The sequence below is a fragment of the Neomonachus schauinslandi genome, chromosome 10 (genome assembly GCF_002201575.2).
Source record: "Neomonachus schauinslandi chromosome 10, ASM220157v2, whole genome shotgun sequence".
Classification (NCBI taxonomy): Eukaryota; Metazoa; Chordata; class Mammalia; order Carnivora; family Phocidae; genus Neomonachus; species Neomonachus schauinslandi.
In genome coordinates, this window is record NC_058412.1 from 2984288 (window position 1) to 3056376 (window position 72089).

General features: G+C 40.2%; 1 pseudogene; it reads right to left on the reverse strand.

The window, feature by feature from the left end:
* Positions 1–34014: 34014 nt before the first annotated feature.
* On the reverse strand, positions 34015–44762 carry LOC110587439 (annotated as a pseudogene).
* Positions 44763–72089: the final 27327 nt, after the last annotated feature.

The following is a 72089-nucleotide window of genomic DNA, read 5'->3' on the forward strand; positions in this document are numbered from 1 at the left end:
TGAATTATTGCAATAAACTTGTGATGATTTATTGTTTCCATTTTATGGATAAAGGAACTAGTGAGTAAATATCACTGATATTAACTGGCAGATACATATCAGTAGATCCTTACAATCCTCCCTATTATTCACTATATAAATTCTATATAATAAACCCATTCAAATCTCTTTGAATTCAATATACACGCATGTATTAATATATAATGTTACATTTCAATCATTTTTTCATTAAAAAGAGTGTCCTAAAGCTTGATTTGATTTGGTCTTATCAGAAAAGTAATAGATTTGCCCTTCAAGATGGGTATCTTTAAAAAATGTTTATTTAGTTCATAGTAAAATCATTCATGTATTTTACAGAAGAGTTACAGAATATAAGGAAGGTCAGAGAAATGGAAACCCCTGTGACCCATCAACAATATTTTCAGATACCTTTATTTAACAAGGTATCATTTGCATCCCAAAGTCATCCATAGTTATATATAATTTTTAATTATTTTTCCAGTATTAGCACAATTCTGCCTTCCCTAAAGCATAGTTCAGATAATAATGAAAGGAAATGGCACAGATGTAAACCGGTGGGAGGTTTGTAAAGAATGAGTTCAGAAAAAAGAAGAAGTGTAAACTACACATGTGATGCTAGTGTTCGTGGCTCAGGGATGAATTCACGGAGGACCAGGCCCCGGCTGGCCGCACGCACCGACGTGAGGGCCAGATTCCTCCTGTCTAGAATGAGGGTCAAAGCTTCAGTCCCGAGACCAGTTTTGAGAATTAAATAAACATAAGTGCCTGCAATCATTGCCGGGCCTGATCATCAACGATAACTGTCTCCTCCCCATGTTATGGGCTGGTAATGTGGGCATCTAATTTATACAGAAATATTTTGCATCAAAAAAAATCTCACTTTCATCAAACAGGATATATTCTTACCATGACAAACACAGGCAAACTGTCTTGGAGGAAGGAAAGGAAAATGAAAAAGAAGTAAATGTAAAATGCAAAGACTTTGGGGTTGGGAAAGTATATAATAATGATATACATATCTATCTCATCAATAATTATGTAATTATATGATATGATATGATGCAATATCTAATTGCTATAGAAACCAAGAAGTCAGCTTAGAGGGATATGGTAAGATTATGCAGTTGACATCCAAGATCTCTGAACTAATGGAGACTTGATAGACATTTCTCAATTTAGATTATCCTCCCTGTGTGAGAAAGAAGACTTTTTCATATTTCTTAAGCCTTGAGACCATATGAGATGAGGGTGATGATGGTGGGTGAGAAGAGGGAGAATTGAGTGACCCAGCTCGTGGAGGGTGTGGGACAAGCAGTGGTTTGAAGCTTTGCTAGAAGAGAAGGTCATGGTGAACCCCCTTCTGAGTCCCAGGAGGCAGGACTTAGCTGTTAGTGGGTGAGGATGTGGGAACCAGCTATCACATTGACCACTCAACTTCCTGGAAAGCACTATGTACTTCCTTTTGTCTTCCAATGAAAAATAAAAAGTTTATCTACTTTTCTACTTGAGAAAAAAAATATATAAGATACATTATCTATTGCTTTCTCATTCCATGGATTTTCAACAGAAGTGAAGGCAAACAAAAGAGAGAAAGGCTTGTAGAATGGGCATTTGGGGTCCATTTTAATACTTCTCTACCTGTCATGCAAAGGTGATAGGAGAGGAAAATGAGATGCCATCCTGAAAGTTTTTTAGAACTTGAACTCCAGGCAATAAGTACATCTTAACTGCATGTAATCCATTTTATTTTTTAGTTAAGATTGACCTGAATGCCATGTGTGTCTGGGAAATGCCAGCATGTGCAAATGCTAAATTCTTATTAATTGAAATTAACTGGGGCGCCTGGCTGGCTCAGTGAGTAGAGCCTGCGACTCTTGATCTCAGGGTTATGAGGTCGAACCCTACATTGGGTGTAAAGATTACTTAAAAAATAAAATTAAAAAGAAGAAATTAACCAAAATTCCTTTCCAACATTGTTTTTCTTTTATTCTGCAAACTATAGACTGTGAGTCTGAAATTCTGTCAATTTTGTACAAAAAGATGTTTAATGCATTGAGCCATGTACTTTGGTCATCCTGCAGTAAAAGGGAGGAATGGGACCTCACAAGCTCCCATTTTTCATCTTTTTGTGTTGCCTGAAATAGAGTTATGCAAGCCCAGCACATTGTCTTTGAGTTATTTAGGGGGACAGCCTCTAATGAGATAACATAGAAAGTTGGGATTGGAGCAGCTCATGATCATTTTAGTCTGGTCTAACTAGACGTACCACCAAACGTGCCTGGGGTGGGGACATGGAGAGGGCTCTTTTACCTTGTCTTCCTTGAGAGGATTTCGGATTGTCCACCGCACCTTCCCCTCATCTCTACTATATTCAAACAGCTCTTGAGTTCTGCTTGATACCTGTCCTCTGATTTTTTCTTTAATTTTAAAAAATTGTTTTACTTAGTGCTTTGTCACCAGCACCTTTATTTTTCTTGCTTCTTCAGTATCTACTGTGCTATCTTATCTGGTCAACTGGCACAACTTTTAAAAATTAACTAATGAAGGTATTAATGCATCTTTAAGCTAAATATGGCTAAATCAACAGTGGTTACTGGTTTCATTTCCAGCCCAGAGACCATAATAAAGTCTGTTACCCTACATCAGATGTGTTGATTAATACATTGTAGAATTGGGCTCCAGATTTTTACAGCTCTCTTAATTGAGGGGAAGTCAGAGCTTGGGGCTGTATAATTAAGTTAGCTGGAAAATTAATGCAGGAATTGGCTTTGTAATTTGATTGGTGTAAAATCTATGAATACACTTACCTAATCCTTTTGAACTAAACTTGGTGCCAAAAAATTATGTTAGCTCCATCTCTGCAATGTTATATCTTTAGGGCAGTGTTCTTTCGCAACCTTAGAAAAGAGTGATGTGTATACAAAACATGATAACGACTGGCTATCCAGAAAGAAAGAAAGAAAAAAAAGATCATTTTCTTGTTCATTGGTGAAATATGCTGGACTTTTTCCTATACTTTTACCTCCTCAGCTGATAATCTAATTAACTTCTGTGCCATAAATAATTACAGCTCTGTGACTACAGTTGAATACACTAAAGTCTACTCTTAGGATTAGCTGGGTCTATGGGTTAGCAATATCAGACAATTCTTATGCACAGAAGGGATGCCACACAAGAAAATTCATTTTGTAACTATATGTTTTACTTTACTATATGGTGATAAATACCTGCCTATGAAAAATGCAAAGCTCACCAGAGTGACCATCTTTTGAGGACTAGGGTGAAGTCTAGCTATTTGAGTGCTACATATTAACTACAAAACAAACACATCATAAGTAGTACCAGGATAACCAAATTAATATAATGCCTTCCTGAGTTATTCTCTTTCCCTCCCTTAATCTCGGTCTTTTTTCCTCTCGGGCCCTCACCCTTTCAACATTCAAACCACACGGACTTCCCGTCTTGATTACATGGATGCTATAACAATGTCCTATTGTATATCTACTTCTTATCCTGAATGCTTAGTGGATGAGATCCTGAAATTTGGATTATATCATTTTCTTTAAAAATAAATGTGTTGTGTAAATATTCTTTGCAGATTAATTATGGCTGGCTCTTTCAAATGCAGTTGTTAAAAAAAAATGTTGAATAAAGGAACAAACTTTAGGCAGATGTCTCTACGTGTTCCTGCCCCTTTCTTTTTATTTTCAAAAGTACTTTATTAAGACCATTTACTCCCCTTCTCCAGACCCACTTCTCTGAATGCAGATGCTTCTTATGATTGATCATTTTTTAAATACTTCTCATCTGGGTTTTATTGATGACTTCATGTCATTATATGCAGATCATTTTAAAAATGACAAACCTGAAATGAATGATAAAAAATTTGAAAGCACACTTTTATAATCATAGAAAAATTGTGCATGGGAATGTCTTAAATGATTATGAAAATGCATTTATTTGGAACATGTGTTTTATTTTTTTTTAAAGATTTTATTTATTTATTTGAGCCAGAGAGAATGAGAGAGAGAGAGAGAGAGAGAGAGAGCGTAGGGTCAGAGGGAGAAGCAGGCTCCCTGCCGAGCAGGGAGCCCGATGCGGGACTCGATCCAGGGACTCCAGGATCATGACCTGAGCCGAAGGCAGTCGCTTAACCAACTGAGCCACCCAGGCGCCCCGGAACATGTGTTTTAAAGCAAGGAAGAGTTGAGTGCAGTTGGGATAAATCTAATGACTGTACAGCTAATAAAGTTGTGCTTCAGTGGTAAGAACTGTAGCCATGACAAAGGAGTAGTGTTTTATCCTAATCTCAAAGTAAGATGATATTAGGGCAAAAAGCCCACAATTTCTGTTTTGAATGGTATGGGAAATTAATGCAGTTTGTCTGAAATACTGAAGAACAGGAAGGCAGCTCTGCTGGGATAAGCTGGCTGGGTTGAGGTACTATTGTTGTTGACCATATTTGTTCTTCCCATTATTTCTTGTTTTAACATATATATGTATGTTAATATGTATATATGATAGATATTAAAAGCCTATGTGAGGAAAAAAAACAACACATGACTTTTTGACCATGACTCTTCCAAAGGCTTGCTATCTGTTTAGGTTTAGCATATCATGAGCGGTGATATCGCCCTCCTTATTCTGTCTACCCCTTCTCTCTTCCAACCGCCTCATCCTGGTAAGCTTTAAAGGCAATTCTTTGTGTTTTTAGAGAATGGAACGGTGGAAAAGTTTGAAACAAACTAAATGATAATTAGTAGAGACTAATTAAATAATCATGGTCTATTTTTGTGATGGAATACTCCATCTATTAAGAGGGATGAGAAAGCTTCACATATGTTGATATATGTATTTGAGTTCTAAGATATTTTGGAAAAGAGTCTTGGTTTGGATTTACCATGTTTTGGGAGGAAGTCTATGTAGTCTGTATGTTTGTAGATATACATGCTTGGGATGTGTCTGGAAGGATATAAAATTCTCTGGTTAATAGTGGTTGACTCTGGGGAGGGAACAGGGTAAGTAGGGACACGGAGGGAAAGAGATTTTCTCCACTCTTCCTTATTGTCCCTCTTGAATGTCGTGTCGTGCATGTGGACTGCCTACTCAAAACAAAAATGTTTCTGTGTGCCAGAAGGAGCAAGGCTATTGTAGTGGGATATCCGTGAGGTTTGACTCCTACCTCATCACTCAAGGAGAAAAGTTAACTAAATTAACTTTTTACCAGGGTGGAGGGATGTTACATGATTCATTTCCTTACTGAGATGAGCAATGTTTCTAATAGTGAGATACTGAGTTGCCGGAATGGCTGGCATTTTTCAGATAACTCCTAGGAAATGTGTAGTGAACAGAAATTCACTCCATTGTCTATGGCGTTCATACCATGTTTCTGTGCCCTGAAGCAAATAGAAGACAACAGAATACATAATGTGCAAATATATAACGTAACTGGGATACCAGATTGCAAAAATTATGTTCTAAATTAAAGACTATTACATCCCCTCTCAACTGGTTGGCTTTACTTATCTACAACGATGACACTGCATCTGTTATTTAGATGACAATGAAGGGTAAAGGACATGTTTGATCCCAAAGCTTAGTGGATACTCAATCCTAGCTGAGTGAATGAATGAGTAAGCGACTTGGGAGTGAAAAAAGAACTAACGCTTCTCTCTTTGGTAGGCCTCCATTTTGATTATTGAGATGGTATAGTCTCAGCCAGAAATATTTTCCTTTCCTTCCTTCAGAATCCAAAGCAGGGAGGTTCTGCAGAGCTGGAGAGTGACTGTCAGCGTTGCCTTGTCCAGTTTTCCTGTCTCAAGCTCCTCGACACCCCTGTGAGCCTCACCTTTAGTGTTATATTTACCAGAGAAGGGGAATTCTATTTGTGATTGTTAAGCTTGTGTCAACCAGACTGGGCTACATGATGCCCAGAAAGCGGGGAAACATCATTTCTGGGTGTGCCCAGGAAGGTGTTTCTGGAAGAGACGAGCATGTGGACTTGTGGACTGAGCAAAGAAGATGCCTTCTCCAACATGTGTGGACATCGTCCAACACATAGAGAGTCCGAATAGAACAAACAAACAGAGGAAAGAACTTGCTCTCTGCTTGAGATGGGACACGCATCTTCTTCTGCCCACAGATGTTGGTTCTCCTTGTTCTTGGCACTGTGGACTCAGACTGGGACCTACAGCATTGGTCACCAGTTCTCTAGCCTTTGGACTGGGACTGAATTACAGAACTGGCTTTCCAGCATGCAGACAGCAGATAGTGACTCCATAATTGCATGAGCCAATTCCTATAACAAATCTTTACATATATAATATATGTGTGTATATATATATATATACTATGAATTATATTATAGATTATATAATTATTATATATAAGAACTAGAATTATATTATAGATTATATAATTATTATATATAAGAACTATATATTATATGAATTATATATATTATATATTACCTTCATATATATATATATATACGTACGTATATATATGCAAAGACCGATGCCCAATTGGTTCTGTTTCTCTGAAGAACCCTGATTAATACACTATCCAACTATTCTGCTCGTTAGAATGAATTTAGTTCATCTCTTAAGTATGTTATGAATTATCTCAAAGGTCCACCGAGTGCACATGTCAATACTGTACCACTGAGCATGAAGACTATGTTACCCACCTGACAAAGTGTGGGACCAGTGACAGCAGCAAGAATTTTCCCAGATCATTTACGTAGAAATTGCTAAAATCCCTAATCTCTGCAATGTCCCTGGCTAAGAAGGAAACAAGTGGGTCTGTATTTTGCCATGGGAGAAAGAGCCCAGAAGAAATAGTAGAAGATATTTGTCTTTTTGGTCTGAGCTCGAATGCATTAGCTACTAATCTATATGCCTTTTGGAGCAAAGGGGATGGCACACTATGTAAATTGATTATGCTCTCTCACTGGGTATTTTTCTGCCACAGGAATTAATCTTTAATTTGCTCATCTCAAAAATGAATCCTGTTGGACTGTGCAGCTGGGGTGAATGTCTGGCATTAATAATATGCATCCTTTCAATTAGTCCTGAATTCATCACATTAGCTCCAAATGAGTATTGATCAAGAGATGAAGGGCCCAGAAGGTATGCCGAAAATTTTATTAGTTCCCTAGAGGTGTCATGATATTTTTTAAAGAAAAGATCATGCACTGTGCATCAATATTTGAAATATATTTATGGAACTGCAGTTTTTAACTTTATAAAATAATGTCTCTAGTTATTAACTTGTAATAAAGAGAAGATCACTTGTACTGTCACATTTGGACACTAGGGTCGATACGACACCTCCCGGGCAGCTTGCAATGCATCTGCCCCGTGTTCACACTACCATACCATAGAGCTAAAAAAAAAGGCAACAATTTTTCACACTGAAAATATAAAATGACAAAACCCGGAAAGCTCTAAATCAGATATAAATTGATACTCATTAGGAGACAAATGGATGTGTGTTAAGAAGCCCTCTCCCTTGTCTGTGGTTCTGCTCAAGGTGAGCGCCGGCTTTGCTCCTAGTTACAGACCTCTAGGCAGAAACGTAGGAAGATATTGTTTTCACCACATCACTCCCCAAATTCAGAGATGCAGGGTCTATTAACCCCAAAAGCTGAGCATCCCCTCCCACTCCACTTTCAGAGAAGGGAATGGTTCTCTTCTAAAGACTTTTTTCCACCCTCAATAAATAAATGAAGACTCAACAGGCCAGGAAACAACCAAGGATAAAATCAAGCTGGGGTATTTGCACTGCACCCTGTGGGAGATGGACACTCTCCACCACCCCCTCCTCTATGCAGGAGGAGAGGCAACGTAACCCCGACTGCCTGCAGCACCGCATCCTGAAAACGTCTTGGGGATTCTCAATCACATATTGGTTCCAAGTGCCAAATGGCAAGGCAGCAGTGATGGGAAGAAAACGTCGCTAGAAGAGGTAAGAACTTGCTGGAAATGGGAATCTGCATTCACCGCTGCACACTTCAACACGCTCTGTGTGTGTGGACCTCTAAGAAAGGTTTGATTACAAACAAGCAGAAAATATAAGCAAGGAAATCCCAAACAGGAAATGCAGTAGAAGGAAAGCAGGACGGGAAGAAAGCATATGAAGTACACGATCATTTCAGAACTTGTTTTCCCTCCCCAGCCCACCCTAGGCAAGTGCGAGGCAGTGGTCCGGCACCGAGGCTCGGGGCATGAGCACGGAAGCCCGCCGTGCTCTCCCTTGCTGCAAGTGCTCCTTCAGTTCACCCCTCCGGACAGCTCTCAGTGGGGTTACAACGCTCCACTCTGGCTCCCTGGTCCGTGATAACGCATTTCAGACGCTCTTGCTCTTTTTACCTTACAGCCTCTTTTGGACACAGTTGTACTACGAACCTCCAGCTCGATCAACCGTGACCATAAATGCAGTTTATTACCGCTCTTAGCCTGCTGCTGCAGGACTCAGGTGAGCTGAGTGCATCAAGTGGGTGATGGCACATAAACACGAGAGCTTCAAATGTCAGTGCCAAGGAATTGTGAAATAACGTCTGACTTAGTTTCTGAACCATCAGTGGAAGTTGTTATCAAAATATGATCTTGATGAGCTCATAGCAGCTTTGAAATATTTATTTTGATTTTTTTAGTTTTATTCTTTAGAGATTTTATTTTTATTTAGCACTGAAATACTACTGTATCTTTAAAGTTTAGTTCACTGAAATTTTATAAGGAAAAATTCTGTGTAAGCCTGAAAAATAATTTAAGAAATCATCAGTGGTTCTTATTCCTGATTTATCTTTTGGTTTAAAAAAAACACTTTTATACAGGAACTGTGTCTAATGATGTGTTCTGCAAAGTACTTACCATCTTATGTTCTATTTTTTGCTCTGAATATGTATGTGTGTATACATATATACATATGTATATAGAGAAGAAATCAAGTAAATTTAAGTTGCACAGATTTATTGGCTAAGAAAGCAAATGGTTTAAATATTATTCTAAATTAAAAAAAACAAATTTATAATCTTAGAAACTTAGCTTAGTCACTGAAATTAGTCTTTCATGGTCTGCAGATCTCATGTTCCATGACTTTAAAAGGCACTGTGCACTTGCTAATCAAGCTCCATAAACAATCTATAAGAAGTGGTGGTTCAGAAGACTGAATGCAAACTTTCTTGTCCCAGAATTTTGTCTGAAGTCCCCAAATGCAAAACTGAAGTTGGGACATATCTGTACAATGCAGAGATAACAGCAGTGGGCAGTGAGAAATGTCTTCCAGAGTAAAGAGGGAGCCATCCAGCCGTGCCCACAACCTTCTCCACTAATACACAACCAAACAGAACTTCAGCCCTTCAGAGCCATTCACTGAGGTGGCAAGTTCACAACAGAAGTGAATTGTCACCCTGGTGAGAAGAGCATTCCCCATCCCAACCAGGTGAACGGAGGGGGCCCAAGATAAGGAGACAGCAATATGGCAGGTGTGCCTTGAGGTGCACGGAGGGACATTTTCTGTCTTTATGGTGGCTGGGTGCTTGCTGAGCTTCGAAACGTGTGCTTCCCCAATGCTAGATGGAGCACAAATTTGACGTGTGTCTGCTAAAATTGGGGTAAGGAAGTCAACCAGCTTTTTCTTCTTTATGAAAATTTTGAAGGCGAGAGGCTGGGAGCAGCCTGAGGTGACAGGCAAGGAGTTAGTCGATCTGCATGAGACCTTTTGGCCAATTAGATGCCATGGAAGTTGGGGACTTGAGCTGTCTTACAGCTCCTCCACCAAGAGGGCAGCCAACCCGAGGGAGAGTTTGTCTGCAAGGCAGTCTCTAGGCTGTTCCCGAGGTAGGAACGTTGAGGACTAGCTTAAGATGTCAGGGAGCTTCATGTACTCAAGTTGTCAGTGTCCCCCCCGTCCCACCGTGGGAGTCAGTGGCAACCCGGGGTTAGCCGACAGAGAGCTGCCATGGCAGAGACAATTAAGGTTACAGACAAACCTACAAACACTTTGTCCCTCTCTTGCTAATATTCTTTCCCCACTGGACCCCGAATTAGCCAGAAAAAAAGAAACAAAGAGGTGGAAGAAGAAAAGAACAGGCCACCCGTGCTCCTGCCCACGGCAGAGCTGCAAGCTGGTGGTTAGACCTGGAGGGGCAGGTGTGGCAGGTGCACGCGAAGGAGAGAGACTGAGGCGCTCAGGAGAATGAAGTGAGGGGCAGGTGTGGGGAGACTCCCTGACAGGTCAAAGTGACTAAATTGCTGGTAGGAGATTGTTAAGCCCAAGATGTCATAGAATGGCAGAGAAAGGTGGCGGAATAGAGAAGGTTTGCAGGCTGTGGTTAGAGGTAAATAAAGGCATTTCTTTTTGTATCCCAGTATGTTCCAACGATTTAATAATGTGCTCACCAAATGACCAATACTTTTGGCAATTAGGCAGAAACGTGAAAATTAGGACGCTCTGAAAAAGCATGTCTACAGCAGCTCCTCAGATAATGCTCTAAGGGATTTGACCGAATGCCATGAATTTAGCCCACCTTTCCACCTTACCCCCGTTCCCTGCCTACTTGGAAGAGTGGGAGCTGGCCACATTTGGTGTTTCTCCAGTGACGGGATTTGAGGTTAGGTTCAACTTGGATGGCTGGGATAAGCAATTTTTATTGCATTGCCCAAATCCAAATGGGCAAGCCGATCCACAACACTGATGGTAAATGCAAGGCTCAACTACTGAGAGGACATGGGGAAAAACACAGCTCTGTAGTGGGCAGGAGGAGGGATTACATTTGGGGTCGTGAAGGTAAAAATAGAGAAGCACATAATGATATAGCTGGATAAGAAAGGCATCCATGTCAATCACCTTGAACACTGGCTTTCACCTGGGATGTGGAGGCTACATGATGGGGCTGGGGAAGCCCTCTCATCCTGAACACACCTCAGCAATCAGGCTGTTGCAGTGAAAGAGTAGGTTGAATTCGGTCAAGCTATGACAGAGGACCCCCATGCCCGGTTCCTGGAGTCACAGCAGAATTCCACAGAGTTCTTCTGTTTCTTTGAGGAGGGCTATTAGTGGGTAGTAAAACTAAAATAAAATGAACAAAAGTCAAGTAGGGAATGAATTCTTGAAAATTCTTGGTTAATTTCATGGATTTTAAAATCCTCTTAATAACTCAGATGCGGTCTTCTTTAGGACGGTGCGTGCCTTGTCCAGGATCACATTGAGGCTGGGTCTCAGCCTCTCTACCTACCAACTTAGGACACACGCATTTCCTGCTGTCGGTCCACGGTTGGGTTTTCACATCAGTTACTCAAGTATTACCTGAATCGTAAACTCATGGAAAACTAAGTCTGACTGAGCACAATGCAAGCCAGTCATGCCGATATCACACTTATCCTCGTATGGTCCTGAATACACAAGAGTTTGTTTCCATGTGAGTAACTTCTTGTCAAACATGTCACATTTGTTTCAGGAAACATGAATGTTTAGTCATTTTTGGTGTTGTTAATCAGAAAAAAATGAATGAAATAGTCCCTGGGGACGCAGAGGAAGCTTGAAGATTTTAAATCTATCTGCTAATGGACCCTTCCATCTGTCTGTCTGTCTGTCTATCTCACCCACGGGGCTTCTTCCGGTCTCCCCAACCAGCCGGCCATCCCTTGATCCTGGAGAAAGACACTGGAAGTAAATGCCAATGTTTTTATCTCTGGGAGACTTGCAACCGATTATGAGGCCAATCAAGAAAACAGTCTTTCAGGGCTGAAAGACAACGTAATTCAAATTCTGTTATCAAAGTCATATCATCAATATCAGGAAATCCTTTTTTTCTGATTGTTTTACATCTGGGTCTGGGTGAGAATATACACCGCCTGGGTTTTCAATGGGAGACTAGCAGCTCCTTCTCTTTCAGGAGAATTTAAGAAGTATTGGCTAATTTACTTCCTCCTGTGCTCTCCGACTTCTTTGTTCAGAATTCCCCAGGAAAAAAGATAAGGTGTGAGGTCTCATCATTGCTAGTTTCTAGATTTTTATTAAAAAAAAAAAACAACAACAACAAAAAACCCTTTGTATTTTGGAATGATTTTAGATTTACACAAAAGTAGGAAAGTTGGTACAGAGCATTTGCATATGCCCCTCACTCAGAATATTCCATTGCTAACATCTTAATTACCGCAGCATATTCATCAAAATAAAGAAACTGACATTGGCTCATGACTATGAACTAAATTCCAGACCTATTTCCAACCTATTTTTAGTGAAAGACCATCAGGGACAGGGTCAGCCTTGGTAAGGGAAGAGCCCTTTCTGTCGTGAATCCTCTGCCACTTCCCAAAGCCTGTGATTACTGTGATGGCCGGGCCACAGAGCTGGCCAAGCAGAGACCTGGGTCCCCTGATGGATTCAGACCCCGAAGCCAAGAGAGTACAATGTTCCAGAAGATACAGGGTATCCTCTTTTGTGCAGGCTGTTGCTCTGACGAGTAAAATCAGTAATCCTTCTTAAAGAAACTTTTATAAAGAGGGAGAAAAAAACCCTGCTTTTTTCCCCAAACCTGCATGAAATAAACATAGCATTCTGTAAACCGTAAACTATGGATTTACCTTCAGGAAAGCACTAACGAATGTGGGACAGTTCAGCAGTGATCACATACAGATGCCGATAATGCTCCCACCCCCGGGATAGGAAGCATCCATGGTCAGCACTCCAGAGAGCCTCCTACCAGCACCCCGGCACCTGCTTGTCCCACTCCCGCGAGGTCAACAACTCACCTACTATAGAAGTTACTTTTCCTTATAATTTTCCTGCTTTTCCTTACAATTTTACCAACTAAGCATATACCTTAAATACCTCCAGTTCATTTTGCCAGTGGTTTTATAACTTTGTATAAAATAAATAATCAGTAAGTTCCTTTCTTTGTCTGAGTTCTTTCACCCAACACAGTGCTTGCCAGATGCACCTGCATTGCAGTTTGCTTCTACTGGTAGCTTGCCCTTTGAGCCTCTGTCCGGCATTCCAGCGCATGAGCCTACCGCCCAGCCGATTAGTGTGCAGTTTGGGGTTATTGCTCATAATACCACTCTGGGGACGCCCGGGCTGCTCAGTCAGTTAAGCGTCTGCCTTCGGCTCAGGTATGATCCCAGGGTCCTGGGATCAAGCCCCACATCGGGCTCCCTGCTCTGCGGGGAGCCTGCTTCTCCCTCTCACTCTGCTGCTCTTGCTCTTTCTCTCACTCTCTCTCTATCTCAAATAAATAGATAAACTCTTTAAGAAATCCCATTAAAAAAATAACACCACTCTGTGTGCATGCATCTCTGTATCTATCTCGGAATGAAGGTGTTTGCTCATGAGTAAAGGGTAGCTTAAACGTTAGCAAGTGACTTCAGACCGTTTTCTGAAATGGTTGTATCAGCAGAGTGGGAAGGCCCAGCCGCTCTGCATCTGCTCCCATATTTACTGTGGTCAGTATGATTCATTTTAACCATTCTGAGTAGTGTCTGCTTGTAAACATTTTAAGTGAAACATGACATCCATCTGAGGATCTTGTAAGGCCTTGAAAAACTACCTTCTGGATGACAAATCCCTTGATATCTTCATAAGCAGATACTGTTTGGTGCAAGGAACTCTTTAGATTATCTGCTCCTCTGGAAGAAGGAGGCTGACTCAGACGACAGAGCTGTGTTCTACAAAACTGTGAGCTAGAGACCGAATTCATATCTCTGTTCATCTCAGGATCAGGTGGAAGCCATTGTTAAAACATTCCAGACACAGAGCACAGCCAGGTTTGAAAAGGTCAGCAAAGGTGAAAGTCATGGTTGTAGAGACAAACTTTCAGAGAGGGGGGACGACTCACGGGCAGGTCAGGATTAGGGAAAGTACTTGGCAGGGAGGAGGGAAAGGAGATGCCAGGTACAGTGGCTGGGGAGGCCGACTGAGGACCAGAGACAGTCAGGTATGCTCAGGACTCACCTGCACGAGGAAGAGGGGCAGGTGAATTGGTCTGCTTTAAACAGACAAAGGCAGGCTTCACAGTCAGGAGCTGCAGACAAATAAACCATACCAGTTTGTGATACTTGGAACATCTGTCTGATCTAACAGCCCGCTTGCCACACTCAGAAAAGTTAACCCATACCTGAGAAGGCTAGTTGGGATCTCACATAGAAATAATTGCATTTTCTTTTCTTTAGGGCATGCTGAATTGTTCAAATAAATACGTCCTCAGATATAGACACACCGACTGCTTTTACGAGTTATCAGAGAGCATAGTACGCTCCAACACATTAGCTGGCAGAACATGTCCGTCATCTTAAAAAGTGGAAATTATATTTTTGGGGGTTGAAGTATTCTTAACTAAAAGTTTAGTCCTTTTAGTGTTATTGTTTTTATGCCTGCTTTTTATTTTACCTTACCTGTTTGTTCAGAAGAGGCCACTTAATTTTTTGGCATCAAATGATACACTCTGTGAACTGAATTGTGTCCCCCTCCCCAAGAAAAAACATAATTCATATGTTGAAGCCCTAATCCCCCAGTGTGACGGTATTTGGAGGTGGAGCCCTTTGGGAGGTGATTGAGCTTCGATGAGGTCATGAGGGTGGGGCCCCCAGTATGGGGTCAGTGCCCTTCAGAGAAGAGCCGCTAGAAAGCTTGCTTTCCATCTCAGTGAGGCGGTGGCCATCTGCAAGCCCGGACGAGAGCCCTTGTCAGGAATAGAATCACTGGCACCTTGATCTTGGACTTCCAACCCCCATAAATGTAAGAAGGTAAATGAGAAACTGTCTGTCGTTTCAGCTCCCGGTTTGTGGTGTTTGCTATGGCCACCCGAGCCGACTGATAGGGCATAGTGAAGAGGGCAGAGGAATACACATGACAAACGCTTTCTCAAAGAAAACCCTTGTAGAGCAGAAGTTAGGATTTATATGGTTAATACGGCAAAAGAAGGCAAGCAAAATATATACTCATGTTTTTCCTAAGCATCGACTGGCCTGCGGCATTTACAGCTGCAAACTAGTGCGTAGTGATGCATTGGTTTGTACTTTTTATGTTTTTAAATTTCAGAACTTAAATCACACCCCTGGAAAAGCCCTGAGCAAGTCACCTAACTATACCGTTATGCATCTATACATCAGGGATAACTCTCTTATCTCATTGGGATACAATTAATCTTCGGATCTGTACCCTTGGAGACAGAATTAGGTACAACGTAATGTCAACTACTTTGATAATGTGGGTTTATAGTACCTGATACTCAGGATAACGTTATTTGTTCTGGGCACATAAATTCCACCCAAAATTCCTGAAAAACCTTGAACCCTTTTCCCTACATAGTGCTACAAGGTCATAAAAATATGTGGAGTGGTGGGCGCCTGGGTGGCTCAGTTGGTTAGGCGACTGCCTTCGGCTCGGGTCGTGATCCTGGAGTCCCTGGATCGAGTCCCGCATCGGGCTCCCTGCTCGGCGAGGAGCCTGCTTCTCCCTCTGGCCCTCCCCCCCTCATGAACTCTCTCTTTCTCTCTCATTCTCGCTCTCTCAAATAGATGGATAAATCTTAAAAAAAAAAAATATGTGGAGTGGTAACAGGTTGGGTAATGGATGGGATGTTTAGCTTTAAAATTCCCGCCAGAATGATGCCCTAAGTTGATGACTGTTGAATTGCTGAGTTGTTATAGGGTGAAGGTAAATCATTCATGTAGTCCGTGGTGTGACACATTACTCCCTGGGTCTCTTGACCTCAGCACTGTTGACTTGTTGGTCAGATAACTCTGCTGTGGGGCTGTCCTGTGCATTATGGGATGTTTGACAGCATCCTTGGCCTCTACCCATCAGATGCCAATAGCATCCCTCCCCCCAGTTATGACAACAGCAACAAAAAAGCCTCCCAAATCTCCAAATCTTCTTTGGGAGCAAGTTGGAGAACCACTGGTCTATAATAACAGTCATTTCATATAGAAGGTGGACAATAAATACTTACTGATTTAACTAATGAAAGATTAAACTAAATTTTGATTTTTTTTTCAAAGATTTTATTTGTTTGACAGAGAGAGACACAGCGAGAGAGGGGGCACAAGTGGGGGAGTGGGAGGGAGAAGCAGGCACAAATGTATGTATCCCTAAACAGGAACCTCTCACGTTTCTTTATGTATTTCATAAGGGGGTTTGGCTTATTACAGAGCAGAGTCTGTCCACCTGTAGTTATAGATGTTTGAAAATAGACAGCGTCGACAGCGTCGTTTGCTTGAATTGTCCACATAAATGAGGCAAAGTAAGAAAAATTACTAACTCTCTCTCTCACACACGCAGAACACTGCATAACACAATAAAATAGGTGTTGATAGTCAAATATTTTGGGCAAAAAAAACCCTTGTGCAGCAATCACAGCAGGTAGGGTGGTGGCATTGAAGATGAGACTCAGGTAGGGGCAGCTGGGTGGCTCAGTTGGTTAACCGTCTGTCTGCCCTCGGCTTAGGTCATGATCTCAGGGTCCTGGGATCGAACCCTGGGTCGGGCTCCCTGCTCAGCTGTGCGTCTGCATCTCCCTCTGTCGCTCCCCCTGCTTGTGCTCTCTCTCTCTCAAATAATAAATAAAATCTTAAAAAAAAAGATGAGACTCGGATTACTACAGCATTACCTGGATCTGGGTCACGCAAGTGTGGACGTGGCGGCTGGGGTCAGTGGGGTGGACACGGTACTGCTGTGAAGCGAGTACTCCAGGGAGCAGTATTTTCTATCTAAGTAATAGACAGGCGTATGTGTTCTGCCTGCAGCAGCTGGGTCCTGTTGTATATCTTAACTTCCTGATGTTAATAAGCACCTATAAGAGGATGTTGGAGTCTCAGATTTTAAAGGAATGTGATCCCTATGAAGAATATAAACAAAATACGGTCCACTGGTTGCCAGTCCAAATAACGTCTTCCATGAGTGGCGGATGAAAGAAAAATACCTTTGATTGAAGACCCTGAGTTTCTTGGGGGAAGGTCTCTTCTCCTCATCTCTGTAAATAACAGCAGTTCTTCCCACGTGCAAATCTGTCCAGTTGCTCAGCAATTTAAATCTATTAGCGGCTACCTACGTAACAACTCCACTGCCCACCGAGGTCTGTGGTCTTTACTTTCCTGGTCCACCTGTGCTCTCAATACCTCCTCCACCCGGATCCTAAACGTGGAGCTGGTCCTGTTTTTTTTTTTTTTCTTTTCTTTTCTTTCTTTCTTCTTCCTTTTTTTTTTTTTTTAGATTTTATTTATTTATTTGAGAGAGAGAGAGAGCAGGATCAGGGAGGAGAGGGAGAAGCAGACCCCCGCACTGAGCAGGGAGCCCGATGCGGGGCTCGATCCCAGGACCCTGGGATCATGTCCTGAGCCGCAGGCAGACGCTTAATCGACTGAGCCATCCAGGCGCCCCTCCAATTTTTTTTTAATCTTCAGATTTGCCACATGACCTCATAGGTGAGGCTTTGGACAGGACGCCTCTGCCTGGACATCTCCTCAGGCAGCTCCTCTTCCCCTGTGCTTGGTGCAGGTGACAGTCCTCCACGAAGCATGCCCTGACCTGCAGGACTGACTGCATTGAGTTTCCCTCTATTCCCCACAACGTGCAGTGCATGCTCTTGTTTGGGTGCTTTTTACTCTGGTATAGATTTCTGTCTGCCTCTCCCCCATTTGAGAGGACAGCCTATGTGCCTGGAAAATAGTAAGCCCTTGATAAATATGTGTCGAAAAACAGAATAGATACACTGATAATCCTTGTATATCCAGTAAGGTATCTTAAAACCTGGCACAAAATGAGCAATCAATGTTTTTTGAATGAATAAACAAACATAATGAGATTCGGGCATTTAAATTTCTAGCCAAAGGCTGGTCTCCTGCCTCTGGACTCATGCGGTATTTTACATATGTATACATCTGGGACCCTTAGTAACTATACTTCTACATGGCTTGTTTCTGAGGGCAAGTGTGATTCACGTTTTTTAATATCCCTAGGTATTTGTCACCATGCCAGGGCCATAGCCTGAGAAACACTATGGATATTTTATGAAAAGGACCACATAGAAAGTGGTATTTTTTTAACAGTTTGTTCAAGGAATCATTTCTGTTTTGCTTTTTCAAATGTGTTCATCAGATACCCACCAAACAGTAACTTAGCAAAGATCTACATAGTCAGAAGTCAGGTCTAATTTACTACCTAATTCCAGTGTGAAATACTTGTTTCAGATTGTGCAGATGACAGGGCAGAAAGAAAAGGAAATTATAGTTTTGAGGAAGGTTTGATCAGTTTAACCGAAATGCCTCCAACTAGCACTACTGAGTGAGGAGAATGTTAGTGCGCACTTGATTTTGGTGCCTTTATCCTCATGGACTATAACGTTTCACTGTTGCACACAGAGCAATTTAAATTCTCAGGTCATGATGATCATGTTATATATTACTGGAGTTGATTTGCTAATATCATATTGAGGGTTTGTACATTTGGGATTTGTTTTTTTTTTTTTTTTCTTGTACTGTCTTTGGTTTTGATATGAGAGTGACATTGGTAATATAAAATGTTAGGGGTTCTTTCCTCATGTCCTATTATCTTTTAGAACAGATCATATAGAATTGGTATTATTTCTTCTTTAAACACTTAAATTCACCAGTGGGCCTAGAGATTGTGTGTGCGCGTGTGTGTGTGTGTGTCTCAGTGGTGTGGGGAGGGTGGTACATTTAACTACAATTAAATATATCTAATAGTTACGGGACTATCCACGCTGTCTAACTATATTCTTGGGTAGGTTTTGGTAATTTGTGTTTTTTGAGGAATTGGCCCATTTTTCCAAGTTGTCCAATTAAAATTCATAGAATTTTTCATAATCTTCTTTTACTACACTTTTAATGTATTATACTTCTATTGCATGCTGTATGGATATCTTTTTTTTTTTATTATTTCTTATATTGGTAATTCGTTTCCTTGTCCTCTCTCTTTTCTTGGTTACCCTCGCAAGAGTTTTATCAACTTCATCGGTATGTTCAGAGAACCAGCTCTGGTTTGGTTGATTTTCTCTATTGTTTTCTGCTTTGGTATTCATTATTATCTTTCTACATTATTTGCATTTATTTTGCTTACCTGTTTCTAAGTCCCCAAGGTAGAGCGGTAAGTGATTGATCTGGGTCTTTCTATTCTCACAGGAGCATATGAAGCTTTGAGTCTCCAGACACCACTTTGGCCATCCCATCAACTGTATGTTGTATTTTTATTTGTGGTTAGTTTAAAATACCTTTAAAATAGTTTTCTGGAGGCTTCCTCTTTTACCCATTGATTTTGTAAAAATCTGCTATTTATTTTTTGAGTGTTGGGAGATGTTTTGACTATTTTTCGAATACTGATTTATTTTTCAAATCAATTATAGTAATAAAAAATACTTGATGTGATTTCAGTCCTTTGAAATTTGTTTAGTTTGCTTTATGACACCAGACAGGATACTTCTCAGCAACTGTTTCATGTGGTCTTGAAAAGAGCTTGTTTTCTGCTGCCTTTGGGTGGAGTGTTCTGTAAGTATCGATGGAATTTGGTAGCATTCAGCTTCCCTATTCTTGCTGATTTGTACATTTTTAGTATTTTATTTAGTGATTGCAATACAAATACATGCTTTTCAGTTTACGTAGAATCGATTATTTTACCACTTTCAATGCAGTGCATAAGCCTTGCTACCACATAGGTCCTTTACCTTAAACAACACACGCGACACACTTCAGGATGTCATATATGTTGCATCTACATACCTTGGCGATCATATCAAACAATGTTATTTGTTTTCAATCTCCAAACTTATTTGGAAGAGCACAATGGAAGAACGATGTGTTATATTTTCCCCAGATAGTCACCATCCTCGCTGCTTTTCTCTCTCCTGGCCGTTCCAACTTCCTACCGCGTCGTCTCCCCTGAGTGAGAACCGTCTTTAGCAACATTTACAGAATGATCTTCCCTCAGTGAATTCAGTTAGTCTTTCTTTATCAAGAATATCTTTCTCTCATAGTCATTCCTGAAGGATACTTTTGCTAGACACAGAATTTGGGGCTTACAGTTCATTTCTTTCAGTGCTTTAAATAGGTTCCGCTTCATTCTTCCCTCCAAGGTCGGTGATGAGAAGTGCGTAGTCACTGAGGTTATCATCCCCTGAAAATAAGAAACCCACTTTCTTGCTCTGCTTTCATGATTTTTTAATTTGACTTTAGTTTTAGGCATGCATCTGGCCATGGGTTCCTTTTGATTTTGTCTGTTTAGATTCAGTGAACAACAATTATCTGTATGTTTACATCTTTCACCAAATTTGGGAGATTTTCAGTCATGATTTCCTCAACACAATTGTTTGGCACTGCACTTTTCCCTTCTCTTGAAACTCTGATGACATAAATGGCTTATTTTTTGCTCTTATTCCAGAGGCTACTGAGACTGTTTATTTTCCTTTTGAGATAATATTTCTCTTAGTTTTCCTCTCCTCTTATGTACCCATTATACTACCAAGGCCATTCAGTGAGTTTTTACATTATGACATTTTTTTTTTATTTCTAAATTTTCTGACTGTTCTTGATGTGTATTTATTTATTTATTTATTTATTTTGCTAATACTTTTTAAAATCAATATTGTTTCAACCATGTTCCAGTAGCCTTTTTGAGTACTTTTGTAGTAGTTGGTTTAAAGTCCTTGCTTGATACTCTCAGCATCTATACCATCCCATCATTGGGGTCTGTCAGTTGATTGATTTTTTTTTTTTTTTACAAATTGAGATATTTGTGCTTTTGTCCTACAATGAGTACCTTTAGATTGTATCCTGCACATTTCCAATATTACCTTATAAGGTTATGGGACCTGTTCAGTGTTGGCATTATTCATTCAGTAGGCCATTGACTGGCTTGGTCTCAGATCACAAGTTCTACCTACCATCAGTGGTTGTGGCTCCAAAGCTCATTCAATTTTCAGAGTCTGGGAAGCACTATTCAGATCTTTCCATGGGTGTAAAATCATCCAGTGTTCAAGGCCTGGAAGGATATGCACCCTTTATTTAGCTCGGTTCCCCTCAGGTCCTTGGTAAGCGAACCAGCAGCCGTGTCCTGCATGAGCGGCCCAGGGACTCTGCAGCTCACAGACAACACAGTGGGAGGGTTGTCACAGGGCTTCTAGCTCTGCAATCTCTCTGGCCCTCTCTGATTTCCCGAGACCTCCCTTTGGCCCTTCAGCTATCAACTTCAGTTATCCCGCTCTGCCACACTTACTAGAACCATACCCACATCTGGCTCCAAGCCCTGGGAACATAGAGACAGAAAATAAGCGGCAGGATTGCCCCTCTCCCTTGAACTCCACTCCCTCCAAGTGGAAAGGAGGCGTCCTTCCCTTCCTCGGGGTTTCACACGCTGCCTGCCCCGCGGTGGCTCTCCCAGCCAAGGAGCCATGCTCACACCCTGAGGGCCCCTCCCAGAACTCTCTTTCCTCATCAGTGCCCACTTTTGGATTTCTGTGTCTTGATTCAAGGCTGGAAAATCCAAAAAGAAAAGCAAAATATTAAACTCACCTCCAGCCGGGTAGAACCTCACATTCCAGGGTTCCTCTCCAATACACCTGCTATTTGCTTCACAGAGCTCTCAAATAGCTGCTTTAGGGATTTGTTCCAGGTTTACGGGTGCATTCAGTGGAAAGGACTGGATAAAATGTGCTTACTCCTTCTTTTCCAGAACCAGAACCGTAAACATCACTTCTGAGATATGTTGTATACTTAGTGAATACTAAGTATGTACATCCTGGCTCAAACACAAACTGAGCAAGTATGAGCAACTGAGCGACTAATGTGTAGAAACTTCGTGTAGCTACAAAGTTGAAAGCATTGTCCAGAAAATTTTTATTCAGGGTGGCATGCTATGAGACATTGTCCATCCTGGAATAAGAAAGCTAAATAGGTCTATTTAGTTCAAGCTCTCACAGAAATAAAGTCAATAATAGAGGTACTCAAATCATATTCATAGCTTTTACTTAGTATCATTTTTTTCATTTTCTACAGTATTATACTTGCTCACTCTATGATATTTCATTGCCCCTTTGTAAAGCCCCATGTGATAAATATCTTGAAGATCTTGACTCCCTGTAAACTTTTCCAGTTTTCAGAGAATCTACTTTGCTTTCTTTAGTCAGAAAATAGGAACTTGGTAAATGTGCACGTGGTCATTTTCTTTTCTTGGCTTCCAGGAAACATAGCACCAAAATACTAGCTTAAAATACATAATATGGCCTCCGATTTTGTATTTACAACCTCCATTTCTTTCTTTCTTTTTTTTTTTATAAACCTTTTTTTTTTTTTAAAGATTTTATTTATTCATTCATGAGAGACAGAGAGAGAGAGAGGCAGAGGGAGAAGCAGGCTCCCAAGGAGCAGGGAGCCCGACGCGGGACTCGATCCCAGGACCCTGAGATCATGACCTGAGCTGAAGGCAGACGCTTAACCATCTGAGCCACCCAGGCGCCCCTACAACCTCCATTTCTAACATGTAAATTGACTCATCTAAATTTTCATTGTTTTATATTAATAGATGTAAATTTAATCCTCTTCATATCTTGTAACAGGTTTTGCAAAATCAACATAGTAAGTTGTAGATAAAAAAATAAAGCTGTGAAGAAATTTCCACCCTGTCTTCCAGTTTTTCCACGTGTGGGTCTGATGAGGGGAAAAGATCCATTCAAGTGCAGACCTAGTATTCTATTCACCTGTGACCTCCTTTCTCAATGAAAATTCCAATTCAATGCTTTTCTCTGTATTTTCATACGGCTTCAAATTTCATTTGTGTATATTACCATCTAAATCCATTCTGCTTTTTATCAGACCATTGATTTATTTAAAAGCTGAATCATAGAGTTCTCACAATTCAAACAGTTTTCTAAAGTCCACTTGAGAACATATACACAATTTTGGAAAAGCATAAGAAATCCAAAGTTCCCTCTAATTAGTCCCTTAGAGAATCACTAGAACAAACAGAAGTATAGAATTTTAACCTCCCAGGTACCATTTCACCGTATCCTAATAGAGTGTTACATATCTTCCAATACCATCTTAAAGTGAACACAGATGAATTATTTGGGCTATAATCAGGAGATTGACACAAGCAGGATATTTAAATAAACGTTAAATTAAAGAGAAGTGTATTCAGAGAAAGTGGTTACTTCAGTTTTCTTATGATTGTGTTTACTTTTATTCTCTCTTTGGGCCTTATTCGCTGCATTTCTGTGTAACAGCACTTAAAATTTTTTTCTCTGAATAAAATCTGTGCAGACACTGAAGGGAAAGGGGCTCTGTCAGGCCCCGTGTGATTGGTACAGTCCCATTTTCTTTGTAAAAAGCCAAGGCCAGGTCCCCTGGTCTACAGTGGGAGTTTGATAATCAGTTCCTTCCATTTGTAATCTATTCTCGGTCCAAGTCTCTGATGGCCAGCAACAGCGTTCCATCTGAGCAAAGGCCAGTTTCTATTTCTCCCCTGCTCTTAAATATTGAGGCCATGGATGCAAAACAAGAGAGAGGTGTGGGTGTGAACGTGGTGTGTGTGGGAGGGGCAGGGATGGGAGCTGACGAAGATCACACACACAGCTGCCCCAACTCCAGAAGCCTCCCTCGTCGTGGAGAAAGCTGTCTAACTTGATCAGCAGCTTCCACGAGAGCCAGTCTGGATAATTCGAGCCTACCACAGCAGGGGCTTTAGGGTCAGATTATTTTAAAAATTACCTAGTTTTCTCTTCCACAGTTATCACCTCACGTATTAGTTGGTAGAATGTGGAGATTGCTTCTTTATGAAAAAATATTGAAATACATTCTCACAGAAATGTTAGCATGTCAAATTTTATGCACACATATTCCCTGGGGATTTTTTTTCCCATTCCGCATCTGTTCAGAATTGAATTTTAAAGTGATTGTTTGTTGTTGAAGCTTTTTGCAAAGATAGACAATGTTTCTTATTTGTAAAGAGGATAAAACAGATAAAGTCTTTGGAAATATTGAAATGGAAGACCTTTCTAATAATTTTGGCGTTCCTTTATATATCCCCACGGCCACTTTATAAATCATTATTCTTCTGCATGAGGTGAAACCCACCTGCTTCCAACTCATCTTAACTCCTCTGAGCTGTAATTCATTTCTCTACATGGCAATATAATCACATCCTTAAACAGAATATTAGGTGGTCATGTGAGCTTGATAATGCAAAATATTGTCACTATTCCTAGATATTTTTGTCACGCGATAAAGTCACAACGTATGAGACATATATTCGGCAAAGTGATTCATAAGGAGGCTATTTGAGAAAAAAAAATTGCATCTTAAAGGTATGTTTTACCGGATTTCCTCTATATAATTTGAGTTAATTTTGTTAAACAATAATTCATATGTTTCGGGAGACATCTGGAAAACTGTAGGAAGAGCTACCTGACCTTCGTTCCACATGCACACATGACCCTGTGACCTTCAGGAACTTTACCATCCACACGTACATGTTTGCTCTGAGGAACCAGACCTTTGACAAAACGGACACATGAATTTCAATATAGTTCTCTGCGTGTCACTCAGATTTTCTCCAATCCTTGACCTCTGGGTTCACACCTGAATCCTAGAGGGGGGAAAAATGTCAATAAGAAGTCTTAATGGGCAGACTAAAGTACTAAAAAATAATAGTAATAGTTATGGATAAAAAAATTAAAAATATCCGAAACAGAGAAGTAAAAGAAAAAAAAGGAAATGGGAATGGAAATAAGAAAAAAATAGGAATATGGTATTACATCAATGTAATGGGACTAAACGCCTCAATTAAAAATCAGAGATGGTCAGTTTGGATGCTAAACAAGGCTCAACTGCGTGCTGCTTAAAAGAAATGTGCCACATTTCTTTTACAATTTTACAAGAAATACAATACTGGGTTAAATGAAATTGGATAGAAAAGATGTCACACAGTAACAGCACTCAAAGAAACTAGAGGGACTATATAAATATTTGACAAATTCAATTTCAGAGCAAATCACTTTCAGAGGTATAGAAGGTCATTTTATAGTGATAAATGTGTCAATTCATCAAGAGAAAATAATGACTAATGACTAATAATGACTAATCACTCATGAACCCAAATAAATTGAAAGATAGTTTATGGATTACAAGACCCAGTATTGTTGAAATGTCAATTCTTTCCAAATTGATCTATAGATTCTATGTAATCCCAATCAAAATCCCAGCATCTCTTTTGTAAACACTGACAAACTGATTTGAAAGTTTATATGGAAAGGCTAGAGACACAGAATAGCAGCCACAGTACTGAAAAAGAAAAAAAAATGGAGGATTGACATTACCAAACTTCAAGACTGTAAATCTACAGCGGTCAAGACAGCTTAGTGTCAGTGGAAGAAATAAAAAACAGAAGCAATGATCGACAGGACAGAATAGAGAGCTTTGACGTAGACCCACACAAAGGTATTCAAATGCTCTTTGACAGCGATGCTAAGGCAATTCAGTAGAGAAAGGATTGTCTTTTCAACAAATGGTGTTGGAACTAATAAATGCCCATAAGCCAAAAAACAACAACAAAAAATCAATCTGGACTTTATATCTTTCAGAAAATTTAATTCAGTGAGACATCTAAATGTAAAAATGCAAAACTATAAAATGTAAGAAATGATCTAGGGTTTGGTAGATTTAAAGATGGAACATCAAAAGCATGATCCTTGAAAGAAAAAAACTAATAATTGGACTCTATTAAAATTAAAAACTTTCACTTTTCCAAAGTTAAGAGAATAAAAAGACAAACCACAGACTGTGAGAGAATACTTATAAAATGTATATTTGATTAAAAATCGTATCAAAATTATTCAAAGAACTAGCTATTTGGATCAAATAAGCTATCGAGCAAAAACAAACAAACAAATGGATACACGGAGAGATCTGAAATGCATGTTGCTAAGTGAAAGAAGCCAGTTGGAAAAGGCTGTATATTCTATGACGCCAATTATATGACACATTAGCAGGTGCCAGGTTTTAAGGGGGAGAAGATAGACACGAAGAGGTGAACCACTGGGGACTTTTAGGGTGGTGTAACTAATCCATATGACCGTCTAATGGTCGGTACATGACATTGTGCATTTTTCCAAAGGCACAGAATTTTGCAGCACAAAGAATGAACCTTACTGTACGTAAGTTAAGATCTAAGTAGTTTGGGAAGCTGAGGGATTCTGGGAAGGAATGCAGACGGTGATAAGATTCCAATGTCCTTGCAAATGATCGAACACAGGCTCAATGAAGAAGGCATAGAGGAAAGTGCTGGCCCACATAACTTTGGGAATGAGGGCCTCGGAGAGAGCAAAGACAAGAGCAACTGCCCATAAGCACTGTTTCCTGGCTGTTCGAGTGGTTTCCCACAGGGAACTGGATAACAACCCTCATGTTGCCGTATGTGTATGTAGGAAGCGAATGACGAAGGACATGTATGGCAGGTGGTCAGAGCCAGATCCCTCCCTGGGGGGAGTTTGCAGATAAGCAAGGGGAGGGGGCTGAAATGAATGTTCCATATGGTGATGGGCTGAAGTTGCAGACGTCATATTGGAACTCATATATAGCCAAATTTAGTTCCAGGTGGTTACATGTACAGCGATTTCTATCTACTCAGGTTAACATACACAGAAATAATTCCTTGCTCTGTCAGCTCTGACCGATTAAAGGAAAAAGTACTTCAGTCCCGTGAGCCCATCTAGTGCCCAGGTCTTGGTTTCCAACACTGTTCACCAATAAAGGGAACCAAAGCTTCTTGGAGAAATGACTGATTCTAGGACTGGGGCAGGAAGTATGCAGGATGAGCACACAGCAATGCCAGAAAGTGAGGAAAGCTCAGAGGGAACAATGCCAATCCCTAACGACAGGGGTAAGTCAGAGGAGCATGGGGGCCAGCTAAAGGAGCTCCAGTTGGACAATGCTGGAGTAATAAATAAGGTAGTGTTGGGTTCTGATGCAAAATATAAAATAAAGATCCATGAGTCCATACTGATATAAATAAATTATTTCTACCTAACAAATGAGGGAGATCAATTTCCCACACAGAATTCAAAATAATGTATTTATACATATATATTTGTTCTTCCCTGAAGGAGAAAGAACATAACCCTCTACTCTTGAAATGTGAACTGCACATAGAGGACAGAGTGGAAGGTGGGGTGGGGGGTGAGCGGCTGCAAGACCTGACAAACACTACCATAGCCAAGTGTTCAAAATCAACGACAGTCATAGACTATGTTGATTACATGTCCTTGATATAATCTGATGAAAATGCACTTGCTTTCCATGATCTCATTCCTTAAACCCCATAACCCCAATCCAACCATGAGTAAAACATCAGACCAGTTCTAATAGAGGAAAACCCTACCTGACCAATATTCCTCAAAACTGTCAAGTTCACAAAAAACAAGAGAAAGTATGAAAAACCATCTGAACCAGAAGGAGCTTAAAGAGACATGGCAACTGAATATAACACGTAATGCCAATGAGATTCTGAACAGAAAAAAGTCAATTAGGTAAAAACTAAGGAAATCTGAATAAACTGTGGACTTTGGTTGATAACAATGAATCAGTATCATTTCATTAATTGTAACAGACATACTGTATAAGATGTTAATAAAGCGGGAGCTCTGTGTGTCACCATATGGGAAGTCTCTGTACTATCTTCTCAAGTTTTCTATGTTGTTCTGTATTCAACTTTTCTATATTTTTAATCTAAAACTCCTCAAGAATACAAAGCATAGTAAAAAATAATAATCGCAAAGTAGCCATGCTGGGCTACTTTTTCTAGCAGCTTATTCCAATTACATCTTAGTTTCCTTTTCTTTTAAATTTCAATAATTCCTTGATAGTGCTGCTGGGGGGTTAAAATCTCATAGTACGGTCCCCAAGTGGATGGGCAAAAATGATCTCTGCAGCTCCATAACTAGTACCATTTTAGGGTTGCTGGTTTTAGAATTCGCTGAGGAAAGAATATGTATTCATTTATTTTTATTATTTTCAAATATCAAAGTTGCCACAATTCAAAACTTCTTAAAAGAGTACACACCAGTGTAGGGGCGTCTGGGTGGCTCAGTCAGTGAAGCGTCTGCCTTCGGCTCAGGTCATGATCTCAGGGTCCTGGGATCGAGCCCCGCATCGGGCTCCCTGCTCAGCACCGGGTCTGCTTCTCCCTCTCCCTCTGCACCTTCCCTTTTAAAAAAGAATACACGTCAGTGTATTGGAGAACAACTACCTTGGAGACATCCATAGGCTTCTGAACCACTTGGGGAGGTAGCTGAATGTGTGTTGGTGAAATCTACTTTGGATTCTGGTGGATTTGGATTCTAAACAAGCCGTGCCACCCAGTATACCCCTTCCTTTTGAATAAGTCACTTAATCTCTCCAGGCCTCTGTTTTCTCATCTTAAAACAAAGTTAAAGATATTTTGTAGTATTTGTGTGGAAAGTAAGTGGAGTGTTGCTTGTTAGGCATTTAGCACAGTTCTTGGCATGTGGCAAAGTGATACTATTATCATTATTCATATATAAGTTCACGGATCCTAAATTATTTTACTAGTATCTTAGAACTGCGAAAATCTAAAGTAATGTTTATATATTACAAATATGGGGAGTCAAGATAAGGAGCCAGTGAATGATTTTTCAAAATTTTTGCAACTAGGTAATAATTAGGGAGGTAGAATTGGAATATAGGTATTGCTTCTTGCAGATGAGTGACCTCTCTGCTATAAAAAAAGGGAAAAAAAAGGAGTATTAATATTTGCAAATAGTGGGCAGGATCAAGATAGACATTTCCTTTTCAATATCTTCATATGATTTTTGATAGGAAGACTCAGGAAACTTAATTTTGGCTCATTTATGGTTCAGAAGCCACACATATGGTTACTCTGTTAGATAAATTTTGAGATTAGTTTCCTCCAATTCTAACTTTGCTATATTTAGGAAAGGATGAGTAAAACAGAAAGTGATATGGGACATCTTTCTCCTCCGAGCCTGCACTAACTCCCTTTCTAATAATTCCCCTGCACCATGGAACAGGATTATTGCCAATCAAAGGGTATTTTTCTATATTTTTAACTTGTTAGCAATGAATGTGAGCTGGGAGCCTCTGCACTCGAGTACTGCAAGATCAGAGGGCATAATCCGCATGCACACGCGCTCTTCTGGATCCGCACGCCTCTAGTCACCTGACTTCACTTTTTAAAATCAAAATTCTTAAAATATTTTATGGGAAAACATTAGCAACTGTGAGGTTAAGCAATTTGGTAGAGGCCTTTGTAATAAATAAATACTAGGTGGTTGCACAGCAGCCTTTTTAAAACAAGAGCTGTTTCATGCCCCCTCACATCAGATGTTACTGTGTATCCTTCTGTGTGGAGGAAACAGAGATGCACTCCTGTTAACATTAACGATTGGACCTCTTGTTTTAAAAGTATTTTCACTTGGGATTAGAGTTGTCACATTTCATAGACAAATCCAAGCAAAAAACTATATTACCATCCTGAAATCTTTCCCTTCCTCAGGGAAGGACCCCCACCACTGACTCAGCTCTGTAATTTACTAAACATTCATTGCCCAAGAACTAAGCACTGCTGGTTAAAAATTATTTTTACATTGTCCATAAACTTGAAAATTCCAATCAAAATGACACACACACACACACACACACACACACACACACACAGAAAGAGAAAGAGAAAGAGAAAGAGAAGGAAGATAATGTCTTCCGGATGACAGCTTTCTGGATGGAATCTGACGCCTGAAGCAAGAGAAAATTTTCATTAACATTCAGATTCCATGTCACTTGGATCCACACTCCCGAAGCAAGCTGATTTGGTCGGCAGCCAGCCTTCTCTCAGGGTGAAGACCATGACAACACCATGAGCTTCGCTGCTAATGATTCCTTGAGTGACAGCTGGTCTCAGGGCTCCGCGTGGCGCCCCGGCCGGCCTCGCCTGCCCTGTGAGGCCAGAGAGGGGGCCATCCCGGCCCCGGGTGCACCATCCAGGCAAGGACAGACAGTGACTTGGGGAACACAGCTGCCCTCGCTCCTGCACGCAGAAACCTGCGCACACAGGCGCCCCTGCCCCTCACCTTCCCGGCACTGCATGCTCTCAGAACGGCATCAAAAAGATAGATAAACTGCTGGTATTTGGAGCCTCTGGGGACCTCTGTCTTTCCACTCAGGGGGGGGAGGGACTGACCCTTTGCTTCCCTGCGCCTTCACCTAAACCATGACTTCTTTGTTGTGCTATAGGCCATTATATTCCATGTTCAAATGTCAACAATGTTTTTAAAATCTCTTACACACGCACACACACACACACACACACACATATTTTCCCCCACCGTGGAATCAAAATTTTTGTTTAACTGACCTATTTTCAGATTTCAGCTTAGCAGACCACAGCCCTCCCATCCCATCATCCTGCACCCTGACCGGTGTGTTTTGAGTCATGAGAGAAGCCTGACCTGCATTTCCTTCCTGGGAAGGATTCTATAGATGTCGATTTGGAACAGGAACATAAACACTGGGATGTGAGATCTACAATGGCAGATGTCTTGTTTTGATTCCCTATGTTATTCCCAAGCGGGGAAGATTGCCTGGCACATGGAAGGATTGAGAAGCTATTTGTGAATGAACAAACGAACAAGTGAACGACGAATGTGTACGTCTCATAACGAATTTAGTTTTGTCATTTGTGCTCGAGATTAGCAGGATAATTTTCAAGTTTAGAAAACATGCTTGCCTCTTGTATGTATCTTCTCCCTCACCTGAGTCCTTCCCCTCATTTTGTACGGTATGAGCTTCCCCTTAGACAAGCTCAAGGCCAAAAGGGGTTTGCATCCGGACACTTGTCCTATTGTGCCACGATGTCGCCAGTTTCTCTTTTCATTCATTTGTTTAATTTATTAAATTATTAGCAGTTACTGAGTGTCCGCAAGGTACAGGGCACAGTCCCAGACTCCTGGATGACAAAGGTGAACAGTGAACAAGGCAGAGTTCCCCGTGCCTGGCATCTTGAATCTAATGAAACATGCAGAGAAGCTCATTATATTTCGAAGGTGTTGGGGCAGAGGAAGTTCTAAGTTAAACATGAGAAGCTAAGCATTGGTCAGAGCAGCAGGTGAGAGAGGTTCTCGTAGAGAACCCTCCTGAAAGCCATTTTTGGGAGCCTATCACTCCCTGATGCTGCAGACAGTGCACCCGTCCGCAATCTGATTGGAGGTTCTATGCCGTGTAGAACACGTACAAATAAAGATAGTTACCCTCTTTTTCTTTTATAAGTCATTGGACATCAGTGACCTAGTATAAGAAATTGAATGGAATATTGAGAGAAAGCAAAATCTAGTAAGGGACCAATGTACATTCAGCTTTTAGGAATTTCAGTAAAGACCCATTTCATGTAAATATCTTCCTTTGCTCTGACTGTGGTGATATGGAATTCTTTCTTTTCTTCAGTTTTGGAATGCATATATGGGAGAGATTGAGAGTTTGGAAGGAAGGATAGCTTTCTTATCAGAAAAGTGCACCAAAAAAAAAGAAAGGAAAAAAAAAAGGAAAAGAAAAGAAAGAAAGAGAAAAAGAAAAGAAATGTTTACCTTACCTTGACTTATGTGAAAACGTGGAAAGATTAATCAGTTTGGAGGTAAAATAATTAAAATCAATACAGGTGCACATTTATTGGATTGCTTAAATTTTTTATCCTCTCTGACATTTTGTAGTCACATCTGTAAAATGATGTGCTAATAATAATTATGCCTATTTGCAGAAATATTTTAGGATTAAATGAGGTGATTTGAGGACTAAAGGTAAGTAACTAAACTCTGAACACAAGTCAGGTTTTGTCTTCAAATCACATAATATTCCTGTTACCATACAGTTAAAGGAAAGATGCATTGCAATTCAAATTAAGAACTTTCTCCCTCACTTTATGTTTTATTACAGCTTTCTCAAGGTGAAGCTATTTAAAAAATAATGTCTATAATGTTTTAAAATCAAAATTAAACATGCGGTGGAGTCAGTGAATGCAAATAAGACTGAACATTATTGATATTAGAATTTTTAATACGTTTTAGCTGAAAATAGCACACGACTACAAGGGATAGATCATACATCTCTGTGTCTTCCCAGTGCATCCAAGGTTTGCAAGAGTTTGTGAAGACAGGGATATTTAACTTGTAAGATAAACGAATTCTTTTCAGTTCAGGGCCAAAGCATTTTAAGTGGCCTCGCTCAGATATTATGAGAATTTCTTAGTTACAACAGCCTTGCACAGGAATACTTCTGTGGAAGTTAGACCTTACTGTTTGTGAGGGTTTTTCTAAGACTTTTCTCTTGTACGGACTACCTTTTGAAATACTGTTCTCACTTTATATGTTCATTTCAATTGGTGATGAAGAAGCATCCATTTGTGTGGACACACAGCCTGAAACCACAAGGAGGACGTGGAGATATCTTTGAAAAGAAACATAATGGAGTCATAATAATGACAATTTTACCTTCAAATATAGAAAGGGGTAAAATATATTCTCTGTGGTTCCAAAAGGTGAAGGTAGCAAGGGGACATTTTTCTTTTTCCTAGAAGGAATTGCTTTAGAAAAATCAGAGTTTCTGAAATTGAAATAGGCCACCTTTTGCAGGAGGAAGTATCAGGTAATGTAATTTTTACAGAGTAGACAAGTTCTTGTAAAGGATGTTTAAGCCTGTCCATATATCTGGCAGAGATTGGAAGTAAAATGTTCACCCTCTGGATGAAACATTAGAGTTGCCTGGGATGCATTTTGCGACAGGATGCCTGGGCCCCCACTGTAACCATGCAGATTCTGCCAGTCTGGGCAGGACCTCATCACGATTTTCTCTAAGCCATGGATAGAATAACTCCCTAGGTGTTCTAAGGTGCACCCAGAAGTCAGAAAATGTATGATAACTGATCTCTAGAGCTGTTTCTCATTGGATGGATCTTGTGCTTTTAGTAGGTACCCGTGCTGAGCAGGGTTAAAACAATTGAGGATAGTTGGGGATCAATCCAGATTGCCCTCGTGCCCGGCAAAGCAGTCCCCATGCAAAGCACCGGGAGCAGATTGATGGAGTTTAAATAGAGCGTTGATCTGTGCCTTGTTCATTACTGCTTTATTCAAGAGACAAGTATCAGCCAAGTCCTCTGGTCTTTGCCTCAAATAGAGACAGATGCTGACAGTTCTGGCCCGCCCATCTTCCCCAGGAAGACGATCTTCGTGGAACCAGGCCAGCAGCACCGTCCCCGACTCAGTGACAGAGAAAAGGTTATAAAATACATCCACCTAGCTCGTGCATTGAAAGATTGCAGAGCCCAGTGTGTATTTCATTAAAACCACCCCATTCCCAGAGCCTGTTAGCAGTGGCTGGAAAACATCATTCTCAATGCAGTGGGGAAAATCCTGTCATCGTGTGGTGGAAGCAAGATGGGAATTCTGACATCTCCGTGGTAATGTGTGTGTGTGTTTGTCACAACCTCTTTTCCTTGTCACCGTGCCTTCCAGACTTTATGACACCAAGTCTTGGCATAGTCTCCGCCCTGCCGGCACATTTGCCTCTACTGAGAATTAGGTGTTTAATTTTCTGGGCCCTTATTGTGGCTTTTTGGATGTAAATTTGCATTAAGCTATTTCTGTGTAAATAGAATTTTGACATAATAGGAGCACCGATGTGGACTGGCGTGGCTGCCGGCACATCGTCTCAAATCCATCTATTCCATACTGCGGCTTAATTTAAAGGCTGGATTACTTGAAAATGCATTTATTAAGTCTGACCTACTTTTTAAATATTTAATATTCCATTTTGGTTTCCTTGTAACAAAAGAAGCTTCAAGGTCTTCGTGTTCTTGCCGATTTTTAAAGCATAGATATTGATTCAGCTAATAAGACACTGTACAGACTCACCGTCCCTGGACCACTTTCAAGAGTGGTATTTAAAGCAATTAGCAGTTCACAAGATCCTACGGGTACTCGGACGTCCCAAAGGACTGATCTGCATTTGTTCTTTCTGAAAATTCACCTTTTTGCCTTTCTTCAGACATGTGACCATGCTGTTGGTAAGAAGACTCGAAATCCACAGTGAGAATACGATCACCACCTTCACAGAGCGGAGCCTTGTTTACGGCTTCACTGAGGCTATTCCTTTGATTAAAATATTCTGACAGGGGAAATGGTAGACACACAGGCAAAAGATAGATGGAAATGGTTGAGAATGAAGAGGGAAGAAAACAGGGAGACAATTAAAAAATAGTATGTGATGACAACTTGCGAAATTTAAGCAGAATTTATATATGCATATTGCTTAGTTCATTGATAAAATAAGGTAACATACACTAAGAAATCTCAATAAGAGACAATAAACAATAAAGTTGGAATAGTGTGAGGGAACAGAGGGGGTAGAGTAACTTGCAGCCAGGGTAAACCCAGCACAGAGAAATGCTTAGCATACCATTTTGTGCTAGATGGAGTTCAATTTCCCTAGCAGCCAAGCCAAGATAAAATACGACAATTACATGAATTAACTCTCTGTAAGATTGGAGCAAACAAGTCAATCAATTTAGCTGTTTTTGATCCTGAACTCATAGTGAGTTTGTTCAACAGAGCCACTTAACAGGAATTCTTGTGGTCTGGATGACAACACCCAACAACTTAGCAGTAATAAATGCAATAAAGGGTTTCAAGAGTTGAAAAATATTTATTTACATTAGAGTTCTCTAGCGAGGCAAAAAACTCATACTTAGCTTAGGGAATAGAAATAAAATAGGTAATAGTCAGTCATGCTATGCCATCTAAGCTTATTGTTCTATATTAAGCAAGAGCAACAGTTACCCAAACTGGGGGGAGGTGGTGGTCCTGGGGGGAGGGGTCATTGCTTTGTTACTGCTGAAGAAGCAATGCTGAGTATCAGACAAGCTGCTGGGGCATCATGCTTCGAAATAGCAAAGGACTTGGCTTTTATTTCTTGTAAAAGTTTGCAGACAACTTCAGCCAGCATGCGTGGAGAGTAATGGTAACCCTTACAAAATACCTTAATCAAAGAGACAACAATTTTCTTTAAGTCTTGAACAGAAGATGTGTGGACATAAATTATCATGGGCACCATTTCAGAACTATGGCTGAGTCCTTATGAAGAGCTATTTATAATAGTATATATTGACAAAATCCTAATATTTTTATTAAATGATATATTTTTGTTAAATAATATTTTATTAAACAATATTTTATTTTTATGATAAAGTATAATTAATAAACATGTCTCTATGTTGTCTTTGTTAGCTTATTTTTAGTGGACTCTAACCCAGTGTAATTTCCTGGCCTGGAAGCAATTCATGTAACACATCTAATCGTAAACATATGAAATTTGGATGTCATTATTTCAGCTTTATGAATTCTTAAAAATTTGAATAAGTCCTCATTTGAGACTACTAAACTTTCTATTTTGACTATCAGGCCTTTTGAGTGTAATGGTAATCTCTCCATTGTTTATACAAAGTATTTATATTTCTTGCCTGATGCATTGGCTGGAACTTCAAGAACAATGTTGAATTATAACAGTGATAATGGGGCTGATTGTTTTGTTCCTGATTTTAATAGGAATTCCACTGTGCTTTGAATTAATTAGGATACTTAAAACCAGTGTTAGATATACTCCATTTATCATATTAAGGCATTTCTCTTCCATAACAAATTTACTGACATCTCCTTTAATCAGGAAAGTATTTTACATTTTAAAATTAGTTTTTTTGCCACTCAAAAAGAGTGGATGGATTTCCACTTCTAAACTATTACTTAGATGAATTATACACATTAATTAGGAAATACGCATTAAATTCTTGCAGTATTGGAACATCCTTGTAACCTTGAAATTGTGTGTGTATTTGCATTCATGCAGGCATAGATAGATATCTAGGGTCATCAGTCTTTTAAACATATTGATCTTTTTTCTATGTTTTGAAACTTGAAATGCTTTAGAAAGTATGTATTTGTTGAAGAACATACAAAGCTCCTAAAACACGTGAACCAGGTACTTTTTTATAGAATTCTTTTCACTTACATTTCCCTAGAAAAAATATCTTTTAGTATATTTGCAAACTTATTAACATAGTACTTTATATAATGTATAACATTCATAAAAGTTAAACATTTTTCTCCTCTAGAATTGAGGTTATACCCCCTGATTTGTTGCTAAAACTTTTTTACGTGTGTATTCTTGCTCAATTTTTTAATTTAATCAATCAGAACTTTATCAGAGGTCTTAGATTTATTCCTCCTTTCCTGTGGCATGGGACATTCCCTTCTACTAATTCCTGCTGTTATCTTTTAGTGTTTTCCCTCATTTGAATACATTTGGCTGGACTGTCCATCCGGATAAGGGGCCTGCGGTAACAAGCACCGCAAAATCTCAGTGGCTTAAAGCATCAAATCCCCGTCTATCTCCAGCCCCCCTCCCACTGCAGGGGGGCAAGAACACCTCTCTGGGTGACCCTGACTCCAGGATGTAGCCAGCACTGTGGTGTATGGCAAACAGGGACAAGACAGAGAAACTGATGAGACCTGGCCTTTAGAGCTCCCAGCGTGCAAATGAAACACATCCCTCGGCCAAAGAGTTAATGCCATGTCTGACTTCCGGTGGCTCCAAAGTTCATCAGCAGGTGCCTAGAGGGAAACCAGAGGGAAAACACAGGTCTTCTCCTTTCCTGTGGGGTTTTTGTTTGTTTTCCCTCCAGGTTGGCTGTTTAGTTCCATTTTTAGTACCCATTTGGTTAGATATGAAGTATTTTAAGACTTTTACTAGGTTCATTTTTTTTTTTTTTTATTCAGGGTTTGTTACTTTCTAAATATTCTCTTTTGATTTCCTCTTTGTCCTTAGTAATTAAAAATTTACAAATCCAGTGGCTATATTTTTTGTTTTGTTCATTCTTTGGCTTTTAGTTTAAAACTCCATAGCATTAGGCTACAAAGCACTTGCTCTCAGGTAGCTAAATTGTCTCCATTTTCCAATTTGAGGCTTTTGTAAGTTTGTATCTGGGTGTGTGTGCTTATGTGGGAGCACAGGAGAGAAAAGTTATTGTAATCAATATATTCTAAGATGTTTTGAACATTTTCTTGAGATGGAGAAAAGAGGAAATGAAAGCCCAAGTCTGTATTATTATTACTTTATTTTTATTGTTATTTTATTTTATTTTATTTATTTATTTTTTTTTTAAAGAGAGAGAGCACACATGTGCCACATGGGGTGGGGAAGGGGTAGAGGGAGGAGAGAGAAAATCTTACGCAGTCAACACACCCAGCGCAGAGCCGGACACGGGGCTCAATCTCAGCACCCTGAGATCATGACCTGAGCCGAAATCAGGAGTGGGTTGCTTGACCGACTGAGCCAACTAGGTGGCCCCCATCCCCAAGTCTGTATGTTTTCGTTGGGAGAAAGAGTCGGGGGGAGAAAGGAGAGTTTTGAGTCAGGGAAAGTTAACTTCAATTTTGTCCTGAACTTTCCATATACCATCATACTTAGTAAACCAATGTTCTGTGGAAATCCATGTGTGTCCTCATTCCACAGCAGTGGACCTGAGGTTCTAAGTGATCAGGGCATTTGACTAAGGCCATACATCTAGTCATCCAGAGCTCTGAGGTTTGCTCACCTCTTTTTGTGTGGTTGGGTGCTTCTTCTGCCTTTCTTTTGTTCCATTTGGGGCCGAAAATGGGGAAACTGAGCAGACTGAGTTAAGAGACCGCTTCTCTCGGTTCATTCCACTGTGGAGACCGATTATTACTGGTGTCTAAGACTATCACTTTTATATGCTATTTTTAGAACTTTGTTCCAAGTTCCAAACATATCTACCCGGTGATCCCTAATATCACCACTTGGATAAACCACAATTAATTTCAGCACAATGAAAAATATGTTCCTTCTCTAGTGGCACTCTTCTCTATGAAGAGCATTCCTATTCACCTGTGTGACAAAGTACCGGAAATGATCCTTCAGCTTTTCCTGTCTGTTAACCCACTTGGACGACCCCTAAGTGCAGCCACTGCCCTTCCTTTTCCCTCATGTGTGTCCATGTATCTCAACCTCTAGTGCTGCTTTAGGCTGAACTGCTTTCCTTCCCTCTGGGCATATGGCCAAATGTCCCAAACTTTCTCCTTAGCAGCACTCTCACCTCTTGCGAACACTTTCTTCTCACAGAAGCCAGAGCGATTCTAAAGAAAAAAGTAAAAGTGATCATACTATAGGCTTATATAAAACTCTTTAAAACAGGTGGTGCAGTCAGTTAAGTATCTGACTCTTGGTTTCAGCTCAGGTTGTGATCTTAGGGCCATGAGATTGATGCCCCACATTGGGCACCACACTCAGCCGAGAGCCTGCTCGAGATTCTCTCTCTCCCTCTGCCCTTCCCTCTCCCCCTGCTCTCTCTCCCTTTCTAAACAACAACAACAACAACAAACAAACAAAAAACAAAACAACTCTTTAAAACACTCCTAGTGTGAAAAGTCACCAGGTCTGCAAGACCATCACTGTGACCTGGCATGTGTCAGCACCTCTGGACATCCTGTCCGTTGATTACTATTCTCTGCCCTCACTGTCCACGTTGCGTCCCAGACCATCCTTCTTTCTGCTTTATTTGGTGTCCTCCTAACTAGTGTGTCAGTCATACAGTAAGCATTACCATGCAGGGCACACAACAGGATCTTCCACTTCTCCCACAGCACTCACAATCACTGTCATTATCTATTTGATTACTTAATATCTATCTCCCCGACTAATCTAAATGCTTCATGAAGGCCAGGAATGACCCTACCTTGTTAACTTTATATTCCCAACACCTGGTACCTAGTGCCTGACACATAATAGGAACTAGAAATTATTTGTCTAATAAAAGGAACACTTAGAGACCACATAAAAACAACTAATGAAGCATATTGGATAATAAAACATCTTTTTAAAGAGAAAGCCGGGCTTATAGAAATTTCATGAAGGCCCCTTGATATCAAATTAGTCTGAAAATTAATTCTTTCTGAACAGAGGTTCTGACAAAATCCTAAACATATATCAAGGTTATAAATTCTATTTCTCTTTCAATATACCATGAGCCAACATATTGCCTCCCTAAAGGCTTCTTGAACCTCCCCTGGTCTTCTACCATGAATTCTAATGAATCTTGCTCTTGTCTTATCTCCTGAGTTATCCAAGAACTTCAGGAGAGCAAAGAACTTCCCTTTGTATTTAGCGTTCCATTTTGTGCATATTAAGTAACTATTAAACCTCTACTGAATAAATAAACACATCCAGGGTGATTTATTACAGAATACTAAATACCAGAAAGCACTAATGGAAGTTGTATTATGATCCAGTCATCACATTACACTACAATTATGCAAAGTGTATATAAATACAAATAAATCCAACTTGGAGACCTTACCTTGAAGACTATGTCCTTTTACTTGGGAACACTTTCAGTCTTTATTTCCGACACCCATTCTACCCTGAATCATGTCTTCATTCTCATACCTACTTAAAGGAAATGAGAATCATGCCTCACCCCTGGTAATTGCAAGAGTAATCGTGTGTATCACAAACCCTAGGACAGCTTCTCGAATTAAAAGTGTATGTGCCTCATAATTCATTTTTATTTACTGGAAATTTGGCTTACAACTCTTGTAATATTGCATATGATTAATTATGCCATAAAATGTGTATGTTCAAGCTTATGTTTACTCCTGTAAGAGGATCCATGCCTGGTTTTCTGTATTCTATGGGGAGCTCAACATGATGCACTGAGGTTTCATTTGCATGATATTTGCATAAATTTGCATTTCCATACAATTATATTAATTTTACATAAGAAATACACCTGATTCTAATGATAATTAAATCTAATCTTATGGCCCATAAAAGAAGTGGTAGTACTGGAAGAAACTGGATAATATAGAAAGTTGGCAAAGAGTACAGAATGTATGTAAAATTACTGCAAATGATTACTCCCCATTGAATGAGAAGTTCTACCTTCAAAACATTCCTATATTTCTCTTCTCCTTTGAGTCCCATATGAAACTTTTCAGATAAGCAGGTCAGAGATGACACCAATCTTACCAGAAGAGCCTAGATGTCCCAGCAATTAAGAGTTATATCCAAGGTCAAGGAATAGGTTTCTGCAAGTATCACATGAACTGTGGAGCCAAATCTCAAAGCTTATGCCTCTTCTACCTCTTCCTGAATCATGGGTCCACAGAGCCAAGAGAGATAGGAAGAAAGAGAACTCTACTAAGGACAAGAGAAGCTCTAGAAGCCCACCTTCCTTCCTGCTCCTTTCTCTGATGCCCTTACTCCTTCCTTTTCTCTGGACTTGCATTCTCTCTCCCCACATACCCAGCCTATTCTCATTAACTGGTTCTATTGAAAGCTGAACTAGAAATTCAAGGTGGCCACTCTCTGGGAACTTGCACTTTCAAAGGCGATTCTGTCAGTCAAGACAGCTTTTTGTCTTAGAGATAGAGCTAATTTTGTGGGATTATAAGCAGGTTGATTTTTGACAATACTAAAGGCTAGTCCTGCCTATGATTGTTAAATTGCTGCAGGGATAAATCAGAAAGACAGCTCTGTGTTATGAATTCTAAGTCCCTGCATAGATGAGAAAGAGTTAGAATGGGAGAATTGGGACCCCTCCAGGGGTAGCACTCAGCTTTTCAGATAAACAATTGAATCAAATAAGCAATTAACAACAACCACAATGATATCCATAGACACATTGCACAGTAGACTCTCTGTACTAACTCTAATGCTTTTTGTAAGTTCATAAAATAGTTATTACTAACTTCCTAGGTGAGCAGACAGATGTTTAAAAAGATTACATAACTTGTCCAAAGTCTCATAGCTAATATGCAGCTGAGTCACGATGCAGACCGTGGCCTCTCAAATTCTAAAATCGCCTTTTTAGATTTGATCCTTCAGATTGTCGACAAACACAAGCTCAAATAATTGGAAAGCTAGAAGTGGACATAAAAATCTTGCCCCATGTCTTGCATTTTGCTACGACAAGATTAAGGCTAAGTGACATCTCTCAGACTGGATAGCTGGTTGGCGGCCGTATCAGGAATAGAACAAAGTTTTCTAGGTATAGTGTGTTAGTTAGTTTCTTCCCGGCCCCAAAGTATCAGGCCTTCCCTCTCATTCCTCAAGCTGAGTCCATGTGCATGCACCCAGAGTCTCTGCGGTGATTCCTTCTGTTTGGATCCCAGGAGGTGATATTAATCAGCACAAAACGGTACAACCTCAGTGGTGACTGATGGCAGGAGAATATTGACCATGAACAAGAGGCACAACTCCACCCATGATGAATGACTTTATTCTGCATCTAGGATTATCCAATTGCCTATATGCTTGCACCATTGGCATTTTGGGTCAGAAGTTTGCGTTCCAATACCAGCCTGAGTGTAGACAGGCGGTAAGCCCTGGATCCTGCAGTATGAACCCTCTGAGACACGGCTCTCACACCCATACAGCTGATCCAGTAAAACCTACATCTCAGAGCTGTTGTAAGTAATAACAATTACTAGTATAATAAATAATGATACGTATAAATCATATATTATATATAAAATAAATGAGGGGCACCTGAGTGGTGCAGTCAGTGAAGCATCTGACTCTTGGTTTTGGCTCAGGTTGTGACTCGGGGTCATGAGACCAAGCCTCGTGTGGGACTCTGTACTCAGTGCGGAGTCTGCTTGGGACTCTCTCTCCCTTTCCCACTGTCCCTCCCTATTGCTCTTTCTCTCTAAAATAAATAAATAAAATCTTTAAAAAAATTTTAAAAATAAAATAAATGATATTACTGTTTTTTTTTTTTTAAATTCATGTGTTTTAATGCAAACACCTCTAAAGCCAGGATGGCCGGTTTATTGAGTACCTGGTGAAAAGAGAGAACAACTGTTGGATACTGTGGTTTAAGTCAGTGTTGGATAGTTTTCCAAGAAAGCTCGGGAAATAGTTTTGCAGTAATGATATGAGGCCTGAATAATACTTGCTGCTTGCTGCAAACATTTCTAGCACTTACCGTGAATACTCAGTATTTCAGTATTTATCCACCTAACTTTTCTTCCCCCTTTCTCCCTCTTGCTGTGCAGTGAATTTAACATTGTCAATTTTGGGGGCACCTGGGTGGCTCAGTCGGTTAAGCGTCTGCCTTAGGCTCAGGTCATTATCCCAGGGTCCTGGGATCAAGCCCCGCGTCGGGCTCCCTGCTCTGTGGGAAGCCTGCTTCTCCCTCTCCCACTCCCCCTGCTTGTGTTCTCTCTGTCAAATAAATAAATAAAATCTTAAAAAAAAAAAAAACATTGTCAATTTTGAGAAGCAAGAATTTTTATACAATATTGGTATGAACATCAATACAGTATTGTTTGTACCTTACACTTAATACATGATGTGGACAGTTTTATGCTGTGATATAAAATATATAGCTTTTCGTTTGCTTTATCAGGAAAATATAATAATGCCTCAGTACCTGACTATTGTTCATTTGCTCACTCCAGCATTGCTACCAGACAGTCATGATTTTAGCAAGCTATGGGGTGGAAGGGATGGAGAGTCACAGCATAGGAGATACAAATATAATTCAGACAATAAGCATGGACTAAAATAAACTTATTGATTCATTTCCTTTAGCTTTTGCCCTTTTCCAAGGATAGAAATATGCTGTTTTAACTCATTGTTGATTGTCAGCCCTGGATGTTCCTTATTGCCTTTTCATACAAATAATTATCTTCCACCAACTCAATTCTCTTTTGCCTAACTCAATATTTTCTCTTTCTTTCATTCTTACTAACTTCAGGATTCTTTGGAACCATGTTATCCTGTTTCCACAATCTGATTTTCCTCCCCAGCATTAATTGAGTTCAGTATAACAGAAGTTGTCACTGTAAACCAGAGCTTGGGGTCTGATTTGAGAAAGACTTATCTTTGTACTTATTTTGAAAGTGCTTATAGGTTTGTGGGGAAATAGAAATAAACACACTTTGGGGTGCCTGGGAAGCTCAGTCAGTTAAGTGTCTGACTGTTGATTTCGTCTCAGGTCATGATTTCAGGGTCGTGAGATTGGGCCCTGAATTGGGCTCCCTGTTCAGTGTGGAGTTTGCTTGAGATTCTCTCTCTCCCCCACCCTCTGCCCTTCCCCCACTCTCTCTCTCTCTCTCAAATAAATACATTTTTTAAAAAAGAAATAAACACAATTTGATTCTAGTATAATGTTGTCACCTTGAGAAAAGAGTCAACTGAACTTGGTCACGTGGATGAGTACACAGCCTTGATGAGAAGACGCTTCACTTGGGATTGAAAAACAAATAGGGGTGATTCAGGCAAAGAAAATATGGAAGGAGCGAGAAAAGAAGGAGGGATAGCATGAACCCACACAGTGTGAGGAGCTACAAGACACCTGGTGTTTCTAGAATACCAAGAGTGGGGTGGGGAATGTCAGGAAAGGAAGCTCCAGGGAGATTAAAGGGCTGAACCCAAGTCCTGTTAGTTGGCCTGTGAGAATCAGGGGTTATGTTGATGAGTGTGGATCTCCTGGAGTCGCCAATGGGTAAATTAAAATGGAATCCATGAGTTAATGCTACAGTCTAATGTAACCAGGGGTGAATAACTAAATAAGACAGGTGAAGATTGCCATTTCTTGAATTAACAGGATAGAAGGGGTTAGAACAGGGAACACATAATTCCACAATTTGGAATTTTGCCAGAGTAGCTGAACTGAAAACTCCAAATTCCAGTAGGCCTCGTTGTAAAATAGTGTGTGTAAAATAGTGTGTGTGATGTAATGACAACAAATAGCCAGAAATCTAAATTGATTATACACACACACACACACACACACACACACACACACACACACACTAAAATGTAGTGGCAAACGTTGACCCAACTCAAATTTCAGTTCTTTCAAAATCAGTGTTTCCACTTCTCAGATTTGGGAACTGGTATAACCATTGTCTGTGATGTAAATGAAGTCTTCAATATTTGGAGAAAACATCTCATATTTGGAAGCCAAGAGCAGAGCAATAATTCCAACCAGTTGAAGCTTCTTACGAGAAGCCAGCTCAACCTGTAAAAATGGGTCCATGATGGCAATGCCTATGAACAGAGTCTCCTGCAGCAGCCTAAACTTGAATGGCCTTCACCCAGCCCATCCACCAGAATGGCCGCATGGGTCAGTGTATCTCTCTTCCATAAGAAGTGGGGATTTATGGACTGCCTTAGAGACCTTAGATCGACCTACCTGGTAGACAGCCTTAACCTGGTCACTGAGGACCTGAGGGTTCTCCCAGTCCTCATTATCACTGTCTTCAGTTTTGCAGAGCAAGGAATCATAGAAATCTTGGCTGAGGTTCTCTTCCTTCATGGAGATATCCTCTGATTGGGGAGAAGACCCTCTGGAGCCAACACTTCCATCTATACTGGTTTTGCAAGAAACAGTAGGTTTCTGCTGTTTGTTGCCATTTGTTTTGGTGGGTTGAACAGGTATTCTGGTGTTCTGAGCTATGTATACTATACGGTAGTGTGTGTGTGTGTGTGTGTGTGTGTGTTTAAAGCTCACTAAACCCAATCAGGTCGCCTGGTTTGGTGCCATGTTTCCCCTGCCCCTCATCCTTTAGCTTCAAGGGGAGAAGGGGTCTCACTGACAAATGTATCTTCAGTGACTTCAAGCAACTCCTGAGGCATCCTTGACCTCTGGTGTAAACGTTGACCAGGCTTATCTCTATTCAACTTGCAAAACAGAATGAGGGGAGGAGAAAAGATAAGAGAATAGTTTTATTGAGGGTATATTGCAGAGGCCACAATTAATTGTAAGCCTTGAGCCTCCCTGGGGTTACTTGGCAGGCAGTGCCCTGGGGGACGTCGCCCCCTAATGGCGTGGAAAAAAACAAATACTCTTGCGTTAGCTTAGTTATAAAATGCCAAATCTCCAGCTTATTTTAATTAAAACATGCATATTAACATAAAGAGATAAAACACAATGAAAGAGTATCTTAATGGCATATTTATAGTTATTAAAAATTCAGCTTTAAACATTGTACTATATAGATTAAGATAGCATTTTTATTCATGACTAGTTTTTGTAGCTTTGTAACCTTTACCTAAAACCATACTAGTTTTTAATTTTTTAAATTTAGTTCTTTAAAATTCCTATCTTCAGAAATGTTTCTGTTACTTCTGTGCTCTTGTTCTTAAATATGAGTTTATTCCTGAGACATTCACCACATATTCCTTTGAAAAGAATTGAAAAGATGGTCAACCGCTCTAAAAATAAGCTCAGTGATTAATCTCTAATATTTAAGTATAATACAGAACAAGTTCATTGTTTGTTTATTACTATTTTAAATATGGACCTTTAGGTATAAAGTCTTAGAGTGCTGGACTACTCCAAAGACTATAATTGGGAAATTAGATTTAAAAAATTTGATCTGTAAGTGAAATACTAGTAGGAAAATAAAATGATGCTCTAGAGGAGGATTGCTGTATTTATATAAATATTTATTAACAAATAAAGGATAAATAGACACATAAAACTCTTAAGAAAAAGTAGTTTTGAGGGCACCTGGGTCGCTCAGTCGGTGAAGCGTCTGCCTTCGGCTCAGGTCATGATTCCAGGTTCCTGGGATCGAGTCCCTCCGCCGGAGCCTGCTTCTCCCTCTCCCCCTGCAGCCCCCCTACTTGTGCTCTCTCTCTCTCTCTCTCTCTCTCTGACAAATAAATACATAAAATCTTTTTTAAAAAGTGGTTTTGAAAAATCTCTGGCCCAAGAATTATTTTCATCTTCTGTGTAACTTTCTATGAACTTACTTTTAATTTGAATATGTTCTGACATGGGAGCCAGAACAGCTACTGAATTGGTTGACATCTGCAAGAGAATTATTCATAAGTTGACTTATTAATAAAAACATTTTTTGCGTAAATATCAAATATTATTTTTGTGGATGCAATTTATTTTGTGTGATCAAGTTTTCAAAAGTGAGTTAAAATTAGCTCTGCTCCCCCAACCAGTAAAGTAGTACAAAACAACATTCTAGGAATCTTCTTGAAATATGGTTCACATGATTTGGGTGGCATAGAGGAGAGCGCACAACTCAGGAGCGCTGGGTGCCTCTAGGGTAGACAGATGAGGCATTTTTCTGAGGAAATCTCAACTTCTTCAAGTTGATGGATTCCACAATTTCTTCTGACCTAAATGAAACTTTGAAAATTGAAATTATAAAGAGATTTATAAAATTTGGTGTATAGATTCTGTGAAATAAAGCATTCTTATAATGTCAATGAAAAGCATGCTTAGTACAGTAAGAATTCAAGTCCCAAATTCACATTTGGAATTCTAGGTCTTCCAAATGGGGACTCATGATATGTCTGCATCCTTAGAGAGGCAGTGTGAATTGGTTGGTCCTTATACTAGAGGTTGAGAGGTTGGAAGATTTTGCAAAAATTGTTCTGTCTCTTTACAGAGATGCTCCAGGAATATTTAAGTTTCTTTTTTGAATGCTATTTCAGTTATTTTGTAAAATAAAACAAGACCATCAGTATCTATATCACATCATTGAGAAGGCAATACTATATGTTAAAAAGATTTTTAGAAAGAAAACTTAATCCCTGATCAATCACAAGAATAAATGCCCTCCACTCTTTGAGCTGCATCTAAATGACTATACTTGATTCTTTATCTTTGATGTGGCTCTTGAATCTCTGCAAGTATTTTATTCAATGCTAAATGGAGCCTAACTCCCAAAGCACTGCCCACTGAAAAAGCTATTTTAATATAAGATCAGATTAAAATAAGGTTGTTTTATTTGGTGCTTCAAAATATTTCTGAAAGAGGATTGCTGCATCACTGTATTTTGACACTCTACATTCTGTAATCACACCCATCAGAACAGAAGACTTTCTTAATACTGTCTTTTGCATTTGAGTTAACTCTACCCACAGGCAGCTCCCCACTAACCCTCTTCCATGGCTAACAATTAGCAACTTGAAAGCATCCTTCCCCTTCTCTTACTGGAGTGGCAACAGGACCCTTGTCTGCCTGTTGCTGGCCATGTGCCAGAGTCAGGTATTCTCAGTGAGTGGAGGATAGTCCTAATTAGCGTGGTGTCCGTGGGATGCTGGAACTGTTACTGTAACAAGCAGGAAGTGCCCTGGACAGGTGGTTTCAAAGGCAGGCTATAAAGAAAGCGCAGCACACAATAAAGTCACCAGAGACCAGCCGATACACTGATGCTGATGCTCTTTCTGAAGCTGGCCTTTTCACAGAAAGCGGGTCTTATCTTATCCCTGTGATAAATGTGAGCCTAAGTCATATCATCATGACCTTTGAACCTATGAGTTGGCTTTCAACAGACTGCCCGTTAATTCCCAGCGAGGGACCGACGTGGGGTGACAGTCACTTGTAACCATTACTGTACGTGCAGACAGCACACAGTGGTCTCTCTGCTGTAGGGTCACTTAAGATGCATGCGGTCATAAAGCCAGATGCCAATTGGATGCACTGTAGTTGGATAACTGAGATTTCCTTCAGCACTAATTTAAATAAGTTTAGTAAGAGCAAAGACTAAGGATGCACAGTCCCAACTGTTATTTGTATTTTGGAAGCTGTCATATTTTTATCTCATAATTTTAAACCGAGATTACAGGTTATGGTCAGTTTCTGATCTAAGCCCTTAAGAAATGCCTCATTATTATGACCTAATAAAGATCTATTGTCAGGCACCTTGTAAACAACGTGATTAGTGAGACTTTCTTTGCCTGCAGTCCCCTTCTCTGTTTGGGTTTTCCTGAATCTTGCCTTCCTTGGTGACATTTTCAAGTGATTCCTAAGGACTCCTGAATATCCAGCTCTCCGTAATTCTAGGTTGAAGCTCAAACAGCTCCCCCAGCAGCTCAGACCTTGCTGAGCTGGTCTCTGGGGACACCTCACTGGAGAACTTCCTGTCTGGACAATAAAAATCCATTCATTCTTACTGCTCATCTTTCTTCTGCTTTTTTCTGAGCCGTGTTTGCGCACCTACAACCAGTTCCTTGCTCAGAAGGAGTCTCCGTCCTGTGAGTCAGCCCCTGCTCCAGGAGGCTTGGTTTCCACGGGTCTGAATGTGCACTTGGCTGACACAGGACAGCACGTATCCTGGGAATCCAAGCAAGGCACTGGTCAGCAATGGGGAGCCTGCCCTTAGAAGATGTTAGATGGGCCAATGGCACGAGTGACCATCCAACAGTGCAGGGGGTGGTCAGGGCCCAGCCCGGTGACTCAAGTCTTGTGTGATCTCACTCTCAAAGAAACAGTTTCTGGACTTCTTCCTTATACCCTCTCCTATTCCAGCAAGCTGAGTCTTACACCATCAGTCCTCCACACTCAGCCAGAAGTCAGCACTGCTCCCATGTTTCACACAAACTGAGATGGCATACATCTGTGTTTGTGCTGCCCTGTTTGGGGCCACCCAGATGGCGTCAGGGGACGCATCCTACTCCTGACCCTCCAGACCCGCCTGAGTGATCTAGGAACCACCTTTAACCCATGAAGATACATGCTGGCCCTCTCCGTCCTTAACTTTCTGTCTTGAGACAATTCTCTTAACCGTTGCCCCATATTCCTTATCAGTAAAATAGGGAGAGTAAAATCATGGTTTTATTTAATAATAAAATGATGCATAGTCCATAGCATGCAAATCAAGATGTGGTATTGCTATGGTTAAAGCTAATGCCTTTTTCCATATATACAAAGAAAAAAAAAATTCTTCCACCTTCAATAGTATCCCTTCAGTCAAGACCTGGGAGGGCTAATACTTCATGTTCCCTCTCTGGCTAAAGCTCTCCTGGACTCATTTAAATCCCAGACTCATTCTCACTCAGAAAACAGAACACTGAGCCAAAGATTTCAATCTAGATTCCCAATCTTGGTTCCTGTCAAAACGTTTCCTCTTCCTTTAGCAAGAAAGAATCCTCCCATCTGGAAGTCGAGGGTGGTCCTCCAGTTGGCCTCTTCTCCGAGGCTCTGTGATGCTCCCCATGTGACTGGGTCTGGACATCCCACCACACTTGCAGGGAAGGAAATACCTACCTAATGCCTCCTCTTCCTCCTGGGTCCACTTACACCCTGTCTCCACTCACGTGGCCAGCAATACAGCCAGCCATGTAGTGAGGTCTCAGCTCTGACCACTGTACCCATGGCCTACGGGGTCCAAGCGTAGGTGGTGGACCCGAGCTACGCTGGGCCTATAGAAAGCCCCTCTTGTGGGGAATTTGGACTAAAGAAGACTGTCTCTCTTCAAGATGAGCCTGTGCCTTGTAAAATGGGGGCTGTGGCCTTGGCATGTTTCTCCCCCTTCCACAAGAAGCAGACACACAGAACCCCATCAAGAGATGGTGAGAGAGCAAGAAGGAGAACAGAATGGCACCAACAGGGAGCCAAGAGATGGACACAATGAACAAAGACCTTCTGTGGCCCATTCCTATATCCTTATAATAAGGTGTCCTTTTCCGTTCAACTAGAATATGCTAGTTGCCAAAAAAATGGTAACTCCCATCAACTGTTTCCCTTGCTTTCATGTGTAGGTAATAGAGCTACCTACCTCACAGGGTTGCATGGGTTCTAATGGGATGATATGGAAGGACTAATTAAAAATAGTTCTACATGTGTGTATATATATATACCTATCGAGCATAAAAAACTTAATGTCTGCGTGAAAGAAATATTTCTTTTTTTCTCACTGCAAATAATCTGTGGGACTATATGTCTCAAGTATTTCTTTAAAAAATATAATGGACTATAGTGGAGATTATGTTCCTTGAACATCAACCCTTACATCCTTAATTAGATGTGGAATGCAGTGGTTAACTTCCAAATACAGTTTAGATTCTACAGGGAAAGTGTGAAATAAAATTAAATATATAGAACTTATATAGAACTAAATATACATGCATAGTGTTTTATCTGATTTCTGGAAATGGAGCATGGCAGGGGATATATCCAACAAATTTAGGCTTTTTTGAAAGAAATGAAAATGTCACATCACCTTTGAAAGAAAAGCAAACCATTACTCCATCAATTTTTAATTTTCTTCACTTTGTTTCCTTGATCTTGCCACAAGGTTTTCAACTGTTGTTTTTAAAAAGAGCCAAAGATTTCAAAGCAGCATAAAGTGTATTGGCATACCTCCTCTGTGCGAGGTGCTCTAAGAGATCTTCTGGAGAACAGAATATTAAGTGTTCTATAATCCTTCTCCTGAGAATTTGGAACTTACTACTGTTGAGTTGCTGGAAGAAATGTGGAAGAGGAGCGAAGTGTGATCGGGAACCAGAAATCACAGCGTTCTTAGTTTTGCCCTGCACCGAGGGAGTCAGGAAAGGTCTGACCAAAGAAAAACTGTGGGAGATATCATTTACTTATTTACACTCTATATGTTCTAAATACATCTTGAGACAATTACCCAAGCTGTACTTTGGAGAATGAGTACAATTTCAAAAAGAGCAAGTTCAGGAGAAAAGGAGTATATACAGAAGGGACATCAGATAAGTTATTATGGACTACCTAATGGGCAATAATAGTTTAAAATGTTTTTCTTATCATAAAATGTTGTAACTGATACTGCTGGTAGGATGAATGAATGAATGTTTGTAAAAGCCTAATATATACATAAAATTACCATATCTACCACCAAGAGGTATGTTATACCTCTTTCTATTTTATTCTACATATTGCCTTGTGCAAATTGAGATGGTATACAGCTGTATTTGTGTTGTCCTTTTGATTAATATGTTAAGTGTTAAGTTACATGACTAAGTCAATATAAGTTTAATGTTTGCACAATAACCTTGACTACTAATACATCTTGAGTGTATATCCATATTTTTACATATGATTCTTTTTATCTACTTTCTTAACTTTTCTGCAGGAATTGCTATAACTTGCATTACTACCAGCACTATATGAAAATATTTTTTCAATTGTCTTTGCAATTTTAATAACAAATGTTTTATTTTATTATTGTTTTATGTTCCTTTCTGTAATTAGCCGGGAGGTGAGGTTATAAATTTATATTTTGGGTGTCTACAGTTTATTTGGTTTAGGATACATTCTATTAAATTGTCTTTAAAACTTCGTGTGAGTGCCTGTATGTTCTAAAACACTGGTTCATGAGAGCAGCCTGTCCTGGAATCATTCTAAATTTAAGGATGTGTATGAAGATCTCTCTGCCTTAAATCACTTTTGCCCTACAGACTAAGCCCTGAAAACTTCATAATTCAAGATAATACATACAGTGTAGGCATAATCTTCAGAAAAATCTCATTAAGACATAAAATACTACTCACTTAATACTCTCATTATTTAACCAATATGCATTTATGTCTAAAAACTATAAGTTCTTATGTATAAATCCTTGGGTGAGAAAAGGGTCTGGGTTTAGAATCTGCTGTATATTAGAATATCTTGTTGTATATTGGAAACTGTAGGCTTCTGAATTTGGACATCGGATAAATCATATAATCTCTTTGAAACTCAGGTTCTTCTTCAGTTTAAAAAAAGTACAAAAATTCCTCTCATATATTCATAAGTAAAACATATAATAAATGTAATAATAAATGTAAAAATATGAAGTAAGTTATGGTGGGTATTAGTTGTCTCATGAACTCAAGTGGAATGGCTCCAGTATAAAAATGTGTTATTTCATTTTTTGATTTGTCAGAAGGAAGTGCTCTTTACTTTGCTTTATTCTTCTTTCTTTTTCACGTTGTGGCACATTATCTTTTCCTCTGTCTTTTTTTCTCAAATTATTTATTAGTTATGTTTACTGGCCCTTCTTTCTGCTAAACCCATATTGTTATATTTTCATTTCAAAGATTGTAACTTTCATGTCTAGAATTTTCATTTTTTTTAATAGCCTCATTTTCCAGTTAAGATTCTTTGTGTGCTCACTCACTGTGACTGTCATTCTATGCAAGTTCTTGGTCATGTTCATAGCAGCTGCTTTTTATTTCTTGTCTGCTATTTCCAACATTGGGAGGTCATTTTAGGGTCTGTTTATAGTAACTTTTTTTTTCTTCACCATTGTTCAAATTTTCCTCTATTTCCACAAATCTCTTACTTTTTTTACTGCATAGTGAACATTGCAGAGGATGCATGGGCATGATCCTCTGAGCAGACTGACTTTCATTCTGGGAGGCAGTTAAATCACTGTCTGATGGCCTTGAACTTGTAGAAGCTTGCTTGGTCTCACACTCTGGTAGGGCAAATATTGGGAAAGCCCAAAGTGTTTCCTAAGCTCCTCTGTCTGGCATGTGTTGGGTCTCCAAATCATGTCTCCCTTCTGTGGGCAGAACCTGTGGTCTTTGCTCTGGTTCCATCCCCATCTTGCTGCCTTTCTGTCTGGGTTCTTACAGTCCCAACAGCACATCTGTAGTTTAGACATCAGCCGAGGATACCATACACAGATTTGGGGGCTACTCTTCTGTGGTGTCCTCCACTCAGGGATTTTTTACTGATTCCAGCCACTCTGACATCCCCAAACCTGGTTCTCTGTTGCTTCAAGCCAGGATGACTGTAGATTCTGTTTGAGTTCCAGACCCATACTTATGTGGGATCAACCGGGAAGTTCTCTCAATGAAAAAGCCGTATGAATCTGGATCTCACTCAGTGACTATGCTTCATTCTTTCAAAAGCCAAATACCCCTCAGTTTGTTCTCAGTGGCTTCAAACAACAGACTTAAAAAACATTTTGAAACATATGTTGTGCCCCCATGTTGTAGGAGTTTCGATTTCTCCAACTGTCAGCCACCTGGCCTTGTCATGTGCCAAGTTGGAAGGTGCTAGGGAAGGTGAGGTGCAGAGAGAGGCCATCAGAGGCTGGAGCTTATGCTTTTAAAGCATCACTTCATATGCTCTTTGTTCAGCATATATGATCACATATATGACAAGATCAGCATATATGATCACATAATCCATATTAAAGGACGGTTTCTTACAATTTTGTTAAACACGGTGTCTGTAAGTTACCAGTCATTATGTTAGTTAAACATTAATTTCATCCAGATCGCTAACTCACAGTTGTGGAGCAGACACAGAAATAGTACCTCAAAGATATTTCATACCTTTATAAATACTTTACTTCAAAGATATATATGACTGTTAGCATGTTAACACAAATAGTGACTAGTAAATATCTGAGAGGTAGACCTATCATCTTGCAAACCAAAACTAGACTGTATATCTCATGTTTGAAAATTATTTACCCTAAAAGCATACTTTTATGATGACAAATGTGAAGAGTGACTTACTTCTGTGGGAATCTCTTCATTTTGAAAACAGTGACTATTCTGATCCCTAGCAAGACCAGCTATTTTAAGCCTTTATTGGCCACGGTTGGTTGTGAGACCCAAAGGGAGGACAACCACCACGTGTTGCCTCGGGCTCCAGCCCGGCCTGAAGTCTGTCCAAGCCAGGCTTTGGGCTCACAGAAGTTGAGGATCTGCTGGCACAAAAGACCCCTTTTGAAGAACATTGTATGGACTTGCCTCGTGGAAACAATAACCTTGTGAATTATTTTGATAATGTGTGTTTCAGGGGGATCTCATCAAGTCTCAGCTCTGGAGGAAGTATTGGGTCTCCTTGTGACACTGCTTGGCAGCCAGGAAGCCATGTCTGAAAAAGGCAGGTTAAATGTAAATAAATAGTTCTGAATCTTTCAACAAGGTAGCCATTTATTTAACTTTATTTCTTTTCATGCCGGACCTGGAGTCTAAGATAATTTTATACATGTTCTCTCTCTAATATCAAGAGAAGAGCAAAGAATATTTTAAAATAACAATTGTGGGCAATATTAATATCATTAATGAAAACATCCTTGGCAGATCGTGTGTGAAACCATATAGTTAACCCTCCAAATAGAACTTCATTGTTTGCAGAAAAATGGAAACCACGTCCCTGGTTAACAGAAGAGTTGACAGATGGGAATGTAATGAGTTTCCTTCTCTTCTATCATCATAAGGGAAGCACCTGAGGATCAGGAACCACATTATCCAAGTAAAAGTGCAGAAAAAAACTAATCAAAATCTTCATGTGGTAGTATTTCTCTTTAAATGGATATAAAGGATCTCCTTATTAAAGCAATCATTTTGCTTGATGGACAAAATAAACCTGGCCCATATGATGAGTGAACTTCACTAACAAGAATCTCTTTTGAATAAAATGGTAATTCTGTAGTTGTGTTTTTCAAATCATTTTGTTAAGTGTCAAACACTGAATTGATTAACACATGATAATATATGAAAATTAGGGAGCCAAAATGGATGCCATTGTAAAGCTTTATAAAATTATCAGGGTCTGCAAATTCAGCATTGTGTGGTCTTATTGTTTTCAATTGGAATAAGCAAAGACTACTGGAGTTTAAATTAAATTTAACAGATGCCTGGACTGGGGCATCTTTTTAGTATCATTTTTTTTTCAGAATCCTTAAAAATATAGCAAATATTGCAGATGGAACCCACACACCCAATCCATCAGTAATCCTGTTATATTTTATCTACTCTGAGATCCCCCTATAATGACAGCAATATAGTTCCTTTTTTTAAAATCACAAAGGTAGAAAGAGTGGAAAGTGGATATCAGTCTACATGAAAATATAGCTCACGTAAGGAACTTCTCCCATGCACACAGATTGGTGAAGGCACATCCCCATGTCTCGCACTGAGATATAAAGGGTCACCTAATGATCAGCCAAGATTTAAGGAGAACTTCTAACAATAAAAAGGGATAAAAGATAAACAGAAAAACTATTCATAAAAAGCAAAGGTAAATGGGTGTTATCCTTTTTTTTGGGGGGGGTGAGGGAGGAACAGAGGCAGAGGGAGAGGGAGAGAGAGAATCTTAAACAGGCTCCATGCCCAGTGCGGAGCCCCACACGGGGCTCAATCTCGTGACTCTGAGATCATGACCTGAGCCAAAATCAAGAGTCAGACGCTTAACCAACTGAGCCACCAAGGTGCCCCCAAATAGGTATTATTCTAAATAGAATATTGGGACAGTTCTGAGTGAAAAAAATCAGGAAAGGAACTATCTAAAACTGAGAAATAACTATTTACCAATTAGACCTATAATTACCAGAATAAAAATGTAACAGGGGTTTTGGAAAATAAAAAAAAATCTCACGATGTAGAAGGAGTAGAGGAAGCAACAAAAAGATGAGGAGAAGAACAATAAAACTAAAGAGAGAAAGAGAGTACCATCGTTTGTATTGTGCCTTCTGAAAATAAATGTTGAAGTTTTCACTATTCATACCTCAGAATATGACTTTATTTGGAAATAAGGTTGTTGTGGATATAATTAGTTAAAATGAAGTCATACTGCAGTAGGTTTGTCCTACTCCAATGTGACTGCCATCCCTGCAGGAAGAGAAAAGACACAGAGATGGGGACACACAAGGGCAGGCCATGTGATGACAGACACAGAGACTGGAGGGATGTAGCCTTAAGCCAGGGGACTTCGAGATTGCTGGCAAATACCAGAAGCTGGAAAGGAAAGGAAGCATCCTTCCCTGGAGCCTTAAGAAGGAGAGTGGCCCTTGAAAAGTGGCTGGCACAGAGAATGTTGAAGTAAATATAACTACACTGGGCAGATACAGAGAGGGATATGGGGAAAGCAACCAAGTAAACCTTCATTGTAGAAAGGTGTAAAGAGATAATGTCTATAGGATACAATAAAATGGCAGCAGTGTCATCTAGAGAAGTAAAGAAAATAACAGAACAAAGGGCTAAAAGAGTTAAAATTGGCTATATTTGAGGAATGAGAAAAGGAGTGGGGCTAGGGAGTGGAGGATATTATTTGTTATTAAAATTTTATTTCGTACTTACTTTAATCATAAGCATGATTTTGATTTTGATTAAAATATTCATTATACAATACTTCTATTAAAGTATTTATTGTGAAGTACTATTATTACAAATGTTTTAAAAATTAAACTATTTATTATAAAAGACATGATATTTTTGTCAACTGAACTTGATGCACCGGATTTATAATGATAGACAAAATAAATTCACATTGAAATATAAATTCTAACATCAAATTTAGACTTCTCTCAAAGAACAAAAGGAAAGCTTTAGATATTAGGAAGTGTCCTCGAGAACTAGCATCTGCTAGTTTTTGAAGAATTGGATTGTAAGTGGATGATGTGGAGTTCAGGCTGATTTCCCAGAGACTGATAAGCTGTTTACTTGATTTTTCCCATTTGTCTTGGGCACATGACTAGACTACGCTTTTCAGCTTCCCTTACAGAGAGGTGTGGCTGTGTGAAGAGAACTTTGTCCATCTCCACCTGGACAAACAGCACCCTTCGCCTTCCCTCACACCCCCACCATGGCTGGACATCAGGCCTGGAGGCACACCTGGAAATCTTGCGTTGAGGAGAGCAGAGCATCTTCACCAGCCAAATCTCTGACTGGAGCTGATTAGGAAATGTGATCAAGAAAGTGTTGAGAAACTGAAAACGCACGTGGCCATGAAAACCCAACCCAATGGGAAGATCATGAGAGGGGGATGGCTTTCTGAGTCAAGCCAGATGGTTTCCAGCCACCATGAACTTGAGGCAGAGAGCCTGGAGGACCAGCAAGTGATGGAACAAACCAGCGGCAGAATCTCTTCTCACAAAGAACTTCAAGGTGTTTGTCGCCACAGGAACTGATAGAAAGGAGATACGACAGATGTTTACTGTTTTCTTGCTAATGGAACCCCAAGCCTGTGACTAACTGTTGTAACATCAAAACAGTATCTGGACACCTAAACTAGCACCAGCAGGAACTGAGCTATGAAATCTGTTCTGTCCCAGGGAAAGCATTCTACTCAATACCCACTAGGATAATTCCAGTAAGGATACTGAGCAAGAGAGAGTCTCCTGGAGAGGGATGTGGAGGGCAATAGAGAAAACAGAATAGAGAAATTCTACATAGGAAGGAGAATCGGCACCTAATCAGGGATTTCTCCACATCCAGGGCAGGGCCTGCCACCATGGCCATGGAACGTTCCTTGTCGTCCACTGTCCCTGGTCTAGGAGGCTCTCCCTGCTTCACAGATACCCACTGTTTGTGTTTGGGGAAGGTGTCGGGGTTTGGTGGGGCAGGTTTCACTTCCCGCCATCTACTCCTGAGTTAGTCAGGGTACTGATGCTAGCCACAGCACATTTTAATGTAGACCTTTATTCTGGCCACTACCTTTTACTGAGCAATTATCATAATTTTGATGAAGACACTGAAGGAATATGACTTTCACTGAAGGGTGGTGGAGGAACGGTCAATGTTGATGGTGGAAATACGGGCTCTCATCCTGTCTCTGGAAAACACTCGCTGTGGATTGTCTTCACCTGGGCCTGGGGACTTAATTTCTTCATCAGTAAAACTGGGACACAGTAAGGTACAGAGTTGTTGTGGTCGTGAACTCATCAATAATCAATATATATCACAGTGCTTGGTACAGAGTAGGTACTTGGGTGGTAGTCACCCACGAAGATGAGGAGTGTCTCTACACAAGTCTTGAACTAGAAGAACATCCAACTTGCTTCACAACCAACTCATCCTATAAAATTACATTCCTCTCTCTGTGGTCCTCTGTCTTCCAGTTTCTAAGCCGCCCGAAGATTTTGCAAATGTCTTGTCAGTCCTGTCTCCTCAGTGCTTTTAGCTCTGCAGAGTTAGGCTTTCATTTTACATGAATATCTGAGATCTTTAATTGCATGATATCTTAGAGAGCCAACAAGTAATTTTATAAGAGGAATGATAACACATGCATCGTGCCCCCCAGGTGTTTTAAAGCTCTCCAAGAAATAGCTACATCCTTGGTCTCAGGCAAGTGTCTTATCAGTATTTGAATATGCCTGTTTACATATTTCTGGGATTTTTCTGTAGAGCTATTAACACCAGTTATTTCTAACATCTATGTTTGTATAACGAGAGAAAAAAGTTTCCTACAGGAGTATTTTTTTTTTTTTACATACAGAGATATGGTCTGTTGAACTGAGTACCTGTGATAAATATTTTAGCATTTATTTATTTATTTTTTAAAAAAGATTTTATTTATTTATTTGACAGAGAGAGACACAGCGAGAGAGGGAACACAAGCAGGGGGAATGGGAGAGGGAGAAGCAGGCTCCCCGCCGAGCAGGGAGCCCGATGTGGGACTCGATCCCTGGGACTCGATCCCAGGACCCTAGGATCATGACCTGAGCTGAAGGCAGATGCTTAACGCCCACCCAGGTGCCCTAGCCTTTATTTTTAATTTAATGGTACCTGGATGAGATTTATTTAGTGTAGTATGTGTATAAAATGATAAAGCACATATACTGGGATAAATTTTTTTTTTTATTCTTATATTAATCCCCATACATTACATCATTAGTTTTAGATGAAGTGTTCCATGATTCATTGTTTGTGCATAACACCCCGTGCTCCATGCAGAACGTGCCCTCCTCAATACCCACCACCAGGCTAACCCATCCCCCCCCCTCCCCTCTAGAACCCTCAGTTTGTTTTTCAGAGTCCATCGTCTCTCATGGTTCGTCTACCCCTCCGATTTCCCCCGCTTCATTCTTCCCCTCCCGCTACCTTCTTCTTCTTTTTTTTTTTTTTTCTTAACATATATTGCATTATTTGTTCAGAGGTACAGATCTGAGATTCAACAGTCTTGCAAAATTCACAGCGCTTACCAGAGCACATACCCTCCCCAGTGTCTATCACCCAGTCACCCCATCCTTCCCACCCCACCCCCCACTCCAGCAACCCTCAGTTTGTTTCCTGCGATTAAGAATTCCTCATATCAGTGAGATCATATGATACATGTCTTTCTCTGTTTGACTTATTTCACTCAACATAATACCCTCCAGTTCCATCCACGTCGTTGCAAATGGCAAGATCTCGTTCCTTTTGATGGCTGCATATATACTGGGATAAATTAACAGATAAATTGCTTAATTTAATTAAAAATAAAAAATATTTAGCACGCCTACGATGTCAATACATTTCTTAGAATCTAAGATGGAAATAGTTGACTCAGCTTTCTTTCTGTTCACATTACATCCTCATATTATCACATAATGAACTAGAGGTTGTCTATAATTCCACTATTACTTAGGCATATAGTCAAAGTCTTATAAAATTGAGGTTTTGCTATAGGCAACTTCAGGCTACTCTGTAATTAAGTTGGTACATTAAATGATATACTTCAGATTTTTCACCAAAAAAGTTTTCCATCTGACAGCTCTTAATAAGTTAAAATGTATTAGCTTAACCAGTTGATTTTTTATTAAAAAAAATAAAATTTCTTTAGAGATCCCTTTGGAGAGTTTTACGTTCAGTATATAACGTAGGGTTTGGATTTCTTAAAAAACTGGGCATAGGGAAAACAATTATGATTTTAGGTAAAGTCCTACTGGGAATGAGGTTTAGTTAGGAGGACCATCACTGCTCACAGCCTGAAGGTTTTGCCACTGATGTTCCTACGTAAAATATCTCAGATGGTACTTGCTATCCTCACGGCAATGATGATCGCTTCCACCGTTCTAACTTCCTGGTTCAGGTCCTGGCCCTTGAGGCCTGGCAGGGATGTGGAGAGCTGGGGACCATGGCCCACCTCCAGGGATGCAGCGCTCAGACACTGATGGATGGGGACACACTTACTCAGTGGAAATTTCCAGACAACTCTCCTGATTTCTATAGGTCTTGGCTCCCCTGTCCTTAAATGTGGGACAAGGAAAAGGAGGCATGTGGGTGACAGGTGACACAAAGATTGGTCCCACCTGTGGCACAATGCAATTCCCTGAAGGTGCCATACAGGAGGGGAAATTCAAAATTGCTTAAATTTTAATCAAATTGAAATGCCGGTGCTGAAAAAATGTTCTGGCTCTCTGTCTCAATACTTGCAAGACATCAGACACATTACTAAATATTCCCCATCCTGCAGAACAGAGTAAATAATGATAAAAAATTCCACACAGCCCAGCAGGGCCTGAAACAGAAAAGGCACACAAAAAATGTCAGGTCCCTCCCTGTCACTTTTATTTCCCTTTTTATGTCAAATATTTGACTTGGTTTGTAAACTTCTAGATGTAATTCTTACATCTCCACCCCACAAAAGCATGCAGGGCTATAATATAAAATTTCCATTCTTTCCTAACAGTGTCTGCACATAATAGATGTTCAGTAAGTTAATAAATAATAAATAACCTGCCTCATCTCTACTCGCTCATCACAGTCTCCAGCAACAAGCATCCTCCACTTTGGGGCTCATGCTCCCCAGACTCCTGATCACCAACACTGGTGCCTCCCCCAGAACTCCCTCGCGAGCATGCTTTCTCTGGCCACTGCCTCTGTCCTTCCAGGTGTCCACCAGAGTTTGAACCCTGTGAAGGCCCCTACCCCTCCACTGTCCCGTTTCCCTTGATCAGTTTCCTTCCCCCATCATCGCCCATGGTTTTATGGCTTTGTCCCATCCTCCACTGCAGGCCCGGCAGACAGCCCATGTCCCCCGCTCCCCACGCCCGGCAGACACCCTTATCTCCCTTGGCCCTCCCAGTGGTCACCCCATCTCCCCCGACACTCTCGGTGGATGCCCCCATCTCCCCTGGCCCTCCCGGTGGACACCCTAGACACCCCCATCTCCCCCAGCCCTCCCAGTGTGTCTCACCTGGCAGCGGCGCCCAGCGCCAACAGGGAAGGAGCCTATCCTACCCCAGGTCTGGGGGATTCTTTTCTGTTCCTTAGCAAATACTCTTTCTGCATCTTCAGTGTGATCCTGTCACAACTTTGCCAGATCCCCTGTGCTCTCAAGCCCCAGCCCCTAACCTCTTCCAGTCCTTCTCAGCTGATGACATCATCTCACACCTTTTTTGGGAAAATAGAAGCAATCAGAAGTGTACTTTTTCTTATTAGTAACTCAAAGCCCACAACCCTCTTCATACCCCTAACCATATATACCCTTCTCAGTGGGTACAGAGGAAGGTGCTTCTCTCCGCTTTTCTAAAAGCAAATAATTATTTAACCCTTATTTCCCCTTTTTTAATGAAAAAATTTTTTATTCCCTACTCATCAGTTCTCTCTTTCTACAGGACATTTGTCATCACCATAAAATTAATTCCACCCTTTAAATTAATCCTTTGTTCTCCTAAGCCATCATTCATTTTTGATTCTCCTCATTCACAGAAGAAATTCTCTACAGTATATTTAGATGTTTCTCTCCGCATTTCTACCTGTCAGTCAATCTTCCGATGTGGCTTCTATCCCTATCAGATTACATAAGAGAGGTGAAATTGAATGGGCAAAACTCTTCCCTCACCCTAAGTGGCCTTGCAAAGGCACCCAACACCCGTGACCCTCTTCGTCTAATTAAAATAGTTTTTTCCCTGGGGAATTGATAACGCCAAACTCCCCTCATCCTGTCCCTGCCTCACTGGACACTTCTCAGTCTTCACTGTCGCTTTCTTTTTCTAGCAGAACTTGAAATGTTGAAGCACCCAGAGCTCTTTCCCAGACGGACTTCTGTTCCTCGTCTGTTCCCCACCCCCACTGGGCTCACCCAGTCTTTTGACAATGCAGACAATATGCTCCTGGTGCTGCTTCCTATGGTTATTCTCCCTGTGCCCGCTGCTGAGCTCCCCTCTGTGCATGCCACTGCCCCATCTGTACCTCGATGGCATTGACCAACAAAGCCCCCCCTCCTCAAAAACGTTTTAAACACTGATTTCTGGATTCAATTCTTTTCCCACACTGTATTGAAAATATTCTCCCCCCACATTTGCCAGCTGACACAAATGTAGAAGTCATGCTGTTTATGTCCCCAGCTCCCTCCTTGTCTGGCCACAGGCTGAAGGGAGCCATGTCAGGCAGCCACATCCAGCATCTCCCTGCTCCCCGCTCCCTGAATTCCTGCAGTAGCTCTTTCCCTTTATCCTTCAGGTCTAGGAGTGTGGATGCCTTCCGCTGATTCAGTCCCTGAGATGCTTCTGCTTTCCTGTCAGTTTTTCTGACCTTGACTTTACTCCTATAAACCGCACCTTCAGTAAGTGACTCATTGACCAATGCATGTCATTTGTGTCCTGCTGGTGGCCTGATTGATATAATGAGAAATTGAGGCCCAGTGACGTGGTTTATCTTCTAATGAGGTGGATAGAACAGTACTCGATTTTTTTATAATGATGATTCTGAATTATTATTTTTCAGATGAAGAATCTGAAGATCAGATAGTCTAGCCAAGGTTAGAGAGCTAATCATTTGCATTCTAGATTTCTTATTGAAGATTAGGAACAGAAACTACATATCTCCCACTGTACCACATAACCTCCTTAGGGCTAGTGTTCTTATTTTGCATTTTTCAATATGATTTCAAATGAATGAATTCTTGTTAAATTTTATTATAAGGTAAGGTTGCTTGTGGTTCTGAGCCTATAACCCAGTGGTCAGCAGACTACAACCCATGGGTCAAATCTGGCCCAGCACTTGTTCTGGGAAATAAGGTTTTATTGGCACACAGCCACATGTACATTCATTCATTCATTTATGTATTGTCTCTGCTGTTTTTGCACTTCCGTAGCAGAATTGAGTAGTTGTGACAGAAGCCCACAAAACCTAAAATACTTACTTTTAACTCTTTACAGAAAAAGTATGCTGACTCCTAGTATGTCTCATATGACTTTTCTATTTCATGAAACACAGAAATGAAATACTGAGAAATAATAACAAACTTACAGAAATCTGGGGGTCAAGTTATGCCCTTTTGTCAAATGTAAACAGTTTAGGCCTTTCTACTGCTCCCATCTTCCACCCCTACTTTTGTGTACAATCCTATTATAGGGCAGAGCTAGCTCGTTCATGTAGCTTCATGGCATTTTCTCAACGATTGCAGATGCAGCAACCCATTGCTGTGGCTTTCCAAGTGAGACAAATGTTGACCATCATAAGTATATTGGGGAGGCAAGATATTGAAATCGAGAGCTTAAATTAGACATGATTTCAGTCTTGGAAGAGAATTTGACCAGGAGTTCCTTTATATTTAAAATTGTAATCTTCTATGCTTGCTGAGTCTTCCAGTTTTCCACTGTGAAAGGTGAATAAGACATGGCCCAGGGTTCTGTTTCCGAAACCCAAGCAGCTGTTTTGGTCAAGTTAAGAAAGAAAAACAGAGAGGGAGAGACAGAATTAATGTGGCCAGTAGATTACATTTAGAGTCGAAGAAAAGGGATCTCCATCGTGGTTTATTTAGGACAGATTAGTTATTGAGAACTTCATTGAGTAATTTGTTTTGTTTTGTTTTGATGTCCTATATATTTGTCTTATTTTGTTTATGTCCCTCAACTCCCTTATGGAATTAGAAATAAATGAAGAAATTAATAAATATGAATTGTAAAGCTTGTTTTTAGGCTGTGTTAATGTCCTTTCATCAAACAATCAAATGGGTGCTCCCCAGGTCAAAACAGACCACCCTCAGTTTGCTTCAGAGTCTCCCCAATGGTAAGACCTTTATTCTTAACACCCATTTTTCAAACATTGTATTTGACATAACACGAACAAACACTCTCTCACCTGTCTTTACGAGGGACTTTTTTACCAGAATGATACTTTCTCTCAGAGGGATGGGTGGCGGCTGGAGATGTGTTACTGTTTCTTACTCTTCCGAATGATGTACCTGTGCTGCTTCTAACAATAGAAACTGCCAGCAAACCTGCAGAAACCCCTGTGTCTGCATCTGCTAGGAGGCCCACTTGGAATATACGGTTTCCAGAAATCAGCTTTAATTGTGGGCCTCCAGGGAATAGAGTCAATTTCCATGACGGTAGGGCCTCTCAGGCAATATAATAAAATAAGTCATCAACAGACTTGACATTATCCTTTAACTATTAACTCCAAATTACATACTGTAACAATAAAATGGCAAGGTGGAAAGAGAAAGCTCTCTAGTGAAAAGATACGTGTTTAAATTCTATTGTTAATATTTAGTGGATGTGCTACATTGGGCAAATCACTTCACTTCTCTGAAATATACTTTAAATTTTTCACCACCAAATGATAATAACCCATAAACTTGTTATGGGAAACAGATCATACAGTATATCAAAAGTGTTTTGTAAAATAGAAAACCATATTGTATTAGATCAAGGAAGGAATAAATCAACTTTATTATGAAAATTGCATATGTTTATGTTTAAAAAAATAACATTCAGCCATACAATAGATCATACAGCACAAAAAGCGTATCTTCTTCTTACCCCTGGGGAGACTTCGGCCATCAACACCTTCCCAGAAACTTCTCTCTACCGAAGATAATCTTTTGTCAGAGACATGATTTGCCAGATGTTGGCTATGCTTTGATTAATATAACTTAAGTAGGGCAGTATTTTGCCATTTTATAAAATGCATTTGTTAATAATAAAATCCTTCCCAAATGAAAAGCATTAAAATTTATGCACTTTTTCAGTTAAGGAAAGGAATTCAATAGGACTCTGTTTATGATTTGGTTTCTTATGACTCTATAAATAGTTATTACATAGTTAATGAGTCAACAAGTACACGAGTGTGGTAGGCAGAATCACAGTCCCCCAAAGATACGAAGGTGGGTGAAGACAGCAGATCGAATTAAGGTTGCTAATCGCCAGACCTTAAAATAAGGAGATTATCCTGGATTATCCCAGTGGGTCTGCTGTGATAATAAGGGTCTTCAGAGGTGAAAGAGGGCAACGGTGCAGTCAGTGCCAAATGATGTGATGTTAAGATTCAATTGGCTATGTTGGGCTTTGAAGATGGAAGCAGGCCATGAGCCAAGGAATGCAGGTGGCGTCTAGAGTCTGGAAAAGGCAAGAGAATGGATTCTTTCTGCAGCCTCTAGAAAGCAATGCACCCATTGGGCACCTTGGTTTTAGCCCAGTGACCTCCATGTCAGATATCTGATCTATATGACTGTAAGGCACTCTGTTTCGTTGTTTTTTTCCAGCAGCCCTAGGCAATGAATACACTGAGTTACATGAATATTAAGTATCTGAATACCACGCAAATCTTAGAAATGTGACACAACAACAAAAAATGCAATAGTTAAAATCAGCTACGTTTGAGTGAAAAGTCCAACGAAGTCTCCCCTTTGCAACAATTTTGTCTTGACTTCTTTGATATGGCACTTTCTATATTCTCCTGCCTCTGATTATTCTTTCTCTCATTCCTCCTGTTTTTTTCTGGCCCCCTAATTGGAAATATCTTCTATCCACTTCTCATCTCTGTGCCTATTCTCTTCGCTGCTGTCCTGTTCCGTTCTCAAGTCTTGCACAACTCCTTCCATCTTGATGGACTGAACCATGGACCCCCAGCCCTGCTACTGTTCTCAGATTGAATTCTAACTTTTCCAACCACCTGTGGGCTACCTCTTCCCCACCACCCCCAGTCTACTTTGTGAGTGTCTGGAAGCAAAAACTCAACATGCCCTAAATTAAAGCCTCAACCCCTGCTCTCTGTGTATCTTTGTACTTCGAAGTCTCAGGAACACCTTGATCCTCTAAATTATTACCCCTAAATCTCAGTGCTTTGCAATTTGTCCTTCCATACCTAATCAGCCACTAAATCACACTCTTGCAAATTCTCAAATGACACTCATCTATTTTCTATTATAAGTTTCCACCAGCAAGGCTTTGTTTCACCTGGACTTCCTGCCTTCTGCTGCATCCTAATCAGTGCTATATTCTAAGTCCAGTATAATTAGGAAAGCATCATTGCTCTTTAGTCACCAGACCTTCATGGATTACCCATTGCCCTGCAGATGAAAAGCCAGCTCCTCACAGTGTCATCCCTATAGTGTCATTCTATAATTTTGAGCTAGCATCTCTTCCCATATTTGTCTCCAGTTACTTTCTTGGTGCATCAGAGATTCCCAAAGACTTTTGTCTCAGGACTCATTTATACTCTTAAAAACTATTGAGGACACCAAAAATCTTTTATTTATGTTTATTTATAGATAGAAGTTAAATATAAAATTGTTAAATTATTTGTTAATTCATGTAAAAGTAGCAATATGTTCATTACATATGAACATAAACTTTCTTGTGAAAAATAATGATTATTTTCCAAACTAAAAAAACAAAAACAAAAACAAAAAAACAAAACAGTAGGAAGAGTGACATTGCTTTCCATGTTGGCAAATCTCTTTAACATCTGGCTTCATAAATAAAAGCTGGTAATCAGGGGGGGCGGAGCAAGATGGCGGAGGAGTAGGAGACCTGGATTTCGTCTCCTCTCAGGAATTCAGATGGATGGGGATCAAACCGTTCTGAACACCTACAAACCCAACAGGAGATCGAAGAAAGGAATAGCAACAACTCTCTGAACAGAAAAGCGACCACTTTCTGGAAGGTAGGACGTGCGGAGAAGTGAATCCGAGGCGATATTCGGGAGGATAGACGGCGGGGGAGGGGCCTCCGGCGGCCGCTTCTGGCAAGTGATAGAGCCGCGGAGCACAAAATCGGAACTTTTAAAAGTCTGCTCCGCTGAGGGACGTCACTCTGGTGGCTAAGCGGGGGGTGGAACCTTTGTGGGACAGTGTGGTCTCAGGACCCACGGGTCACAGAAAGACCGGGGGTGCCTGAGTGTGGCAGAGCTCCCAGGTATCAGAGCAGGGAAGCCGGCTGCAGAGGCGGAGCCCAGGCGCGGGCTCTCAGCTCGGGGTGGCCATAAACCGTGATCCGCGGCACAGTCGGGCCCCTGCTCCTCCAGCAGGGACCCAACAAGCGGCAGATCCGGGGAGACTCACCTTCCTCCCCCGGGAGGAGCCGCGCGGGAGTGCGCCGCAGGGATCTGCTGGGTTTGGAGACTCCACCCAGGGTCGGGTGCCAGAGATAGAAACGCGCGGTCACAGGCCGGGTGAGCACGGAGTGCGGCTGGAGACCGGGGAGACGGGAGTGACTGACGGCTTTTCTCTGGGGGCTCACTGAGGAGCGGGGCCCCGAGTTCTCGGCTCCTCCGCGGCAGAGATTGGGAGGCCGCCATTTTCACTCTCCGCCTCCAAAGCTGTACGGAAAGCTCGCAGGGAACAAAAGCCCCGGAGAGCAAACCCCAGCAGATTACTTAGCTGGGAGGGGGCAAGGGCGGGGCAATTCTGCCTCCGGCAAAGACATTTGGAAACCACGGCAACAGGCCCCTCCCCAGAAGATCAGCGAGAACAGCCAGCCAAGACCAAGTTTACCCATCAATGAGAACGGCAGAACTCCAGCTCTAGGGGACTACTGCACATAGAATTCATGGCTTTTTTACCATGATTCTGTGGTCTTTCAAAGTTAATTTTTTTTTAACTGTCTTTTTTTCTTTTTTTATTCTTTTTGAATTTTTCTTTTTCCCTTTTTCAACCAACATCTTATCAATCCCTTTTTTTTTAAAAAAAAAACATTTTTATTTTTCATTTTTAGAGTCATATTCTATCCCTTCATAGTAGTTACCCATATTTTTGGCTTATATATATAAGTTGTTCTCTCTTTAAAATTTTGAGATAGTTTCTTCTAACAGATCAAAATATACCCTAAATCTCTAGTATATGGTGTTTTCTGTTCCCCTGCCTGATCACATCCTCTCCCTTTTTTTTTTCTTTTTTTAAATCCTCTTCTTTCTTTTTTCAAACAACTTCTTATCAATTCCTTTTATAAAATTTTTTATAATTTCCATCTTTACAGTCATATTCCATCCCTTCATCATATCAACCCTTATTTTTGTACATATATAAGTTTTTCTTTCTTTAAAATTTTGGTAGGGACTTTCTTCTAAAAGACCAAAATACACCCCAAATCTAGTGTGTGGCACTGATCATATTTGATCACATTCTGGTTTTTTTGTTGCTGTTTTGTTTTGTTTGTTTTTGTTTTTATCTTTATCTTTTTCTTTTTTTTCTTTTTCTTTTTTCTCTCTTTCCCTTTCTTTTCCCACTGCGTCAGGTTTTTTCTGATTTGTTTAGAGTATATTTTCTGGGGACGTTGTTACTCTGCTAGCATTTTGTTCTCTCATTAATCTATTCTCCTCTGCACAAAATGACAAGACGGAAAAAATCACCTCAACAAAAAGAACAAGAGGTAGTACCGACTGCCAGGGACCTACTCAATACGGACATTAGTACAATGTCAGATCTAGAGTTCAGAATCATCACTTTAAAGATACTAGCTGGGCTTGAAAAAAATATGGAAGTTATTAGAGAAACCCTTTCTGGAGAAGTAAAAGAACTAAAATCCAACCAAGTAGAAATCAAAAAGGCTATTAATGAGGTGCAATCAAAAATGGGGGTGCTAACTGCTAGAATAAAAGAGGCAGAAGAGAGAATCAGTAATATAGAAGATGAAATGATGGAAAATAAAGAAGCTGAGAAAAAGAGAGATAAACAACTACTGGATCACGAGGGCAGAATTCGAGAGATAAGCGATACCATAAGACGAAACAACATTAGAATAATTGGGATCCCAGAAGAAGAAGAAAGAGAGAGAGGGGCAGAAGGTATAATGGAGCAAATTATAGCAGAGAACTTCCCTAATTTGGGGAAGGAAACAGGCATGAAAATCCAGGAAGCACAGAGAACCCCTCTCAAAATCAATAAAAATAGGTCAACACCCCGACATCTAATAGTAAAACTTACGAGTCTCATAGACAAAGAGAAAATCCTGAAAGCAGCTCGGGAGAAGAGATATGTAACCTACAAGGGTAGAAACATTAGATTGGCAACAGACCTATCCACAGAGACCTGGCAGGCCAGAAAGGACTGGCAGGATATATTCAGAGCACTAAACGAGAAAAATATGCAGCCAAGAATACTATATCCAGCTAGGCTGTCATTGAAAATTGAAGGAGAGATAAAAAGCTTCCAGGACAAACAAAAACTAAAGGAATTTGCAAACACAAAACCAGCCCTACAGGAAATCTTGAAAGGAGTCCTCTAAGCAAAGAGAGACCCCAAAAGCAACATAGACCAGTAAGGAACACAGACAATATACGGTAACAGTCACCTTACAGGCAATACAATGGCACTAAATTCCTATCTTTCAATAGTTACCCTGAATGTAAATGGGCTCAATGCCCCAATCAAAAGACACAGGCTATCAGACTGGATTAAAAAACAAGACCCATCGATATGCTGTCTGCAAGAGACTCATTTTCGACCCAAAGACAGCCCCAGATTGAAAGTGAGGGGGTGGAAAACCATTTACCATGCTAATGGACACCAAAAGAAAGCTGGGGTGGCAATCCTTATATCAGACAAATTAGATTTTAAACCAAAGACTGTAATAAGAGATGAGAAAGGACACTATATCATACTTAAAGGATCTATCCAACAAGAAGATCTAACAATTGTAAATATCTATGCCCCTAACATGGGAGCAGCCAATTATATAAGCCAATTAATAACAAAAGCAAAGAAACACATCGACAACAATACAATAATAGTGGGGGACTTTAACACCCCCCTCACTGAAATGGACAGATCATCTAAGCAAAAGATCAACAAGGAAATAAAGACTTTAAATGACACACTGGACCAAATGGACTTTACAGACATATTCAGAACATTCCACCCCAAAGCAACGGAATACACATTCTTCTCTAGTGCCCATGGAACATTCTCCAGAATAGATCACATCCTAGGTCATAAATCAGGTCTCAACCGGTACCAAAAGATTGGAATCATTCCCTGCCTATTTTCAGACCACAATGCTTTGAAACTAGAGCTCAATCACAAGACAAAAGTCAGAAAGAACTCAAATACATGGAGGCTAAAGAGCATCCTACTAAAGAACGAATGGGTCAACCAGGAAATTAAAGAAGAATTAAAAAAATACATGGAAACCAATGAAAATGAAAACACAACTATTCAAAATCTTTGGGATGCAGCAAAGGCAGTCCTAAGAGGAAAGTATATAGCAATACAAGCCTTTCTCAAGAAGCAAGAAAGGTCTCAAGTACACAACCTAACCCTACACCTAAAGGAGCTGGAGAAAGAACAGCAAATAAAGCCTAAACCCAGCAGGAGAAGAGAAATAATCAAGATCAGAGCAGAAATCAATGAAATAGAAACTAAAAGAACAGTAGAACAGATCAATGAAACTAGGAGCTGGTTCTTTGAAAGAATTAACAAGATTGATAAACCCCTGGCCAGACTTATCAAAAAGAGAAGAGAAATGACCCACATCAACAAAATCATGAATGAAAGAGGAGAGATCACAACCAACACCAAAGAAATACAAACAATTATAAGAACATATTATGAGCAACTCTATGCCAGCAAATTAAATAACCTGGAAGAAATGGATGCATTTCTAGAGATGTACCAACTACCAAAACTGAACCAGGATGAAATAGAAAACCTGAACAGACCTATAACCACTAAGGAAATTGAAGCAGTCATCAAAAATCTCCCAAAAAACAAAAGCCCAGGGCCAGATGGCTTCCCAGGGGAATTCTACCAAACATTTCAAGAAGAATTAATACCTATTCTTCTGAAACTATTCCAAAAAATAGAAATGGAAGGAAAACTTCCCAACTCATTTTATGAGGCCAGCATTACCTTGATCCCAAAACCAGACAAAGACCCCATCAAAAAGGAGAATTACAGACCAATATCCCTGATGAACATGGATGCAAAAATTCTCACCAAAATACTAGCCAATAGGATCCAACAGTACATTAAAAGGATTATTCACCATGACCAAGTGGGATTTATCCCTGGGCTGCAAGGTTGGTTCAACATCCGCAAATCAATCAATGTGATACAATACATTAACAAAAGAAAGAACAAGAATCATATGATCCTCTCAATAGATGCAGAAAAAGCATTTGACAAAGTACAGCATCCTTTCTTGATCAAAACTCTTCAGAGTATAGGCATAGAGGGTACATACCTCAATATCATAAAAGCCATCTATGAAAAACCTACAGCGAATATCATTCTCAATGGGGAAAAACTGAGAGCTTTCCCCCTAAGGTCAGGAACGCGGCAGGGATGTCCACTATCACCACTGCTATTCAACATAGTATTGGAAGTCCTAGCCACAGCAATCAGACAACAAAAAGAAATCAAAGGCATCCAAATTGGCAAGGAAGAAGTCAAACTCTCACTCTTTGCAGATGATATGATACTTTATGTGGAAAACCCAAAAGACTCCACCCCAAAACTGCTAGAACTCATACAGGAATTCAGTCAAGTGGCAGGATATAAAATCAATGCACAGAAGTCAGTGCCATTCCTATACACCAACAACAAGACAGAAGAAAGAGAAATTAAGGAGTCGATCCCATTTACAATTGCACCCAAAACCATAAGATACCTAGGAATAAATCTAACCAAAGAGACAAAGGATCTGTACTCAGAAAACTATAAAATACTCATGAAAGAAATTGAGGAAGACACAAAGAAATGGAAAAACATTCCATGCTCATGGATTGGAAGAACAAATATTGTGAAGATGTCAATGCTACCTAGAGCAATCTACACATTCAATGCAATCCCCATCAAAATACCATCCACTTTTTTCAAAGAAATGGAACAAATAATCCTAAAATTTGTATGGAACCAGAAAAGACCCCGCATAGCCAGAGGAATGTTGAAAAAGAAAAGCAAAGCCGGCGGCATCACAATTCCGGACTTCCAGCTCTATTACAAAGCTGTCATCATCAAGACAGCATGGTACTGGCACAAAAACAGACACATAGATCAATGGAACAGAATAGAGAGCCCAGAAATGGACCCTCAACTCTATGGTCAACTCATCTTTGACAAAGCAGGAAAGAATGTCCAATGGAAAAAAGACAGTCTCTTCAACAAATGGTGTTGGGAAAATTGGATAGCCACATGCAGAAGAATAAAACTGGACCATTTCCTTACACCACACACAAAAATAGACTCCAAATGGTTGAAAGACCTCAATGTGAGACAGGAGTCCATCAAAATCCTAAAGGAGAACACAGGCAGCAACCTCTTTGACCTCAACCGAAGCAACTTCTTCCTAGAAACATCGCCAAAGGCAAGGGAAG